This window comes from Salvia splendens, chromosome 5 (assembly GCF_004379255.2).
Source record: "Salvia splendens isolate huo1 chromosome 5, SspV2, whole genome shotgun sequence".
Lineage (NCBI taxonomy): Eukaryota > Viridiplantae > Streptophyta > Magnoliopsida > Lamiales > Lamiaceae > Salvia > Salvia splendens.
Window position 1 is genome coordinate 43,652,568 of NC_056036.1, and position 55,630 is coordinate 43,708,197.

The window sequence follows — 55,630 nt, forward strand, 5'->3', positions numbered from 1 at the left end:
GGGATCCACCCCCATCTGTTCCCTCCTGGGCAGAATCAATCATTAATTATTATTATTATTATTATTATTATTATTATTATTATTATTATTTTTATGTCACACTAGTAAATTTTAGTTTCTTATTATTTGATTGTTTCGATTATATTTTTGCGGTCTGACTCAATATAATCTGGCCTATGCCCATCTGGCAATCTTTACTATAATAAATACACCATAACTATAACTATTAAACTTGCTATAGAAAAGCATAACTATCATTTTATGATGCAAAAGTATCATTTTATCATCTAAAAAATCTAAAACTATCATTATTAAACAAAAGTATCATTTTATCATTTGAAACTATCATTTTATCCCCTCAAACTATCATTTTATGATGCAAAAGTATCATTTTATCATCCAAAAATCTAAAACTATTATTATTAAACAAAATTATTATTTTATCATTTGAAACTATCATTTTATCCTCTCAAACTATCATTTTATGATGCAAAAGTATCATTTTATCATTTAAAAAATCTAAAACTATCATTATTAAACAAAAGTATCATTTTATCATTTGAAACTATCATTTTATCCCCTCAAACTATCATTTTATGATGCAAAAGTATCATTTTATCATCCAAAAATCTAAAACTATCATTATTAAACAAAAGTATTATTTTATCATTTGAAACTATCATTTTATCACCTCAAACTATCATTTTATGATGCAAAAGTATCATTTTATCAGCCAAAAATCTAAAACTATCATTATTAAACAAAAATATCATTTTATCACTGAAACTTTCATTTCACCCACTGAAACTATCATTTTATTCCCCGACACTATCAATTTATCCAACCAAAGAATTCAAACAATCAATTTATCAAACAAAAGTATCATTTTATCATTTGAAACTATCATTTTATCCCCTCAAACTATCATTTTATGATGCAAAAGTATCATTTTATCATCCAAAAATCTAAAACTATCATTATTAAACAAAACTATCAATTTATCCTCTCAAACTATCATTTTATCCACTCAAACTATCATTTTATGATGCAAAAGTATCATTTTATCATCCAAAAATCTAAAACTATCATTTTAAAACAAAAGTATCATTTTATCATTTGAAACTATCATTTTATCCCCTCAAACTATCATTTTATGATGCAAAAGTATCATTTTATCATCCCAAAATCTAAAACTATCATTTTAAAACAAAAGTATCATTTTATCATTTGAAACTATCATTTTATCCCTTAAACTATCATTTTATGATGCAAAAATATCATTTTATCCTCTCATAAATATGAAGCCACAGGCTTATGAACTATATTTTGTGTTGAATTTAAAATTTATGAGCCACATGGTTATGAACTATATTTTGTGTTGAATTTAAAGTGCCAATTGTGTGTGTATGCTCATCGATTTCTGCCTTGCTGGTACTTAGAATAAAATTCAATTACAAAGCAGCGTACACAAATTTCTCATTATTATCACGTAGAGTATGACTTTTTGGATGTTATAATTAGAAGCCATAAGTTAAAAAAGAATAAAAATCAATTACAACATACCTAAATATATGATTGTTGTTACATGATTTGTGATCATCTTCATTTAAAGATATTCATGTAATTTGACGAATGCCTTTTTATATTGTAATAAGATTAAATAAGTTACGAAAAGATGTTTAGTCAAAATATATTAGCAACGAAAGGAGTTTGTTAAAAAATATGACAGAGAGCAAAATTATAATCAAAATGAAGGCTGTGATAATGGTATACAAAACCAAATTTGTTTTGATATAAACATAACTACATGAACCTTAATTAACGTATAACTAACCGTCATAATGTAAAAGAGTTTGATGTTAAATACACACCGCATTCTAAAGATAGATACCGAAACCACATATTCTAAAAATGTGTGGTGGAGATTTAGTTATAGGGTTATCACATAAATATGAGTTATCATTATAACGCACCCCTATATATATATATATATATATATATATATATATATATATATATATATATATATATATATATATATATATATATATCTCAAGTCTATATATATATATATATATATATATATATTTATCTCAAGTCTCAACTTTCATTTCTAATCTTACGTGCTACATGTATTCATAAAATGGTCCACTTTACAAGGCCAATTTGATGGTTTTTCACTTTGGACCATTCAATTTCATGAGATACATAATGAGTTATTAATACATAAATATTTAAAAGAATTCGTCAAACTGACATCTTATTTATCCATTTTCTTTATTCACTTTAGATCCTCCTATTTGATAACAATAATTAAAGCTATGCAGTCACATAATTGCCCACGCAAAATTTCAATAATAATAATAGTAGTAGTAATAGTAATAATTTTAACAATCTTATTTTTTATGAAAATGACTATTGTTTTTATTTTAGGCAATTTGATTTACTGAATTGACCACACTTTGACTATTTAGTATCAATAGTTGGTAATGTACAATATCCAAATGCGCGATTTTAATCCAATGAAACTGTCATGTTCTAATTTAAGTAAGTCTCAAAAGTTCATTAAGTCAATATGATTTACATAAAACCATCAGAAAATTAAGCTGAATTCCATATACTAATATTTTCTGAATTTGTAGAGATTGACTGACTCTATACAATTTATGTGTGAGGTCTACTTAAAGGCAGTATTTTGGATTTAATTCAAATCAAAATAGCAAAACAACATTTGACGGCATTCTCTTATCCCAAACCCAAACACCCATTATATGCACCTGCAATTCTTGTCAGAAAAAAAAAGAATTGATTTATAAAAGTGATAATGGTGAGAAAAATCATGTTTTTGGTGATAGTACTAGTGTATGTAAATAATGGAAATGCAATATTGCATGATTATGGGGATGCCCTTGCAAAAAGCATATTATATTATGAGGGGCAAAGGTCAGGGAAGCTTCCGGCTACGCAGCGTGTGACATGGAGAAAGGACTCGGCTATTTGCGACGGGCGCGACAAGGGTGTAAGTGTCATTTTACCATTGTTTATGTAATTTCTAAATATATCTGTTTTTACATGACAAAATTAATAATTTTCAGGTTGACCTAAGCGGTGGATGCTACGATGCTGGCGACAACGTGAAGTATAACTTTCCGATGGCGTTCACGATAACGATGTTGGCTTGGGGAGTGATAGAGCACGGCAACTCCATGGGCACGGAGCTGCCGCATGCACTGGAGGCGGTGCGGTGGGTGATGAATCGGCGAATTTTTGATGTTAGTGAATGCAGGAAGACGCAGATCACGACACAGAGAATTTTACGTGGTTCGATTTACTGAGGTAAATCTACGTCCACGGGAAGAAATGAGGGCAGAGTTGTATTGCTTGATCTGTTTTCTTACAGCTTACAATACAGACTTGCTATTTTGTGTTTTTATCTCTAGAAAGCGAGAGAGTCTAACAGAACTTAACCCTATCTATCTGATCTAGGTTCTATTTATACAAAGGACCAAGATCGTGGCATGCAGCCATTTACTAGGTAGTGGATGTCGTGGAGATCGTGGCGATCTTGCATGGGTCCACTATCCTGCATGAGTTAATGACTGCTTGACACCACTAAATAGATCGTGGGTGTAGTGGAGGTGGAAATCCTGCATGAGTCCACTATCTCCTAGTTCGGTCGAATACTGAGACCGAACTGCTGAATTATTGCCGAGCAGCTTTTGCCGATCTGAGAGTAGAGCTTGATGCCGACCTGAGAGCAGAGTTTGATTGGTTGGCTTTTACCGAGCTGTAGGCTGGGGCCGAACTCTCTGGTTGTGCCGAACTGAACTCTTTAGTCATGCCGGACTGATACTCTTTAGTCATGCCGAACTGATACTCTTTCTTGGGCTTTAGGCTGATGAGCTTTACTGCTGTTGGGCTTGTTTAGTACGTACTCCATCACTACCCCCCCCGGAAAGTGAAGTGAATCACTTCGGCATTCTGGATAAAGGTACGGGGTAAGTTGATGTTTGTCCTCAGTCTGATGAAGTGAACTCTTCTTTGACCGGACTTGGCTTTGGTCTGATGAAATAAACATCTTTGACCGGACTCGTCTTTGGGCTGATGAAATAAACATCTTTGACCGGACTCGTCTTTGGTCCTAATTTGGCGAGTTTTATCGCTCGGATCGGACTTTCCGTTGTCCTAATTTGGGGATCGGACTTTCCCTTGTCCTAATTCGGCGAGTTTTATCGCGTGGATCGGACTTTCCCTTGTCCTAATTCAGGCAAGTTTTATCGCGAGAATCGGACTTTTGTTGCAGTTCGTTTCAGACGAAGTGCTTGATTTTTAAGCCGAATTGTGGTCTTGTATCCTCTTTAGAAGCTTGGACTTCACAATCGTTGGCTTATTGCAGCTCGTTTCAGACGAACTGCTTGTTTAAGCTGAATTGTGGTCTTGTATCTTCTGTAGAAGCTTTGACTCACAATCGTTGGCTTGTATATGTTCTAAGAAGGGGATCAGCCTTCGAAGAACAAGATACCTCAGTAACATTTGTAAGAGACGACACGCACAGAGACAGAAAAACACACAGACAAAACGCACAGAGACAAATAAAGACCAAGTAAACCAAATAAAGCACATTGACTGGACAGGACTCAAGACTGACTGACCGGACTGTCTCTTACAAATGGAACTTTTTGAGGTTGGAAATGTGCCATGTTCGGGGTACCTGTTCTCCTGACATGTGAGCCAATTTGTAAGACCCTTTGCCGAGGACTTCTGACACCCGATACGGACCTTCCCATGTGGGTTCGAGCTTGCCCAGCTTTTCTGCTCGGCTTACTTCGTTGTTTCTCAAGACGAGATCTCCCACTTGAAATTGCAGCTTCTTCACCCTTTGGTTGTAATACCGGGCTACTTGCTCCTTGTACTTGGCTGCTTTTATGCATGCCAATTCTCTTCTTTCTTCGGCAAGATCTAGCTCGGCTCTCAGTCCGTCGTCATTCATTTCTGAGGAGAAATTTAGAGTTCGGGGACTGGGTACGCCGATCTCCACCGGAATTACGGCTTCAGTGCCGTACACCAGACTGTACGGAGTTTCACCGTTGGAGGTTGTGGGTGTAGTTCGGTAGGACCATAGGACTTGAGGGAGATTTTCTACCCATTGTCCTTTGGCTTGTTCTAACCGAGCTTTTAACCCTTTCACCAGGATACGATTTGTTACCTCCGTTTGTCCGTTTGTTTGTGGATGAGAGACCGAAGTGAACCGTTGTTGAATATTCAGCTCTTGGCACCAATTCTTGAACGTCTTGTCGGTGAACTGAGTTCCGTTATCCGAGATGAGGATGTGGGGTATGCCAAATCGGCACACTATGTTCTTCCAGACGAAATCCAATGCCCTCGAGCTCGTTATCGTAGCTAATGGTTCAGCTTCCACCCACTTCGTAAAGTAGTCCACGGCAACGATTAGGAATTTCATTTGCCGAGGAGCTTGAGGAAGTGGTCCCACTATGTCTATGCCCCATTGCATGAAAGGCCAAGGGCTCTGCATAGTGGATAGATCGGTCTGCGGCATCCTTGGGATATTTGCATGGATTTGGCACTTCGGGCAGGTCTTGACGAGCTGCACTGCTTCTTGTACCAATGTTGGCCAATAATATCCCCATCTTAGAACTTTTTTAGCTAAAGCTCTAGCTCCGATGTGGCTGCCGCACGATCCTTCATGAACTTCTCTGAGGATGTAGTCCGTCTCTTCTGGTCCTACGCACCGCAATAACGGCTGGAGGTAAGACTTTCTAAAGAGGACTCCTTCATGAAGTTCGTACCGAAGTGCTCGGCACGTGATCTTCCGAGCTTCTCTCTTATCCTCGGGCAATTGTCCTTGATCCAGATACTGCAAGATCGGCGTCATCCAGTTCGGCGAGCTGGATACTGAATGTACCTCGGCTTCATCAATGCTTTGATGCATTAATTCTTCCGCCTTTGAGCTCGGATCTGAGGCCAACTTACTTAGGGTATCTGCTCGGCTATTTTCCGCTCTGGGAATGCGAATTATCCGAAAATAGGAGAAACTTCGGCTGATGCTTTGCGCTTTGTCCAAATACTTCTTCATTCTCTCGTCACGAGCTTCACTTGTACCCAACATGTGATTTACTATGACTTGTGAATCACAATGGATTTTGAGAGATTTGATGAGCAGATTTTGCGCTAACTGGAGTCCGGCCAGGAGGGCTTCATACTCGGCTTCATTATTAGTAGTGGGGAATAGGAACCGAAGTGAGTAGGTTACCTCGTGTCCGTCGGGAGCGACAAGTAAAATACCAGCTCCACTTCCCATCTTGTTTGAAGCTCCATCTACGAATCCGCTCCAGCAGTCCGGCGGCTCTACTTCGGATTCCAAGGGCTGTGCTAGTTCGGCATTGGCAGAATTCTTCTGTTCGGCAATAACAGGAATTGCTTGATCGAACTTGGCCTCTGCAAGAAAATCTGCCAAGGCTTGTCCCTTGATGGCTTTCCGAGGTAGGTACTCGATTGAGTGTTCTCCCAGCTCTATGGCCCATTTGGCGATTCTGCCTGATGCTTCTGGCTTGGTCAAAACTTGCCGAAGAGGCAGATCGGTTAAGACGCATACCTTGTGAGCATAGAAGTATGGCCGCAGTCTCCTTGCTGCATTTACTAACGCCAGAGCAATTTTTTCTAGAGGTTGATACCTTGTTTCTGGACCTCGTAATGCTCGGCTTGTAAAGCAGATGGGAAACTGCTTTAGGCCTTCTTCTCGTACAAGCACCGCGCTGATGGTTTGATCCGATGCCGCTAAGTATAAGAATATTACTTTGGCTTCGTTTGGAGCAGAGAGAATAGGAAGCTCGGCTAGATAACTTTTGAGCTCGTCAAAGGCCTTTTTCTGCTCGGCTCCCCACTCGAACTTTGGTGCCTTTTTCAACACCTTGAAGAACGGCAGTTGCTTTTCGGCTGCTTGGGAAAGGAATCGATTCAGTGCGGCTAGACATCCGGTTAGCCTTTGCACGTCATGTATGGACTTCGGCATTGCCATGTTCTGAACGACTTGAACTTTTGAGGGGTTTGCCTTGAGTCCGTCCTTTGAAACCAAACAACCCAGAAACTTTCCCGAATCTACCAAAAAGGTACATTTTTGGGGGTTGAGTTTGAGGTTGGCTTTTTGGAGCACGTTGAGAGTGGATTTGAGGTTGTCTTCGTACTCCGAAGTGCTTTTGCTTTTGACAACTATGTCGTCGACATACACTTCAACCTGTTTTCCGATTAGGTGCCGAAAAAGCTTGTCTACCATCCTTTGATAAGTGGCTCCGGCATTCTTTAAACCGAATGGCATCTTTTTATAAGCGAAAACGCCGAAATCGGTAATGAAAGCTGTTTTCGGAGCGTCACTCTCATCCATCAACACTTGGTGATATCCTTTGTATAAATCAAGAAAACAGAAAATTTCGAAGCCGATCAAAGCTTCTACTTTTTTATCTATATTCGGAAGGGGATAGCAATCTTTAGGACAGTGCTTGTTTAGATCGGTAAAATCTATGCACATCCGCCATCCTCCTCCTTTTTTCTTGATCATCACAGGATTGGCCACCCAAGAAGGATATTTCACCTCGAATAGTACATCCGCTTTTAGTAATTGGCGGACTTCGTCATGGATGACTTGGCTTCTTTCTGCCGCAAAGAGTCTTTGCTTCTGTTTTACTGGCCGGATTGAAGGATCAATATTTAACCGATGAGTGATTACCTCGGGAGGCACTCCGGTCATGTCCAACGGAGACCATGCAAAGACATCTTTGTACTCCTTGAGGAGCTGAATGGTCTTTTCCCGGAGTAGAGGCGTTCCCGCGAAGCCGATCTTAACCGTTCTGGATGGATCGTCTTCGTACAGCTGAACTGTCATCGAGTTCGGCTCCGGTATGACTTCGGTCATCGCCTCTGACTCCGGCTGCTGTGATTGCTATGCTTGGTGGTGCCGACCTGACTGCTCGGCACTTCTAAGCGCAATTTGCAGACATTCCTTTGCTCTCTTTTGGTCACCTCGGATGACCGCTATCCCTCCTTTAGTAGGGATCTTGATGGTGAGGTGATAAGTAGAGCAAACGGCCCGAACTGTGTTGAGCCAGTCTCTCCCCAGGATGATGTTGTACGGGGACCGAGCTTTCACCACAAAGAACTCGATCATCGTATTGGAGCTTGTAGGCGCTTTTCCCACCGTGATCGGAAGGCTGATAATACCTTCAGGGCGGGTGTCCTCCTGGGCAAAACTTTTCAGAGGAAGTGGAGCCGGACTGAGCCGACCTGGATCCACTTCCATTTTATCGAAACATTCTTTAAAAAGAATGCTGACTGACGCTCCTGTATCCACAAATACTCTGTGGATCAGTTTGTTTGCCACTCCGGCTTGAATGACAATAGCGTCTTGGTGAGGAGAGATGGCTGGGACGGGATCGGCATCTGAAAATGTAATCACTTCGTCTTTCTTCAGCCTTTTATGTGTTGGCTCCTCTTGATTGGAACCTCTGCGTTCTGCTTTTAGGGACGACTTAGTCTTCCCGGCAGGGAGAGCATCAATAGTCTGGATTACTCCATCATATTGCGGCTCGTCGTCGTCTTCGGGATCCTCATGCTTTTTCGGATCCTGAGGATTGCAGTTCGCCCCTCTCTGCCTTTTGTTCTTTTTCGGCTGCTTGCTTTGGTATTTTTTTAACGTTCCTGTTTTCACAAGAACATCAATACCTGCAGCCAAATCTCGGCACTCCTCGATATCGTGTCCGTGGGCTTGATGGAAGGAGCAATATTGATCCTGAGATCGCCGCGCGGCCGATTTCGTCATCCGCCTTGGTTTTTCGAACATATCGGAATGTAGTTCGAAAATTTCCGCTCTTGACTTGTTTAAGGGTACGAACTGAGCGGGCGGCTTCTCAGGATTGAGACGTGGTCCCAATCTGCCTTGTACCGGTGCCCTTTGAATTCTTTCAAAAGGAGTTCGGCGAGGAAGCCTCTGATCGCTATGATCGGGCTTCTTTTCGTCTCCTCGGGATGAGCTGTCTAAAGACCGTTTTCGACGGTCTGCCTCATCCGCACGGGAAAACTGGTCCGCGATGTCCCACATTTCTTGAGCTGTTTGCGGACCGCACTCCACGAGCTTTCTGTAGAGAGCTCCGGGCAGGATTCCATTTTGGAATGCCGAAATGACAAGTAGATCGTTGAGATCATCTACTTGTAGGCATTCCTTGTGGAATCTCGTCAGGAAGTCGCTGATCTTTTCGTCGCGACCTTGACGTATAGAAAGCAGCTGAGCCGAAGTAATTCGGGCTTCCGCTTTCTGAAAGAACCTCCTGTGGAAAGCATCCATTAGATCTCGGTAGGATCTAATGCTGCCTTGAGGAAGGCTGTCGAACCACCTTCTGGCGTTCCCGATGAGCAGCTCGGGGAACAGCTTGCACATGTGGACCTCGTTGAGACCCTGGTTCGCCATGTTATATTGATAGCGTCCCAAGAAATCATGAGGATCCACGAGTCCGTCATAGGTTATTGACGGAGTTCGGTAGTTCCGCGGCAAAGGAGTTCGGGTGATATCGTCCGAGAACGGAGTCTTTAATGCTCCGTACATGGCGAACCCGACATCTCTTCGGTACGGAGGAGATGGAGTTCTCCTGTGGTTCCGGTACCGAGGAGGAACAGGAACATGTCGGGGTTGAGGATTCTTTCTCCTGGAAGACACGTCACTACTGCGGTAGTGACTTTCATGTCTGGATGAGGAGGGAGAATCCGTCGTTGTCTTCTCCGGCTGTTGGCTCTTCTGCAGGAAGGTTAAGAACTCCTCCTGCTTCTCGGCCAAGAACAGCTTGACAGCTTCATTTAAATCGGGCTGCTGGGAAGACTCGGTGTGATGACTCCTGGAGTGGCTTGTGCCTTCTTCGTGAGAACCGGAGGTAGATGTCTCCCGAGGCCGTTTTTCAGACCTGCGAGCTGGACTAGCTTCCTCACGGTTATCACGAACGATATTGTGGGTATTATGTGATCTGGTATGCATTTTTTTTTTTTTTTTTTGGGGTGGAAAAAGGGTCAAAAATTCGCTTTATCACAAATTTGGTTCTTCGTTTCCCACAGACGGCGCCAGTGATGAATGGGCGAATTTTTGATGGTGATGAATGCAGGAAGATGCAGATCACGACACAGAGATTTTACGTGGTTCGATTTACTGAGGTAAATCTACGTCCACGGGAAGAAATGAGGGCAGAGTTGTATTGCTTGATCTGTTTTCTTACAGCTTACAATACAGACTTGCTATTTTGTATTTGATCTCTAGAAAGCGAGAGAGTCTTAGAACGTAACCCTATCTATCTGATCTAGGTTCTATTTATACAAAGGACCAAGATCGTGGCATGCAGCCATTTACTAGGTAGTGGATGTCGTGGAGATCGTGGCGATCTTGCATGGGTCCACTATCCTGCATGAGTTAATGACTGCTTGACACCACTAAATAGATCGTGGGTGTAGTGGAGGTGGAAATCCTGCATGAGTCCACTATCTCCTAGTTCGGTCGAATACTGAGACCGAACTGCTGAATTATTGCCGAGCAGCTTTTGCCGATCTGAGAGTAGAGCTTGATGCCGACCTGAGAGCAGAGTTTGATTGGTTGGCTTTTACCGAGCTGTAGGCTGGGGCCGAACTCTCTGGTTGTGCCGAACTGAACTCTTTAGTCATGCCGGACTGATACTCTTTAGTCATGCCGAACTGATACTCTTTCTTGGGCTTTAGGCTGATGAGCTTTACTGCTGTTGGGCTTGTTTAGTACGTACTCCATCAGTGGGCGACGGACTACTTCCTCAAATCCACCGACGCCGCCCCCGACATCATTTACGCTCAGGTCGGAGACCCCAACGCTGACCACAACTGCTGTCAAAGGCCGGAAGACATGGACACTCCCAGAACAGTTTATGCGGTCACTCCCGACAAGCCTGGATCCGAAGTGACCGCCGCGGCGCTATTATCAAATTGTGCATTTTTACTATAGTTTTTATGAGGTCATGTATGGGTCTGACTTTGGTAAGTTTCAGGATAAGATCAAATAAAGTTACAAGAGGCTATAATAGATAAAAGACATTACATGAAAATACTAAGGATGTGCGAAATTAAAAGATGATATGAGATTGGAGGATATGATACAATGAATGACTATAGCTATTTTAAATCTGATGACATTTTGAAATTTCGAGGACGAAATTTATTTTTAAGGAGGGTGGAGTTGTAACACCCAAAAATGACCCTGGACGGAAAACTATTCTGATTAGGAAACCGGAGCATTGGAGCTTTCGATGAATAATTTGATATCGAAAAGTGATAATTAATAAAATAGCTAATAAAAATTTATGAGCAATATTGTTATATTATAAATAAAGTATTATATGTATAATGGGGGTAAGAATGTGCAAGTAAGTATTATTTGATTGATGTTCGTATTAAGAATTTGATATAAGGGAAAAATTGTTATCCTTAAAAGTTCTCAAAATTTTCTTATAATATGTGAGGTGTCCGATTATTTTATACTAGTATTTACACCCGAGCTATGCACGGGACATAAGAGTTTCACATAATGAATTCAAAATATAGTAAATATATAGAAAATAAGAATTCAAAGAAGCAATGTAAAGATATAAAAAAATAGAAATGTACTTTAGACATATTTACATAAATGTAACTGATGAAGTGATCTATTAAACTTAATAGATCTTATACTATTAGTAATAATAGTATAATACTATTATACTATTAGTAATAATAGTATAAGATCTATTAAACTTAATCCCAAATAAATTATAAGAAAGAAAAAAGTGGATGAATAAATAGATTGAATTGCCCTTAATTGCCTTAAGGGTACTTTGGTCATGAATATATTGGAAATAGCCAAAAAGTAGTTGAATTGATATTAACTTATAGTTGATGGACATTAAAAGATATTATGAAATGTTACAAACCAAATTTACTTATTTGGGATAGTTGGTGTATTAAAAAAGATGTTCCTTCTAAATTCACTTTCATCAAAATTAAATTCCATACATGATCATTTTCATAAACATAATAGACTTTCATCAAAATTAAATTCCATACATGATCATTTTCATAAACATAATAGTTGAAAAGCATAAAAAAGGAAATATAACTCAAAGTCATAAAAAACATTATGTAAAAATAAATCAAAATCCACTCAATTATAACAAATACAAATGGTAAACATTTTAAAAATATCATTACACATTCTTTATAAAAAAAATGATTCCTAGTACTATTAGTTTTGATACCTAAACTTGGTTAGTAGTATCATATTTAATACAAACATTTTAGTTATGTAATTTTTTATCATGCTTTTATCAATCTTTTAATGTATCGTATAATTTATTATTTTATAAGTATTATTGTTTTAAATTTTTTAAGCATAATAAAACTTACAATAAATTCATGTCAATAAATTATAGTACTAATCAACAATTTTTAAAAACATTTAATCAAACTAAATAATAAGTGAAAGTAATTTAGACATATGAATAAATTAGATCATAGAAGTTTAAAACTTATTTGAGAAGCGAAGATAGAAATTTTTGATTACCAAATAGTCACAGTTCAGTACTTTATTCTTAAGAATATATATGAACTCTATAAGTTTAGATTCATTTAAAATATTTACAATTTCATCAAATTCCATAATTTATTATATAAACTTAGTAGTATATTTAATTAATTGGAGCCTAATTAAAATATTAAATTGAAGACTAATTAAAATATTTTAAATATTTTAATCGAGTAAACGTAGGATGAAAATTGAAAAGATTACATATTTGTGTTGTCGTTTAGCTTGTAAAGTAATTCGGAGGAAAAAGATTGCAATAATGAATAAAATTTAGTTTTATTCATTAGAAGGAAATTAATATATAAATATAATTACTTAATTATAAAAAATTATTTTAAAATTTTACAATATTAAAATTCTATAAATAGTCAAATTAAACCTAAGTAATATCTACTCCTATATAAAATAATAATCCCTACAAACCCTACATGATACAAAACCACCAGCATCTCTCTCCCTCCCTGCCCCCTCTCCGCCTCACCCTCTTTTCCCCCTCTCAATCGGCGGCAACCTGCCTCGCCGCCGCCACGCCCACCAACCTGCCTCGCCGCCGCTACTTCCTCCCTGTCGCGTCACTCCTCCACCGCTCCACCGCTACTTCCTCGCCACTCCTCCGTGCTGCCTCGCCGCGCCACCACGCTTCCTCGCCGGATTTCTCTTTTCCTCTCCTTTTTCTTGTTCTCCGACGGGTAAAGATCGGATCTTTGAATGAATCCTCCGCTGCCACACTTCTCCCTCTTCTTCCTCTTCTTTTTCGTCTTCTCAACTTTCCTTCCATCTCTCTCGCACCGAATCCACGTTTTCTCGGCCAGCCGCCGCTGCCTCATCTCCCTCAGCCTGCCTCCCTTTAGTCGGAGCTGTCGCCGGATTCCAAGCACCTGCTATGCTGCCATCAAAAATTAGAAAATCAGTCCACAAAAATGCAGATTCAATTAATGGTGAGTCTATATAAATATGTTGAACTTCTTGGAAAAGCTATTTTTCCTCAATTTCATTGGACCAATTTTTATTCAATAATATTTGTCTTTTCATTAAACTACTAAGTTTATATAATAAATTAGTCTACAAAATGCAGATTCTAGTCCATCTATTTAAAATTGTTTCAAATCTTCTTCAAGAAGTTTGCATTTGGTTGGACTACTTGAGAAGTCACTATTGCTCTATAGGGTTGCATTTTTTCTCAAAATGACCAAAAGGGCAAACAAAATAGCTTTAAAATTTCCCGCCAAAAAGGGCAAATAAGTCTTTTCATTAAACTGTCACTTTAGATTAGTATAGATTTGGAGATAATTCTAAACTTCCCCATGACTTAAAGACAAGCAGATCATTCTAGAATTTCCTTAATGATTAAGTAACGCCACTTGGCACTGTATCATTTAATTGACAAAAATAATGTTTGGAGAATAATTTAAGTACACAAACCCACCATTTCCTCCCATGCTCGGAGGAGAGATCAGTAGCCTTCCTTCCCCCAAAAAAATAAAGATACACATTCTCTTCATGTTCTATACGATTTTCCGGCGGATTGAATGTTCAACTGGATTATCGAGACATCACTAAGGTACGACTCATATTGTAGCCTATTCTTATGAAATGAAAGTTGATAAATACATTGGTATGAAAGGATGTGGGTTTTGATTTTCATAGATTAGAGAAGAATGAATAAATTCTTGAAATAGTTTATAAGCATGTGATTTCAGGATGATATTAAGCATGTTTGGACTATTAATTTTAAGCTATAAAACTCTAATTGTGTAGTATATCTTAGGCGAGAGTTTGTATGGATAGGGATTAAGAGTTTTAATTTTTACTAAATAAATTCTATTAAGAATAAGTGATTTGGGGATGAATAATATGACTTTGTTAGATTATAACAGTCATTTGCTATATTTTAGAAAAACTATTAGAATATTTGGGTTTCGAATGGTTCTGAAATATGAAATTTTAAATCGCCATACTTGATGGCGCCTTTTTGAGACATCACCTGTTCAGTCGACAAACGACCTCGTAGGGGGTGTTGCAATATGGTTATTATATGACATCAACTCCTTCCTTCAAATTATAAAATTTGTGTTGACAACCTTTCCAATATAATGTTGATCAAGACATTTCATTCGATCAAAAAAATTATGTATCAACCGCAAAAGGTTATAATCCTTAGGATTACAATACACATCGAAACAAACACATGAATTTTTCACAAGTTAGGGCAAAAAAATTCTCCGGCCAATATCAATCCATTATTTAATGTATAAAACCTTTGGCCACCCACCAAACATGCCTGAATTGAGCATTCTGGCGGCCTCTCTCCGCCACCAAACCTTACCATCGAACATGTATCAGCAATTCTTGTCGGAAAACAAGAATGGATTTATAAAAGTGATAGTGGTGAAAATAATATGTGTTTGATGATAGTATTAGCATTATGTTGAAAAGTAAAATGCGGAAAATAAAATATTATTGCTGAAAGTAAAAGACGGAGAGAATTTTAAAGACTACATTGTGAATGACTTGTTTTGTTCTCTCCATGGTTACACAACTATATATAGACTCTAATTCTAACTAAACATGGAAAATATATTCTAATTATACTAATATCCTTTTTATTTGATTTTCCATAATCTTCATTGATTTCCTTCTTTATTCTTGCCATATCTTCATCCATTGCCTTCTTGTTCTCCAATTAATTAATTTCCTTATTCCAATACTCCCCCTCAAGTTGAGTATCGAGTTTTTCGTCACTTAACTTGCACGATCTTTATTTTGATAAATAGTTTATACTCGTATTTAAGAGTTCTTCAATTTCCATTGACAGTTTATGCTCGTATCATAGAGCTTCTTCAATTCATCAGTGATAGTTTATACTCGTATCAAAGAGTTATTTTTTCTTCATTGAAAGTTTAGACTCGTTTCAAGGAGTTCTTCAATTTTTCGTTGACGGTTTTAACTCGTGACAAGGAGCCAATCTAGACAGTTTTAACTCGTGTCAAGGAGTCAATCTAGACAGTTTTAAGTCGTGTCCGGGAGCTTGTCTAAACAGTTTTTACTCATATTTAGGAGCTATCATAGATAGTTTTAACTCATATCTAGGAGCCATCTTAGACAATTTTGACTCGTGTCGAGGAGCTAATTCTGACAGTTTTGACTCCTGCCGAGGAGCTAATTCTGACAGTTTTGACTCCTGCCGAGGAGCTAATTCTGACAGTTTTGACTCTTGTCGAGGAGCTAATCTAGACAGTTTTTGCTCGTATCTAGGAGCCTAATCTTTAACTCAATTTAATTTGCAGTCCAAAGCTTAATTTTGGTTTTTTTCGGATAACATGTCCCCCTTTACCCAATGCTTCCATGCAATTGTGCATCCCCGTCACTGGATCTTCCACCTGCCATTTCTGGGTTTTTCTTCTTAACTCAATTGGGAGTCCCTCCTTCTCCGATCATTCTATTGGATTTCTTCTCGTCATTCTTCACGGCAACTCCCAAGCCTCTATGTCAATCATAGATAGCGCATCACGTCTTCTTTCTCGGTGGCCTCTTCTCGTCCCTCCGTTGTCCGCTTTCTCGGTGGCCTTTGTAGCCTTGCTACTGGCTCCACCATCAACAGCTCTTCTCAGCCTTTCTTCTCGTCCATAATCAAGCTTTACATTCTCGCCAGTCCTTGGACTTGCATTACCAGGGAGCATACCATCACATCCTCTTTTGGCAATAGGTTCTCGACGTCTTCCCGACGACATCCCATTCGTACCAGCTCTTCATAGCGGCTGTGTGGCGACGCTATCTCTCTCCCCCTGGCCGCGCAGACGTTGGCTGCTCCGCCTTTGTCCTCGGAAATTCTCTCCGTGATTCGGAGATTGAATCGTTTGCCAAGTGGTTGATATCTCCCCCTCGGCCAAACACTTCATCCATTTTAAAGTAATTTCTCTAGGCTGCCCTAGGCAGTAGCTTCTCCTCTCTCGACGGGGCCAACCATCTTCTGTCCATCTCCGGCACGGCTACCTTTGCAACAGTGATCGATTATCATACGGTTGTGTCTGGGATTCAGCTCTTTTCCATCAGTATTCTCTCCACTAGTGGTTCTGCTTTGAAGACGAGTCATTCGGTTGGTCAATATCTCCCCCTCTCAGCCGGATAACTCGTCATCTTTTCCTTTGGTCTGATAGTCATTCTTCGGCCGTGGCCGCTCGGGGTTGGCCACTAGCCTTTCATCTTCTCACCATATCAGCGGATGGCATGCGGCCTCTCTGGCCTTTCCTTACGCTGTTACGCGCAGTCTTCTTTCTTGGTTGGGAATCATCCGGCTATAGCAGTTCTTCCCTGGAAAGAGAATTGAGGCTTCTTGTCCCAGTACAAGGCGAATACTGGGGGACTTTGCTTCCCAACAGCCAGAATACAAGCCCCCGGATGTAGCACTGATGGAACATGTTTGAAGAATTATGAGTATCTGGGAAATGGCGAGGTCTATGATAAAAAGAACAAGAAATGGAGTCTTGATCTTCTTTATCAGCTTCGTGCAACTCTAGTTCAAGTTTTTGATACTTCAAAACCTCAAGGCATTAATTTCCAGCAATCCCAGCAGCATGCCGCAGCAATCTCTATTTTGCGAGAGGGTATGGATGCCATTACGGAGCATCAGAGACTCCATGCTTTGATGAAAGGGGAATGGGGTAAAGGTTTACTTCCTCAAAGTAGTGTAAGAGCATATTATACTGTGTAAAGGATTCGTGAACTTGCTGATGGAACATGTTTGAAGGATATTTGGGATAGTTTTGATTTTATTTGGCTGGTAGGATATTTGATCCGTTATGAATTGGAATTCTCACTGCTTGCATGGGAAGGATAGGTTTTTATTTTTATATAGAGACAGTGAACGATCCCTTTGATCGAACCTGCTCTGATACCATGTTGAAAAGTAAAATGCGGAAAATAAAATATTATTGCTGAAAGTAAAAGGCGGAGAGAATTTTAAAGACTACATTGTGAATGACTTGTGTTCTGTTCTCTCCATGGTTACACAACTATATATAGACTCTAATTCTAACTAAACACGGAAAATATATTCTAATTATACTAATATCATTTTTATTTGATTTTCCATAATCTTCATTGATTTCCTTCTTTATTCTTGCCATATCTTCATCCATTGCCTTCTTGTTATCCAATTAATTAATTAATTTCCTTATTCCAATCATTCTTGGGTTGTGGAAATACAATATTACATGATTAGAGGGATGCCCTTGCAAAAGAGCATATTATATTATGAGGCAGAAAGGACTCGGCTCTTTGCGACGGCCATGACGATGGCGTAAGTGTCATTTTATTATACATGAACTTTTAATTACCATTTTTTTAAATCTAAATATACGAACTTCAAATATCATAATTTTTTTCCCTGACGAAATTAACTTTCTCACAGTGAAAGAATGTAAAATCTAGGAATTTTGTATTTAAAGTTGAATTAGCTTATCCTTTTGTAAAGGTTGTCGTATTAATGGTACTCATTTTTGACACGTCGGAAAAACTCTATTAATAATGTCGAAACTTTGTGTTTTTTACATGCATATAACTCCTTTCTATTTTTATTCGAACAATAAATACTAATAATCCAATTTTAAGAAGAGTAGTTATAAATTAACAAAAATTATATATACAAAGTTGGGGTATATTTGTCATTTTCTATCATTGATTAAGGTAGTTACTTATTTTAATTATACTTTACTTTTACATTATAAACCCCATGTCGACTAAGGAATGGACTATAATACATTAAACCAAACATTAAAAAAATAAAATGCTTAAATTTTTTATAAAAATATTTAATTTTCAGAATTTAAACAAATATTCTACGTCATGTTTTTATAATTTTAACAAAAATATGAAAATGAGTTAAAAGAAAAAAAACACTGAAAATATTGATAATCAAATTAATAATGATTAAATAAAATTTAATTTTAAAAATAATATAATAATATAGTATATCATAATATTATTTGAAGATTAATTTTATAGTATATTACTCCAATATATCCACTTTCCTTCAATACTTATCGTTTTTAATTATAAAATAATAATTCTTATAAACTTATTTTCATAAATTTATTTAAATTATCTTTTTATTCCAAAATTTTATTATATACAGAGTATTTTTTTAATTTGGATCACGTATGTACATTGTATTTTATTTCATTTTCTTCAACTATTTTAATATGTGTGATTTGGATATAATTTGAAGCTTATGATTTCAAAATTACAAGGAGAAATATGCAAAGTAAGGTCAATATATTATCATTTGGTACTATTGTCAAAATTACATGAATGAAGATTTAATCATCTAGTATTATATATTTTGAATACATAATTAATTACACTTGAAGAATGTATCACGAGCATATGGGGCCGCTGAGTGTGACAATCTTCAATAATCGAATAACCTCTATTATGCTAATCACAAAATAATTTTATAATATGATTTAAAAATAATAGGGATTTATTATATAATATCAATTTATCTGGTAGTCATACAATTAAATAATATGTCACATGTTGTGTCATAGGTTGCTATCATCAAATCATCCCTATATTATTTAACGCAATATGAAAATAATTATGAAATTATACTACAATATTTCAGTGAAATGTTGAAATCATAGTGATTTATCATATAATTTCAACTTTTCATAATCTTAACAATTTGTGCGGCAAGAGCTATACATTAGAAGATTGAATTATATGTACCGATTCAAACAATATCTCATCATCTGACCAATATTATATTTTTAATAATAAATTATAGCAATGTCATACATCACATAATATCATTTAACAATAATAGTTTCTTAATTATATAAAATTTTCATTTTGAAATCTTAACAAAGATATTACACTATACAAAATACAGAAATATTATATACTAGAATAATATTTATGAAGGAAAAAAATATTATTACAAAGAAATATATTAAAGAAGTTTAAACGAAATGTTTTTTTTTTTTGCAAAAAAAAATTGTTCTCTTCTGAAATTTCTACCAATATGTACTAAAATACTTGCAAAATTAAAAGTTAGGAATTAAAAAAATATAGTATATCAGTATTTTTAAATATATATGGCATAATACGAGAGAAATTTGAATTAAAAGAGTATTTTGCCCAATTTTACTTTGTAGAAAAAGGAACAATTTATTATCTTTATATCATTGTGGCAATTCTAATAAAATGAATAAAAAATATATTCCATTAGAATACTATGAATAATTATTCTAAATTTTTATTGAGAATCTTTTAATTAACATGGATATTTTCAAGAATAAAATTAATTACATATTTTCCTCTTATAATTGTAAATAGGGTCTGTAGGTTACTCAATTTATGTCTGATATCTACAAATCCTACAGGAAATTAATTTGTTATATGTCATATTTTTCATATAGCAAATCTTTTCCGTCACCATTAAACAATATTTAAGGACAAATGCATACTAGTATACTTACGATGGGGGACATTTTAACTCTTAAGACGTAACATTAAGCATTGATAAAATCATTCAATTTATGGAAATAATTGTTTATGAATTTTTGCGCTGCTTAATTTTCTGGAATTCTAAAAATAAAATTAAGGCATTTGCATGTACTCCCCAAAAGTCCAAAACTATGCTATTCTGGATTATGAAAATGAAACATAAATACAATTATCCAATTAGGTTACAAAGATAAGATGTAAGTTGACCCATTTACTTCTGAAACAAAAACCATGTATTTATGGAAAAATCTCTTGCATGTTATAAAAAGACAAAAATCTTGTGTTTTATCATAACTAGTGTTAGAAGAAATGAAAGTGAGAATGGTGAGACAAATAATATGTATGGTGATAGTGTTAATGTATGTAAGTAGTGGAAATGCAAAATTGCATGATTACGGCGATGCCCTCTCAAAAAGCTTGCTATTTTTTGAGGGGCAAAGGTCAGGGAAGCTTCCCTTCACGCAGCGTATGAAATGGCGAAAGGACTCGGCTCTTCGTGATGGTTCCGACAAGGATGTAAGCGTCATTTTTGTCGAATTATAATTAATTGGGATTTTAGGTAGAGCATTAATTTGGTATAACATTGCAGGTTGACCTAAGCGGTGGATACTACGACGCGGGCGACAACGTGAAGTACAACTTCGTTCACGATAACGATGATGGCTTGGGGAGTGAACGAACACGGCAACTCCATGGGCCCCGAGCTGCCGCATGCACTAGAGGCGGTGCGGTGGGCGACGGACTACTTCCTCAAATCCACCGCGGCGGCCCCCGCCATCATTTACGCCCAGGTCGGAGACCCCAACGCCGACCACAACTGCTGGCAAAGACCGGAAGACATGGACACCCCCAGAACGGTCTATGCTGTCACTCCCGACAAGCCAGGAACCGAAGTCGCGGCTGAGACTGCGGCGGCGCTGGCTGCTGCGTCTTTGGCGTTTAGGGCTTTCGGGGATGAGGCGTACGGCAAGGTGCTTTTGGAAAGGGCTGTTGAGGTAATTTTGATTATTAACATATATCTTTTGTTTTGGATTTTCTTCTAAATTTATTTGTGTGTTTGTATTAGGTATTTGAGTTTGCAGACAAGTATAGAGGATCTTACAATGACAGTATTGGTGAAGGAGTATGTCCTTTTTATTGTAGTTACAGTGGCTACCAAGTAAGTACTACTATAAATGTATATAAATTATATTGAGAAATAAATGTTGTGCTACAACTTTATGGGTGGTTTTATCCGCATTTGTTTGTTTGATCGATTATTTTTTTCAAGGGGTGAGTGGCCCATTTACCAACCTAACAATTAATTATGATAAATAAAAAAATTGCAGGATGAGTTGTTGTGGGGCGCAGCATGGCTATACAAAGCCACCAGTAAGGTGTATTACTGGAATTATGTGAAGAAAAATGTCATAACCTTCAAATCCAATATCGAAGCAGCCAATTTCGAATTCAGTTGGGATTCAAAACATGCTGGAATTAGTGTTCTTGTCTCCAATGTACATATGTTTATTTGATTATTTCTATCCTATGTTTCATTTTTCATCACAAAATCTTAAAGAATCATTGTCTCTACCATGATGCAGTGGGTGCTTAAAAACAACAAGGAAGCTTCTACAACACCTTTCCTATCCTATGCAGACTCATTTATGTGTTCTCTTATGCCCGAATCTCCCACCAAAAATGTCCAATTCACTGCTGGTAATGTCCTCTAATTTAATATAGTACGTATAAAAATATTTATAATTTGGGTTATAAAAAGTGGATGGTTTAATTTGAGAAAAAAATTAACACTTTTATATATATGCTAATATTTGTTTTCAAACGTTATGGAACTGACCATGATAAACCACTACTATCCTAAAAAATGCGTATTAATTGTATATAGATGTGTTGCAGGTGGGCTTTTGATGAGAGGAGGAAAATGCGATTTGCAACAAGTCACCTCCTATTCATTCCTTGTATTAGCCTACACTAATTACTTGAAGAATTCTACCCATGTGATTCGATGCAAAGACAAAATCATCAATCATACCCAACTCGTGAATTTCACAAAAAATCAGGTACACATTACATACCTTCAAAAATTTAATGGAATAATTGAAACTAATTGAATTGTGTAGGTAGATTATATACTAGGAAGCAATCCATTGAACATGTCTTACATGGTGGGGTACGGCGCTAAGTTTCCGAGGAGGATGCACCACCGGGGTTCGTCAATACTGTCGTTGGATCAACGTTCCGACCACATAGGATGCCAGGAATGGTTTCCGAATTTCAATAACACGTCCCCCAACCCTAACGAGCTCACAGGGGCCGTATCCAGAGGGCCGGAGATAGACGACTCCTTTGCTGATGCTCGGGCCAACTCCTCCAAATCGGAACCCACCACTTATATCGTGTCGCCGCTTGTTGGCTTGTTGGCTTATTTTTCTAAGGGCACGGCTCACTAGCTAATTGTATTCAAATAAAATATAGTTGTCTGTCGGTAAATTCGTCGGTAAACTTCTTTTTAATTATCCTTTTCAAGCAATGTCGACTTTTGTTTGCCATTGATAGATAATCTTTATATAGCACCCATAAAAAGTGGTGTAAAGTGGTGTACTAGATTTCGTGTACCATATATTAAAAAGTACATTTATGTATTACTTCATACTATATCATAATATACATATCTTGGAGACTAGATGTGAAAAGTGAACATGGACAATTTGTACTCAATCAATGGAACATATAACGTTAAGTCTTTATATGAATGCCAGATTAGATATATAGGTGAAAAAATCATTCAATTGATGGAAATAATTCTTTATGAAATTTTGCGCTGCTTCTGAAGAGAAACTCTCTTTACTTTTTCTGGAATTCTAAAAATTAAATAAAGGCATTTGCATGTACTCTCCAAAAGTCCAAAACTATGCTATTCTGGATTATGAAAATGAAACATAAATACAATTATCCAGTTAGGTGTCAAAGATAAAATGAAGTAAGTTGACCCATTTACTTCTGAAACCAAAACTATCTATTCATGGAAAAATCTGTTGTTATAAAAACAAAAATCTTGTGTTACTTTTAGCAAACGAACCACCATATATAACTTTAGGAGAAATGAAAGTGGCAATGATGAGACAAATAGTATGTATGGTGATAGTGTTAATGTATGTAAGTAGTGGAAAAGCAAAATTGCATGATTACGGCGATGCCCTCTCAAAAAGCTTGCTATTTTTTGAGGGGCAAAGGTCAGGGAAGCTTCCCTCTACGCAGCGTGTAAGATGGAGAAAGGACTCGGGTCTTCGCGACGGATTCGATAAGGGTGTAAGCGTCATTTTTATCTAATTATTTTGGAATTTTAGGTAGAGCATTAATTTGGGAGTATAACATTGCAGGTTGACCTAACCGGTGGATACTACGACGCGGGCGACAACGTGAAGTACAACTTCCCGATGGCGTTCACGATAACGATGATGGCTTGGGGTGTGATCGAACACGGCAACTCCATGGGCAAGGAGCTGCCGCATGCACTGGAGGCGGTGCGGTGGGCGACGGACTACTTCCTGAAATCCACCGCGGCCGCCCCCGGTATCATTTACGCCCAGGTCGGAGACCCCAACGCCGACCACAACTGCTGGCAAAGGCCAGAAGACATGGACACCCCGAGAACGGTCTATGCGGTCACTCCTAATAAGCCTGGAACCGAAGTCGCGGCTGAGACCGCGGCGGCGCTGGCTGCCGCGTCTTTGGCGTTTAGGGCTTTCGGGGATGAGGCGTACGGCAAGGTGCTTTTGGAAAGGGCTGTTAAGGTAATTTTGATTATTAACATATATCTTTTGTTTTGGATTTTCTTCTAAATTTATTTGTGTGTTTGTATTAGGTATTTGAGTTTGCAGACAAGTATAGAGGATCTTACAATGACAGTATTGGTGAAGGAGTATGTCCTTTTTATTGTAGTTACAGTGGCTACAAAGTAAGTACTACTATAAATGTATATAAATTATAATGAGAAATAAATCTTGTGCTACAACTTTATGGGTGGTTTTATCCGCATTTGTTTGTTTGATCAATTATATTTATTTTTTAAGGGGTGAGTGGCTTATTTCTAATATGTTTCTTTGTCAAATTTACCAACCTAACAATTAATTATGATAAATAAAAAAATTGCAGGATGGGTTGTTGTGGGGCGCAGCATGGCTATACAAAGCCACCAATAAGGTGTATTACTGGAATTATGTGAAGAAAAATGTCATAACCTTCAAATCCAACATCGAAGCAGCCAATTTCGAATTCAGTTGGGATTCAAAACATGCTGGAATAAGTGTTCTTGTCTCCAATGTACATATGTTTATTTGATTATTTCTATCCTATGTTTCATTTTTCATCACAAAATCTTAAAGAATCATTGTCTCTACCATGATGCAGTGGGTGCTTAAAAACAACAAGGAAGCTTCTACAACACCTTTCCTATCCTATGCAGACTCATTTATGTGTTCTCTTATGCCCGAATCTCCCACCAAAAATGTCCAATTCACTGCTGGTAATGTCCTCTAATTTAATATAGTACGTATAAAAATATTTATAATTTGGGTTATAAAAAGTGGATGGTTTAATTTGAGAAAAAAATTAACACTTTTATATATATGCTAATATTTGTTTTCAAACGTTATGGAACTGACCATGATAAACCACTACTATCCTAAAAAATGCGTATTAATTGTATATAGATGTGTTGCAGGTGGGCTTTTGATGAGAGGAGGAAAATGCGATTTGCAACAAGTCACCTCCTATTCATTCCTTGTATTAGCCTACACTAATTACTTGAAGAATTCTACCCATGTGATTCGATGCAAAGACAAAATCATCAATCATACCCAACTCGTGAATTTCACAAAAAATCAGGTACACATTACATACCTTCAAAAATTTAATGGAATAATTGAAACTAATTGAATTGTGTAGGTAGATTATATACTAGGAAGCAATCCATTGAACATGTCTTACATGGTGGGGTACGGCGCTAAGTTTCCGAGGAGGATGCACCACCGGGGTTCGTCAATACCGTCGTTGGATCAACGTCCCGATCACATAGGATGCAAGGAATGGTTTCCGTATTTCAAAAACCGTCCCCCAACCCTAACGAGCTCACAGGGGCCGTATCCGGAGGGCCGGAGATAGACGACTCCTTTGCTGATGCTCGGGCCAACTCCTCCAAATCGGAACCCACCACTTATATCGTGTCGCCGCTTGTTGGATTATTGGCTTTTTTTTTCTGAGGCCGCGACTCACTAGCTAATTGTATTCAAATAAAATATAGTTGTCTGTCGGATTTAAACTTCTTTTTAATTATCCTTTTCAAGCAATGTCGACTTTTGTTTGCCATTGATAGATACTCTTTATATAGCACCCATAAAAAGTGGTGTAAAGTGGTGTACTAGATTTCGTGTACCATATATTAAAAAGTACATTTATGTATTACTTCATACTATATCATAATATACATATCTTGGAGACTAGATGTGAAAAGTGAACATGGACAATTTGTACTCAATCAATGGATCATCTCGTTTCCCAGTTGTTTCTTACTAGCACATCAAAGGCCCTCCACATCTGATATGATCCATTGATTGAATATTCAGCTGGCCAGGGAGACACTTCTTCAAACAACCACGACCACAGCAGAAATTGTACTGGATACATCACATTGTTGATCTTCAGGACACAGGTGTTGCTTTGACTTGTGATTACAATCCACATTAAAACAAACATTGAATTTGTCACAACACAAATTGGATGGGATAAGACCATGGTTCATCTGCATTACACAAGTGTCGTTGTGTCCCATAATCTCACGAAAGCGCCTTTGAAACTCCCGGTATCGGTGGCAAGGAAGTGTACTCGAACATCGGTGTAACCGTTGCAACCAGTGGCACCAGTGCAGCCGGTGGCATCAGTGTAGGCGGTGGCACAACGTAGTAGGTAACTGGTTCAATTCCTCTCTTTTTTCTTGCAGTACCTAGTAGCTAGTTCAGTTCCTTTATTCTTTCCTACGGCAGGTGTAACAACTGTTCTACTTCTTTTCCCTTCTTTGCTGCTGCCAGTGCAGTAGCCGAGACATCTCCGATCTCGACAAAAAAATTTTAATATCGAAATTCTTTTATCATAATCTATGCAATGGGGCACTCACTCCTCAACAAACGGATAGACTCTCCCAACTTTTAAGATCTAAGGTACATAATTCTAAGAAACACTCTAGTTTTCAAGTTCTTAATTTATGCAAAATGATATAGCACACCTATATATATATAGGGGTGTAAATATATATAGGTAATTCTCACATATTATAGAATTCTCTAGTCTATTCTTTTACGTTCTATGCATTTAGATTTTTACATACAAAAAGTCTAGTACTATATTAGATGAAATTTATAACTAAAGAATTCTATGTACAGATAATTTTACAAGTATGTAGATATTCTACTACATAAATCTATATAATTCTTCTACTACATATATAGTATCTAAATTAAGAGAATATTTATATAATTTTCCGACCAACACTCGTAAATCCATTATTTAATGTATAAAAACCTTTGGCCACCAAACATGCCTGTTCTGCGTTCCAACAGCCGCCCTCCTATAATTCCGACGCCGACCACATCCTTATCCTTCCTCAAAAAATCATTACTCACAGTCTGATCACCATGATGTTTTAGGGTTGTGTACAAATTAATAGTATTTGGTATCTTAATATCATATCAACCTTTTCTTTGAACCACAAGTTCGTGACGTTCTTACTAGGAATGTCACTTCTAATATACGAATGTAACAGATAAATATAAACAATTGGAACTGAAAAATAATAACCTATGTATAAATCGAGTTAGCCTATTCGGGCTGACGCATTGAGCGTGGCATGCCGACTAGGCTTGTACGTTAGCTAGTCAATTGGATTATAGCGTGCCACCTTAGGCCCCACGGCTCACCACAATCGGCACCTCTAGCCCGGGTCAAAATCAATAAGTTGGAGATGTTGTATATTCTATACAACTAGTATATTATCTTGGAATGGTAGACTTTGAATTATATAATCATGCATCATGTGATATACATATATCTTTAATTTATATGCTATTATTTTTATTTATATCATTAAAATGGAAAAATGTGCATATTAAATCTCATTATTTGCTTTTAGTACTTGCCTAAAACCTAGATCTATTGGCTGCATTTAATAGTTACTAAACCTATCCTCAATAATTCATTTCTTAATGTACTTAGTTTTATTTCAACCGTTTGTATTTTTTACGTAAATAGGTTTTCATTATTGGATATTTTCCTTCAAAAAATTTATTGGAAATAAGGAAACACTTATTATTTTCCTTCACATATTCATTAGGCAAACAAGTTTGATAAGAAGATGACCAATCAATTGATTCAATTTCACAAATCACTAGTTATAATATAATTATATTACCAAACTTGGGTGACAGACATACACTCAAATAAAATGAAGCCAAATGCGCAACTTAATTGGCCCAACTAATACTTGTATGCGTACTTATTGCATAGTGCGAGCGCGTTACTAGTGACCTGCGCCACATTCCTCATTCGGGCCCTAACAGAGTTCTTGACCCGGCCAATCAAGGCCCGGCCTAAGAACCTCTCCGAGCAAGTCGAGGCATCCATGCTTACCCACGTCTGCAGGTTACTCAAGTTCCACACAAACTCCGGGCCCCGTCCCAGCCCATGTTCTTGAGCTCCCTTGCCGACTTGCTCATTGTATATAAAAAGTAGTGATTTGTATTTCAATTATTAAACAAATAAAGCCTTTAAAGCAAGTGAAAGTGTAAAACATGGAGTACTAATCAGCAACAACTAACAACAGTTACTCGAGTAAGCGTTAAACATAATTTTAAACTGAATTTGTATCCGAGCATAAATAAAAATACCTACAAAAAACCTTGTTACAAAACTTAAATTCACTGGTTCAGAAAAACTCTTTAAATTCAAATTCCAAAAATCTAAAAGGTCATTTAATAAACAAGTTTTAAACTTAACTAACAAAAGCAGAAATACAGCAACAGGGTCTAGGAGTCAGCAATGGTGACTTCGACTTCGACACCAGGTTCAATGGTGATAGAAGTAATCTGCTTCACAACATCTGGTGAGCTGAAAAGGTCGATGACTCGCTTGTGCACACGCAGCTCAAACCTATCGAATGTGTTTGTTCCTGAAGAGTCGATTCAACAAAATGTAAATTGTTCGCAAACATAAACAGCATCAAGATTATGTACACAGATCGGGTAAACTAGAACTATTCAGAGAAAGCTGAACAGGCCCCTTGCATCTACCAAGAAAATTACAAAATATATTCACTGAAGAAATTTACAAAAACAAATTTGTTTATACCACAAGCCACACAAACTTTCACAGGAAGAGTGAACAACAAATCCCTGAACATTAGTTTGCATTAAGAAACATTACAAGTTGTTAGTACAGAGTGGATTCACATAAGCAAGCAAGCAAGCAAGAGTTTCAAGTTGTATAGGATCCCTACCTTCACCGCAAGGAGACTTCCTAGTGGTGATTTTGAGAACCTTGGTAGGCATTCTGACTGGTCCCTTGACTCTCAGCCTTTTGTCCTTGGCACCACGTACAAGGTCAGCACAAACTGTCAAAGAAAATTCAGGTCAACAGTGCCTCAATCATATAGGAACCATATACACAGAAAGATACCAAAATTGGCGAAGCATCACAACTCAGAGCACAGCCATGGTCCATGATTAGATCCAACAGAAAAATAAATATCAGCTCATTAAAAAGAACCGATAAATCCATATTTCAAAGTTGGTGAAGCATCAAACTCAGATCATACACATAATTGATCAATGGCGCCAACAGACCACAAAAGAAACCTATTGAATGGTACAAAGAAATCCTCCAGCTTATAATGGAGAAGTAAATAGCACATCCATGATTCATGAATACATCAATCAGATGTAAACCAAGTAAACAGTGCCAACTAATCAGTACCTCCAATTGTAAGAATAAGAAACAAAGATCGTAACACACTCAAATAATCATATCAATCTATTTGACGAGAACAAACTGAAACTTTCTGAATATTGAGCTGGTAAAAATACAGAATTTATTAATTCGCTGTGACACACACGGCACCAGCAAAGGAAAAGGAGACATGAAGCTCACCCTCAATATAACATGAAGCTCTTAAACACAACTTATATGATCAAGCTCATTTAAGCTGTATGCAATCATTCTTTAGAAGAAATTGCTTCAAAAATAATAATCTTACTAGAACCTTTTAAGCTCTTTTCAAAAGTAAGGGCAATCAAAACTGATCACGCTGCAATTACACCACTGTCATTACTAACATTTTATATGCTCCTTATTTAGATACTCAAACTATTATTCAATGCTACAACTGGAGCAATCATAGCCATTTTGCAATGTATACAACAAACAGGATAAATTAGTCTTCGAGCATACAATAAACCAGGTACAAGCTATGTAATCCAGAGCTTAAATAGAGCAATTGAATAATGAAACACAACTAAAAATGCATAAGCAAATAAAGGTTGCACCTTTCTCGAGATTTTTTACATTCTTGGAGGACAGAGTGATGCGGATCTTGTGAATCTGCTCCAGGGGCTCCTCCAGCCCCGGCTTCGTCGGCTTCATTGTTGCAAACGCCATTGTTTCGTCTGGCCCCAACATACACACAGAATAGTACAGTCAATCAATCAGCAAACAAAATTTTCGTATTCGCAAGATTAATAGCATTTTAACTAAGTAGACGATTGCGAAATGCTATTTTCGCGTGTGAATTTACCGGTGGCGGAGAGAGGAGTGCGGCGGCGGAGCTGAGAAGTTCGACGAAATAAGAGTGCAGCTGAATTGTGATTGAGATTTTAAACCAAGCGGCTAAACTAGGGTTTTGTTTTCATGTTTTGGCTATTTGCATTTGCACCCTGCTATTTGGCTTATTTATTAAAGAGCCCGATAAAATCAGATTTCCAAAAAATGTTAGTAATGGTTTTTTTTTGGATTAATAATTGATTAGTAATGATTAATTTTCTATCAATATTTTATTAGTAATGATAAGAGAAAAAAACCGCCATTAGAGCAATCACAAACAACATAGACCACAAATTCGTACAAGTTATATATTATCCACGTGTCATATCAGCTTTTCAGGTCAGCTCATAAACGGTAGGTGTTGGGTGATGCTCTCAAATTGGTCGATTTCATGCGGGCTAGACCACTGTGCAGCCGGCTCATGGTCCCTGGTCTAGGTTGCTTTCCTACAATGTTCACTCCTTAATCCCATCCAATGATTGCAAATAGCCTTAATTAGCCTAACTATCTTTGAAAAGTTAGATGTCTTAGTTCTTTATGTCACTCTACCCCTTCATGTATCAAACTGAGCTAATTCAAGATCAACTCATCTTGTTAATGGCAATCTCAAATTCTTATATCATCAGCTTGAGTTGGTGGGGAAGAGTAATATGGTTTTGGAAATTTCATTTGTTTAAGTGAAGTAGTATTAGTTAGGACACCAAATCAATTTTAACAACAATTCAATTTTACACCGATTTAATCGACAGAAAAAACTTAATAACCTCTTTTCATTATTATATGTTGCTTAGCCTGATTATATAAACTTCTCAACATAACTGGAGTAAAATTTCAATGCAATTTTCAAAAATAGTGTAGCTGTAACAACGATTATGAGATTCTGAGATTTTAGTCGTAAGATACAGTAGTACACTCATTAATAAACCTAAAAAAATGGTTATTGGAGGAACCAAACATTAACGAAACAAAGAAGAATTGAGTTCCAACCATGAGTTAAAAAAACTGTCGAATAAAAAGAACAAAATTCCAAATCAACAATTTGCTTTGCCAAAATACAAAATGGTTTTTCCGATGTTGACTCAAAATAGCTACACCTCCCCTGCTCTCTCATCAGGGCATCTCAGCCTAAGCAACAAGGGTGCTCGCAGTGGTCGATTCACTGCAGGAGTAACGTTGACATCAAGAAGTTAGAAAGGGATGAAATCAATGTTCCAAATACAAGTGCATGGCTTAGTCTTTTGCAAAGATCTGATACAAGAAACAGCAGTAGAATATTTACGCAGTAACTAGACAAGATTAGCTGGAATGACACAAAGTTCAAACAGTTCGGAGGTAGAACAGCTGATGGTGTTTAAATGATGCAATGAATTTGTTAAAAAAACTAATCCAAAAAACAAAATGCAGGTCCCATTTGTATATTGTATTTGGCTGATGAATCATGTTGGGGCTTTGATTTCCTTTGTTAGAAATCCAGACAATATTCTCCCAAACAATAAAAACTGAAAATCTGTGCTTAAATAGAACTATTAAGTAGGAACATTCTAATTGGAAGTATCTCCTGAATAGCTCAACTAGTCAAAGAGACTCAAGTAAATCCTAGCTCAACTAGTCAGAGAGACTCAATCGTAAGATTCATAAAGAAAAGGAAGTAAATAGTTCAATCTGTTTAACGGGTGAGCTAAGTCAATCCAGAAATATAAAGCCTTCATACAGAACACATTTTGAGATATCAAACTATACAAGGCAAATATAACACAATTCAACCAAGTAACTCATAATTACTCAAAGATGAGAAGCAACTTAAAACGGAGTAATGTGCAAAGGGGCTTACTATTTCCACACAGGTGGAAGCTTCTTGGTCTTCTTGTAGTAACGGGCCAAGCGGTGAATCCTGCTCTCAACCAAAATCAACCTGAACTTTGAATCCTTATCCTTCCGGTTCCTCTCCAAATGCTTCCTGATGGCCACAGCCTTCTTGATCAAGTGGTACAGATCCTCAGGAATTTCGGGCGCAAGAGCTGAAACAGCATTAACACCAACCAGCAATCAATCAGCTAGTGAAAATACATGTAGGACTAAATATTAGTCAATTTCGAGAGCACAAATTCTCAATACCGTGAGCCTTCAAAATGCGAAGGATTTTGCTGCCGGTAACGCTTTTCACCTGAGCAATACCATGTGAGTCACGAAGAATCACACCGATTTGTGACGGTGTCAATCCTTTCTTCGCGAATTTGCAAATACTATCCTCAACCTATAGAATGTGAATTTCAATAATTAAAAACTACATTACCAATTTACAATAGCATAACATATAAAGCTTAACACAAATGTGAGAGATTTAGGTCAGACTGATTTACATCTTGAGACGAGATTTTGAGCCAGGTAGGGGCAGATCTCTTGTAAGGCAGAGCTGAAGCAGAAATACCTTTACTGAAATCAAACAAAATCACGCAAAATCCATAACTACGGGAAAATCATATGGTAAAAAAAAGCGTAAATAGAGTGATGGAGATGGATGTTACCCTCTGCTATGCATACGACCCATGGCGCAGCAGCTGTGAGTTCAATCGGATGAAATTTGTTCAATATCCAATTTGAAGGCCACGAACCCTAGCTCCACAGTAATACTAGCATTGAGGTTGAATATTAGGGTTTTAATATGCTTATGAAAGCAATGCAGAAATTATATTAGGCCGGCCCACTTATTATTAATATGCAAATTTGTGTTGGGCTTGTAAATGTTAAATGGGCTTATATACTTACTAGGTGAAATTTAATGACCAAGTCGAACTTTTATTTTTATGAATATTGTGAAATTAAAAATTTTAATAATATTTTTTATATATTAAAATCAAATTAAATTTTAAATATTAAAATTGGAATGAAAAACGCTAAAAGTGCAACAAACGAGAGTGATGCTCACATAACATATGCAACATTTTATTCCTTTAAAAATATAAGTATTGCATTGACATTATGACTAGTTCCATGAGATTCAATGATTCACTTTTTTGTGCTACTCCACGCACAAATTTCTGTGTTTTCATACATACTACCTCAATCCATAATAATGCAAAATTAATAAAATAAAAAGATATTATAAAAAATATTTCGTAGTTAATACTACTCAGTCCATAAAAATGCACGATTTTAAGCAAAATTAGTAAAATAAAAAAGATATTATAAAAAATATTGCATAGTTAAAAGTGTTTTAAGTGAAAAGTAGATAAAAACTAAATTTTAGTAGACAACTCAAATTGAAAAACAAGAGTATTTTTTAGACGGCTGGTGTATATTTTTTTATTTCAAATTTGTATTCTTTACTTGAATTTGTTTATCTGTTATTGTGAGTTTATTGCATCAAATCAAAGTGCATTAGTACTCCATTATTTTTAACAATTTAAAAACAATAATACTATTATGATGTAATGTATTATTGTAAAATATACTAGTATTTATAGTAATAAATTTTATTAAAAGAACCTCATCACAAAAGATACTATCTCTCAAACAACAGGAGTATGCTAAAAAGGATAAATTATGAAATAGGCATTCCATTTTCATAAGATATGAGTCAATAAATAAATGAAACTTACTACCTACAACAATAAATACAGTTCAAAATCAATAAAATAAAACATATGCATCTTCACGACTTCACACAGCTTGAGAAAAGCACATGAGCATGAACCTCCCCTCTCACTCACCTGCAATGACAGCTTGCTTAATCAGAACATCAAACAATTCCAAACCAATAGGCCTCCAAAAATGTTATGAATCATAAACTAAGATATAGTGATAAGATCCCACATCGGCTTCACACGAAAGTGTGGAATAGCATGGTTTTGGGTTAAGTTAGGGCTTCCTACTATGATTATCCGATAAACTGCTGAATAATTATACTAGAAAAAAAATACTCCAGTTACAGAGTATTTTTCTATGGCAATGGAGCCAGAAAGAAGAGATACACATCATGTAAGAAAGAGCTCAGAAGAAATGTTTCCTTGTGCAGAGGATCACATTATCTACGCACAGGCAACTGCAAAGTTCAGATACACACATCATGTAGTTCAATATGCATTACAAATCACACATCGAATCAGGAAACTACATTCTATCAGCCCACAAAACATGGTTTAAACCATCTAGTTTCTTTCGGGTGTTTTGATATATTTGCCCCTGACAAACAAAAGGTCCGGAGGAAATATAGAGAATGACGATTGGGAAAAGTCTTCCAACTTCAGACGAGGTGATCCTTCAACTTCTCAAATTATATTCATCATCATTTACATGTTTGAGGTATATCCTCTTTTTAATAATAAAAAACTATGGTTTACAGCTGATGTACCTACTGTTGGGACTAGAGCCCACTTTCAAAAGTAACTACTGTATTTTACTAGACTCAATTATGTTATATGAAACACTAAATACACAAGACTCGATGTACACTAAAACGTTCTGAGGACACATCTCTCACTAGACACCTCACTCAATCAAGAACTTTCAATGGTCTTTGAAGTTACCAACCCATTCCCTCTGAATATATCAGCAACTTGGGTAGCTTTCAAGGTTTCCAATTCTTCCTAATCTTCTCCAAAGTCAGCCAAGACTTTATTTTCAATACCTACTGCTTGTTTAAGTTTACATATCTTCCATTTTTTCAAAAAGAAATACTAAAATGCTTACATGTTACCAGAATAAATGTGGCAGGATAAATACCACATAAGAACTCTAGTTTCATCGATAGATTTCCAAACCATAAAAAATAGATTTTTGAATTTCGAGATAAATATATGTATGTTTGACCTAGCAATGTAGTTAAAAATAGGCAAAGGGAAAAGCATGCTAATTCTCTGGCTGGTTTCTAAAGAGGTGAAGTGGTGAAGATACAAACTATAAGTGAGAATACTAGACGATAATGTTAGCCAGCTCTGTTTCTAATGAAATGTGTTACCAAATTTCATTGATAAGAGGAAAGGAGAAGAATAATTCAAGGCTTTTCTCATTTCCTTTTCATCCTAATAAGATTATAGGTAAATTCCAAGAAAGAAAACAAATTAAATTTATGACACAATCATTACGCATAAACAGATAAACAATAAACGGCTGGATGAAATGCAACGAGCGACAACAAATTGAATTCAAAATTCAAAATCTGAACAATAACACAAATTTCACCGTTCTTATTTGGCGACCATGCGCGCGATGAAATCCTCGTATTTGATCTTGCCATCGGATCCGACGTCGACCTCTCGGATCCACTCGTCGAACTCGGCGGGCTCCAGTTTCTCGCCGATGCTGGTGAGGATGTGCCTGAGCTCCTTCACCACGATGAAGCCGGTCCCCTCCTTGTCGAGCACCTGGAACGCGTCGCGGAGCTGCTTGTCGAACGGCTCCGCCTTCAAGTGCTTCCCCATGAGATCGAGGAACCTCTGGAAATCGAACGGCGCGGTGAGCTTCTCCTCGGCGATTATGGCTTTCAGCTGCGCCTGCGTAGGGTTGCCGCCGAGGGAGCGCATCAGGATTCCGAGCTCCGATGGCGCGATTTTGCCGTCGCTGTCTGCGTCGAACAGATTGAACGCCTCCTTCATCGATGATACCTGATCGTCGGTGAGCCCCATTTTGCGTGATCTCTTCTTCTCTTCTGCGGTTGCCAATTCCTTATTGTTTTCTACTTTTCGAGAGAGAAATGTGATTTTGTTGAAGGAGGGTAAGAATGGTAATATGGAAAACTATGGGGTTGTTTTCGGTAATTTTCAATATTAATTTGGGCCGTAAAAAAAGTAATATGTGGGCTGTGATAAATGGGTTTCATCATTCTTGGGCCTCTAAATTCATATTTTTTGCAATTCACCATGTTGCACTATTTCACAATAAAATTTCATTTTTATTTAATATAATTATATTGATTCTAACACCTTTTTAAGGTAATTAATTTCATGAATTATTTAAATTTTTTGTATTACTTCAAATACATTAATAAAAGGAAAATCTTGCCTAATTATAAGTAATTCTTAAATTAATGACACTATAAATTAAACAACGGCAAATTTTCACATATAATATATATATTACACTCCTGATAAATTGTTGTGTGATACTTTATTAGAGGACTTATATTTCGATGGTTCGTCATGGTATCCTTTATTTCTCTTCACAGCGCAATGCTTGAAGCATAATTGTATCCCACGACTCATCAAATATCCGCTTACGGTGTCATACACTTGGCCTTTTTTTAATCTCGAGTAAATTCTCGTCTAGTTGTGAATTTTTGCAAGGAGTGTATGTGTATTCACCCTCGCATCTTTCGTCGCATGTCAATGGCAAATTGAGTATTCTACGTATTAGTATCACAGGTATTGTACATTTTTCGAAGAATCAACTATGCTTCAAATCTCTTAAATAAATAAAAAGTCATTTTAAATAAATTCCCTAAGTCGAAGGCAATTCTTTCAACTGTTCACTCAAGAATCTTTAATTGAGTGACTGCAATCTAGTGTTCGTCTGCTCTATTTAACTTTTCCCCAAATCTATGCTATAGATTTCATACTTTTCTCTACACTTCCTTCTTCCCTCAAAAATTGTGGACCTCATCAATACCCCAATCCTCAAAATGGAAACCAATTTGCAAAAGATGAATGGTCCCAACACAACAATCAGTGTGTGTGTGTGTGAAAGAGAGAGAGGTAAACAAAGATTACAGAAGAATCTTGGGGCTTGGCTTAGAGAACCTTAGCATTAATGGTTGTGAAGACATGAAAGAAACATATCTACTCCCTCCGTCACGCACTACTCGCACTTATTTCCTTTTTGGGCGTCCCAAGTTACTTGCACTCTTTCCATTTTTAGTAAAAAAATTCACCTATAGCCGTCATTTTTGACTTTCCTATACACTCATTCCTTAATCTCCGTGCCGAAAGGTGCGAGTAGCCCGGGACGGAGGGAGTACAATAATGAAACAATAAAAGAAGGAAGGAAGAAAGAAAGTAAATGAGTGAAGCAAGTTAACAAAGGTGGTTAGAATTGTGCTAGGAAATTTTACAGCTAAAAAGGAGGCACCCACATATTTAAAATTAAATGATAAATATGCGTAATAATTGGTTGATCTAAAAAATAACAATTCACTGAATTTTGTGGTAGACACAGTATCAGTCCATCAGTCCCATAATTTTCTACCTTTTTTCCAATCTTACACCAATAAATAACTTATTTATTGCCTACACATAATTGCCATGATTATACCCTAAACCCTAAACCCTAAAGGTCAAAACTGGTCCTAAACATATGTCAATTTTATGATTTTGGTCTTATACTTTATCTTTTGAATTTTTGCATCCTGAACATTTCAACTCGGATCACAATTGGTCATACACTAACAATTCCGTCAATTTTTAAACGGTTTTAACCCGAATGGAACTGTTAAAACCATCAAAGTCGGTCAAAATCAGGTTAAAACCGTTTAAAAATTGACGGAATTGTTAGTGTATGACCAATTGTGATCCGAGTTGAAATGTTCAGGATGCAAAAATTCAAAAGATAAAGTATAGAACCAAAATCATAAAATAAGCATATGTTCGGGATCAGTTTTGGTCTTTACTCTTCTTACAAATGTGAATGGGACTGAGAAGAGATGATCAATCACAAAGTCCAAGAGAAAAAAGTGAAATTTGTTGTGTACTATAGTAATGATTATATCTCTTACATTGTTAACATGTAACGTGACCGAAATCAATACCCATATTCCATACAATTGAAAAGGGATTTTCTCCTTTTAAAGTTTGGTGAGTAGTCAATGTGAGCAGTCCTTACCTACACTATAACGCAAAGCAAGAATTAGAAGGGACTAGGGTTTAGCCATTAGAATTTTTATCACTCACTTGATAATGGTAATAATACTAATGAGCCATCGTAATCAATAAAATATGATTAATTTCAAGGACTGAACTAGTGCAATGGAGTACAAGACTTGCTTCATATATGTTGTATGAGTGATAAATGTGGGGTTTTACAAATGAAATAAACTATTTCGCTTAATAGCTAGTTTTTTTTAGATGTGTTCTCTTACTTAGTTTGTAATAATGGTATCAAAATCAATTCGAAGTGGTGGTATGGTAGTATGGATTGTGACCAACAAGGTACGAATGTTATAGACTGAAACCAGTACAAGGTATGAGACATGTTCTCAAAGAGGGTCGAATGCTACGAATTGAAATCAATGCAAGATATTAAACTCATCTCACGTTGTTATATGAGCAATAGATTGTTACGAGGCTTATCCTTAAAGATAATGGAACGTCACGGACTTGAACCAGTGCAAGGTATGAGACTTGTCCCACACCGGTTCAATAAGCAATATGCATAGGTTTTATAGATGACTTCTCGTGTTACTCCATAAGCGGCTGAAATAGTGCAAGGTGTAAGACTTGCCATTAAGGAGGCACAAATGTTACAAACCAAAACTAACCAATTCACCTGCACGGAATGTTTTAAAATTAACACGTAAAACGAGAAATGGTCCAAAGTCCATATTTTTTGAGAAAGTTGCCCTCCTACACTGAGACTAGCAATATACCAACATCATATGTGTTACATGTGCATAGAGAGTATGTTGGAATGTATTGACAAGTGTTGGAGGGGTTGATGGAGTGCATAAAGAGAAGGACAATCTCAGCTTTACAACTATAATTGTGGAATGGGATAATCTCATTTTCAAGAGATCCCATATGCAATTTCTGCACTCTCTCTCCAACTTTTGCTACCACTAGTATTAACCTCCGTGCTATGCACGAGCATAAGAGTTTCAAACAATGAATACAAAATATAATAAAAATATAGAAAAGAAGAACTCAAAGCAATGTGAAGATTTAAAAAAAATGTACTACTCCATAATGAATGTATTATTTATATACAATTTTAATTTATGATCCAAGTGGAGTAAAACAATAAAATTAATGACAAAAAGAATATGTGTAACTAAGGATTAAAGAATATAAGTTAATTAGAATAAATATACAAATAAAGAAAATATGTGTGAGTAACGATCAAAGAGTATAAATTGGAATAAGAAGCGCACAATAACAATATGCTCATATTAGATAATTTAAAAAATATTTTAATTAATTAACTATAAATTTTAAAATAAATATTGACTAAAACACTTTAAAATATATAATACATATAGAGCAATCACACTTCAATGACATACTACAACTTCCTATAAAAATAGTAGTATTATTTTAATATTCAGTTAAACTCAAGAATAATTAAAACTTTCGGTCATTCAATTGAATCGAATATAAAAAATGTCTTTATTTTTATAAGGATGAAATTTTAAATATTTTAATTAAATAAATATAGCATGAAAATTAAATTATATATTCGTGTTGCCATTTAGTTTATAGATTAATTCAGAGAAGAAATTATTACAATGATGAATAAAATTTTAATTTTAACCCAAGTAGAAGGCAAATTAAACTCTTTAGCACAATTCCAATTTTAACTCAAATAAAAGGCAAAATAACAATACATAAACTTAATTACAAAGATGAATTTAAGTTAGAAAATATTTATATAAAGTCCAATAAATTAATAGTTCAAAATTAAAACCTAATTTTTAAAACATAAATATAATGATATATACGTAACCCCCAATTTAAAACTATATTTTTATAATTTTTTTCAAAATCATAAAATCCAATACAAATAAAGCTCAAATAATACATTCCTTAGACTAAAATTTCAACACAAATAAACCTAAATAACAGTATACTCCATAAATTAATATTCCCTACAGAAAAATGCGGCGCCTCCCTCCCTTTCTCTTTCTCTTAGCGCCGATTGCACTCTCCCTTCCCATCTCCTCTTTCTCTCTCAGTCGGTATCGCCGCTGCAACCCTTCCTCCGGCGTCGTTCTCCTTTCTCTCTCTCTTTTTCAGAGCACTCTCCTTCCTCCGTCACGCCTCCCTTCCTCGCGGCGCTGCTCTGCTATGCTTCTTCGAAGTGGCGGCCCACTTTCTCGTAGACAGTCATCGCCTTGCCGCCACTGCCCCACCTCCATCAACCTTGCCACCTTCGTCACCCATCGTTGGAGTTGTCGCCGGCTTCCAAGAGTCATGCTATGCTGCAATGTCAGCAGGAACACACCATCAAAATCAAAGCAGAAAATCATCAACACACCATCAACAATGTCAACATTGTCAACAACAATGTAACCAACAACTCTAAAACCGTTCATACATTGATTAGTAATCAACAATGTCAACAACAATGTGTTCAGCAAACTCTAAAATCATAATTCTCAATGTCAACAACAATGTCAACAACAATGTTCACGTCAGTTACAACTTGAGGAATCACGTCAGTTATGGAGAGGTTGGAGTAAAATGAGGGAAGTAGTAACCGTTGTATGCTACAAATTCCACATAAGCCCCCGGTGACGGAATTTATAATGCTCGTTGACATTGACATTTGAGTCATTACGCCAGCCGTTGATTGTGATCAAAGATTGTTTAGGATTAAAGTTTGTAGTTTGTACCAAAGATAGGAGTTTGAATTTGATCATACCTCTCTCTCTCTATATATATATATATATAGTCGTGATCATATGATAACCCCTAAATATCGTAATAACCCTATAATTAAATCTGGACCACACATATTTCTAATCATGCGGTTGAGATTCAAACTTAGATTTACCTCATAGAAAAAAGGCAGATGGGTAAATATGTCATTTCGCTCATTTAATTTCTGAATTTCGCCAAATATCACGTAAAATGATAAAATGATATATGTTAGGTTTATTGCATAGAATGATAGTTTTGCCGGATAGAATGATACTCTACTTCATAAAAAAGGCGGAGGGGTAGATATGTCATTTCGCTCATTTAACATCTGAATTTCGCCAAATATCACGTAAAATGATAAAATTATATATGTTAGGTTTATTGCATAAAATGATAGTTTTGCCGGATAGAATGATACTATGAGTTGATAAAATGATACTCTGAATTTCGCCAAATATCACGTAAAAAGATAAAATTATAAAATGATAGGTTTATTGCATCGAATGATAGTTTTGCCGGATAGAATGATACTCTGAGTTGATAAAATGATACTCTGAATGATAAAATGATACTCTGAATTTCGCCAAATATCACGTAAAATGATAAAATGATAGGTTTATTGCATAGAATGATAGTTTTGCCGGATAGAATGATACTCTGAGTTGATAAAATGATACTCTGAATTTCGCAAAATATCACGTAAAATGATAAAATGATAAAATGATAGGTTTATTGCATAGAATGATAGTTTTGCCGGATAGAATGATACTCTGAGTTGATAAAATGATACTTTTGACTGACTGATAAAAAGATAAAATGATAAAATGATAGGTTTATTGCATAGAATGATAGTTTTCCCGGATAGAATGATACTCTGAGTTGATAAAATGATACTCTGAATGATAAAATGATACTCTGAATTTTGCCAAATATCACGTAAAATGATAAAATGATAGGTTTATTGCATAGAATGATAGTTTTGTCGGATAGAATGATACTTTTGACTGACTGATAAAATGATAAAATGATAGGTTTATTGCATAGAATGATAGTTTGCCGGATAGAATGATACTCTGAGTTGATAAAATGATACTCTGAATGATAAAATGATACTCTGAATTTCGCCAAATAACACGTAAAATGATAAAATGATAGGTTTATTGTATAGAATGATAGTTTTGTCGGATAGAATGATACCCTGAGTTGATAAAATGATACTTTTGACTGATAAAATGATAAAATGATACTCACGACAGATAGAATGATACTTTGAGTTGATAAAATGATACTTTTGGCTGATAGAATGATAGTTTTGTCGGATAGAATGATAGTTTTGCCGGATAGAATGATACTTTTGGCTTATAATGATAGTTATGTCATTTTATAGGTCGAAGTATCATTTTATCGGCTGCGAAATTAAATGAGCGAAATGACAGTTTTACCCCCGCGCTTTTTTTATGAAGTAAATCTAAGTTTGAATCTCAACCGCATGATTAGAAATATGTGTGTTCCAGATTTAGTTATAGGGTTATTACGGAAATTGGGGTTATCAATATAACGCACCCCTATATATATATATATATATATATATATATATATAGAGAGAGAGAGAGAGAGAGAGAGAGTTGTGATCAATGTCGAACCAATTTTAAAGATCGAACTAGAGACCAAATCTGGGCCATTAGATCTAGTTTTTTTGATGAGATGTGCTGCTGTGTAAATTTTTCGGTCTTCATTACAAGCCCATTTTACTTCATTGTATAGGTTTATTACTTCATTCCGTACGTAATCCCCTGAAACTACAACATGTTTTTACTTTCTTCCAGTATGTTTTGAAATGATTCAACATATGTTTCATTTGAATTCATTGACCTGAGTTTTTACTTTATTTACATTAAAAAATGTAATTTATTCAAGTGTGTTTATTACTTCATTCAGAAACGTTATTACTTTATTGAATAAGGTTTTTACTTCATTCCAGTAGGACTTCAAATGCTTCTACACATACTTCATTCCAGTAGGACTTCAAATGCTTCTACACATACTTCATTCCAATAATTTATTACATCATTCCATGTGTTTATTACACCATATCAGTGTTGTGGCGATGGTGATATATATTGTAGAGAGAAAGAACTGCACGCGATGGCGAAACCGCATTTACTTACTGGAATGAAGTAATAATCCTACTGGAATGAAGTAAAAACCTACCGGAATGAAGTTAAATTTTCGTAACATGTTAGTATGACTTTTTTACCTTCGGATGAATTAAAATAGGCTCGTGATAAAGGCAAAAATAATTGATAAATTTGTGTCTCTCATCCATAAAAAACTAGATCTAAAAACCCTAATTTGGTAGGGTTCGGTGGTTCGGTCTTTAAGAGTGGATTTGTGAATAATGAGTATATATATATATATATATATATATATATATATATATATTATATATATATCAATTAATTTCTAGAAAGTGGAAAAAAGACATGCATTGGTTTATTTCATTACACGTGCAAACCTTATGTTATTCGTTTGATACACTAAGCACTCAAATAATATGTACCATGGTATTCAATTTTATGCATATGACACGTATACTCTATAATTTTATACACAATATATATTAATAATATAGCAATTATTCTCATAATTAATTAAAATGTTACCTTCTATTGTATTATTTTAATATGGTTATTATTCTTGTAAATACACGATATTCCATGGAATTAAAATTATACAAAATAATATATATTCCAAATTTATTCTATAAATTTAGTAGTATTATTTAATTAATTTGAAACTAATTAGAACATATTAAATTTAGGACTAATTAAAATATACTAAACATTTTAATCGAGTAAATATTGGACGGTTCAAATGATTACATATTTATGTTGTCGTTTAGCTTATGAATTAATTCGGAGAAGAAACATTGCAATAATAAATAGTATAATTTTAATTTTAATTAAAATAGAAGGCAAATTGAACTCTCAAGCACAATTTCAATTGAACATAAATAAAAGAAAATTAATAATATATAAATTTAATTACTATTAGAAAAGAATCTACGTATTCTAAAAATTACATACTACTGTATTATTAAAATTCAATGGTCAAATTAAATCCCACTTACTATTTTTTAATACATAATTTTTAAATCCTAATACCCAATTTAGAACTCTTCTTAAAAAGGTCCAAATAATATATTCCTACATAAAGTAAGCTGGGGTGTTTTTTGAGTTAAATGTTTTCAAACTATAAATCCAACAAATTAAAGGCCCATATAATATGTACATAAACTAATACTCCCTATAAACCCTACGTGATTAAAAAAGCCACCTCTCCCCCCCTCTCTCTCAATCGGCGGGATTAGCCTTTCCTAGCCACCACGCCCACCAGCCTTTCTCGCCGCCGCTACTTCCGCTCTTCCTCGCCGCTCTGCCTCGCCAATTCCTTCGTCCTGCTTCGCCGCCTGCAAGAACCTGGCTAGCCGGCGTCGCTGTAGTGTGCTCCGGCATTCAAGTATCGTTTTGTGGGCTCCGGAGGATTTTGGTGGGTCTGCACAGCCGCCTAACCTGCGGCGGCGCCGGCGGTGGCATTTCTCTTAGGGTGTCCACTATAACATGCCCGCGGCTATAGCCGCGGGTTGGGGCGGTAGGCGGGCTGCCATAGTGGCGGAGGTGTCCGGCGGGGAGGCGGGCGCGGCGAGGGGAGAGGGAGGCGGCGGACGCGGCAGAGCCGCGTGCGGGGCGAGGACGCGGCGGGCTTGGCTATAGCCGCGCCTATAGGCGCGGCTCCTATTGCGGTCGCCAACCGCCGCGGCGGTGGCGGTGGTGGAGGAAAATGGAGGAAAATGTTGAGTTATGAAAATTTTTAATGGAGGAAAATGGAGGAAAATTTGTTTACTGCTGAGTTATGAATTTCGGTAATGGAGGAAAATGGTGATCAGCAGTCAAAGGTGGTCACGTGATCGTTGGTGGGGTCACATGCTCGTCCACGTGTCAGGTTAATTATTTTTAATTCGTATAGTCCACTTCTTCTACGTACGTATAGCCCGATAAATTTGTTCGTAATTACTTGAAACATTTTAAAATGAAAATTGATTATAAAATTTGGGGGCTATTGGGGGCTATTGGAGGTGTCCACTATAGTGGCGGAAATAGAATTTTGGGGCTATGGACAAAAAACTGGGGCTATGGACAAAAAACGGGGGCGGGGCTATTGGGCGTGTCCACTTATAGTGGACACCCTTATTCTCCTTCCTTTTTTTTTTCTTGGTTGATTTGATTATAATTCAAATATTGTGATTTTATTTATGAGTTTGTACGTTTTCTTTCTTTTTTCTTGCCCCATATTTTCTTCCTTGTATAGCTGTATCTTTCAATGAACTATTTTGACAGATTTGTAAAAATGCACGTAGCTCTATGTAGTCTTGGAAGTAGCGTACTTATTTGTAATATTTAAACAACATTTAGCCAATTGGATTTGCCAAAAGTGCCCTTTCACGTACTGTAATTTTTTCCCGCAAAAAAGGGTAAATTTGACTTTCTATCAAACTGTCACTTTAGATTAGTATAGATTACATTGTACAATTTCATCTTGGAGTCTTTTATGGGCAATCATCAACATCTTTATCTGATTACAACCTTTTACTTGACAGATGCCGTGATGCCTGCACAAATTGAGCATCCATTTCCTAAGTATTCCATGTGCACAAACAAATTGATGCAACAATGCATAAAATCATGATTCTCACCAGCACACCCTACACTTGTCCTGCCTCGGCAACCAGTTCACAATCATGCGTGGGACGGGTTGCGTTCATGACACCCGTTTTCTACAATCATTCACATTGTGTAACTTTAACAGAAAGAGGATAAGAGTAGAAGCCGCTTACTCCCTCGTATCCACTGCTCTCTTCTTGCAAGGAAGATTGTGTTTTTCAACCCTTCTAGCTTGAACGCGTCTGGCCTGAGATGTATATTGAGAGCAAAGTGTTTAGCTGAGGCTGTCAATAGATGTCTTCAATTTGGATAACATGAATTCTTAAACAGATTATGTATAATGGGGAAAGTGAGAAGATTTATTACAGCTATAAATATGTTAAGTCCATTGGAAGTAAACAGCAAGTACGAAATTAGAAGATCAATAATGACAACATGCCATGTAAGAAACATATGCAGCATGAAACAGAACCAGAGTATCATACAGCATAACTGTAATTTTGACAACAGACATCACTGCTTTCTGAAGCTATTTGGCATTCGCTATTCGGGTTTTTTCTGAAAATGGGAACCTTTTTCTTAACATGTTGCAAAAACAGTAGAAACGTGTTTGGAATAAACCCACATACATCAAACAAGCCCCAAACGCGTTTTTACCCTTTTTGCAATTCAAGAACCTTCACTATTCATATGATCATATATATGCTACAAAAGATTGATGTTTCCCTCTCTATTTCTGATTAAAAAACAGTAGCTAGAAGAATAAAATTTTCCTCTGTACACACCAAATAAGAACAAATGCTACACCAATAATTCTAGGTAGTTAACCAAACAACAACAACAAGAAGTTATATTGATGGTGCCTCATTAAGCATTTCATCCTCACCATTAATGTTTCTAAGAAGCACAGCATCATTCTCCTCTACACTGGAGAAGTCTTGTCTCTCGAGCTTTGTGTGGGCAGCAACAAACACGAGCTTCTGTACCTTGTCGAACCCTACTCCCTGCCCTCGAAATAATATCGTGAATGACCAATCACACTTGTTCCCACCTGAGGTTGCCTGAAGGAAAAGAAGCCTCACTGCAACTTTACTAAGTGATTTGAATTCCTTTAGGCAAGTTTCCCACACAAGCCTACTGCTCTGCGGATTAGCCATCTTCATCTTCCTAGTAACGGGATCCTGCTGCTTCAGCTGAACTGCCTGAGCATACAGCGGGTCCAAACCTTCTGATCTCCACTTCATAAGCTCCATCAATGCGATATGAGCCTCCTCCCCTGCAACGAGGCGGGTGACGAGCTTGTCAACGTCCTTCTCTTGCTCGTGCGTCAAGCACTTGAAAGGGGGGGGGGGGGTACTTCCCACAGGCATCCCTGACCAAATACTGTGGATCAAGAATGAAGGCGGCTGACCATGCCGGGTGATAGTTTTTCCTAAACCGCCTCTCGACTACCCTCTCAACGGGCCCCTCAGCCAAATTGTACTTGGTGCACAACTCCTTGATTTTGGACCTCATCTCCCCCCAAAGAGGAAGGCATTGCCCAACTAAAGGCCTATCTGCCTCAACCTCCTCAGCCATCGAGGTTACCAACTTTATCAACGAATGAACAGCCTCCACATTACTCCAAAACCCAACATCTTTAACAAGATCATCCACTTCTACAGCAGCAATATCCTCGACACAAACAGATTTAAATGCATCATCCAATACAACTAAATGAAGAATTTGTGAGCAAGTTAGTATATCTTCCAACATTGCAACAAAAGGACCATAATTCTTAGATATGTCACGTTTAGGAAAGGGGACTGTAATAAAAGTAGGAACTTCAAACCCTTGCAACCTAAACTTGAGGAAAGAACTTCTAACCATCGGTTGAGAGTTGATCAAATTCGCGATTTTCAGACAATTTCAGCTACACTCCCAAATAGTGGAAGCTCCCTATTGAAGTCCTTGATCAAACTACAGAATCCATGAATCTGACAAGATAAATTAACCATCCAAGTATTCTGAAGTTCTAACCTTTTCAATGCCTTCCCTTTATACCTATCTGCGATAATGCCTACACATCTCTGTGCATTGTCACAACAAATCTCTCCAACCGTCTCCCACAATACCTCCTCCACTGCCCCGCCATTCGAGTACACCGCCTTTTGGAAAACTCTGGTTCCATTAGGAAGGTTAACCACAAACTTAACCAGGCTCTTGCTCCCCCTGTCAATGATATTCCATCCATCAGAAGCAATCTGAAAGAAAGCTGCATCCCGGATTCTTGCTTCGGACGCTCTTCTAGCTTCCTCAAACTTGGAATCAAGCCTCGAGCATAGAAGCTCCCTCTTTGACACTTCAGGCAAGCCGACTTGCCTTAGAAAAGCCGCGAACATGGGATGCTCGAGGCTCGAAAATGCCACAGACCCACATACCTCGTAGTACCAGTCAGCTAAGAGATCAAAGGCTGCATCAACTTGCTCTTTCCTCAGTACATGAGAAGGAGGAGAATTGGGGCTCTTGAGCTTCTTCACACTCTCCTCCAGCATTGCCAGTGGTCTCAAATCATCTTCACAAGTCCAAGGAAGCGCGCTTGCGGTGATTCGGCTGCGAGGAGGGGGATGCGAGAGGGGGCAATTGCGTGATCGGCTTCAGCATCGAGGTGAAATTGCGTGAGCGGTTCTTGAAGGGTTTGAAGCGGAGAATGCGGCGTCGCAGAGGGAGCACTTGAGCTTCACTGATTTGGCGAGGTTGGTGTCGGGATTTCTGATCAGGATGGGATCGAAATGAGCCCAGTACCAAGCTCCTTTCCCATCCACCGCCTTCGTACGGAGTGACAGCAGCCTCGCGTACCGCTTGTTCACCGCATCTTCAGCCGCCTCCGGTGGAGATGGGTTTGCGTTGGACATTTCTGTTCCGTGAAAATCGGAGCTTTTTGGTTTAAGAGTTATGACTGTTGTTTCGGCATTTCGAGCTTGATATTTTGCAAGTGATCAAGTGTGAGTTCATTTAAGAGTTCCGCCGCGTTTTTTAGCCGGAAAATAAGTGGTGGAATTTTGAGGGTGAGATGTTCGAAGAATTGCTCAGGTGAACATATCGCAAAACAGAGGCTGCGAAATCAAAATTTGGGTATGTATTGTAGATAGGGGGGGAGAGAGAGAGAGTGAGTGAGTGAGTGAGGTGTTCAGTGTTCAGTGTTCTGTTCTTGACTTGAGGAAAGTGGTGTGAAGAAGGAGAAGAAGAAGAAAAATCAAAATGGGGATTTTATTTTGTTTTTATTTTCTGACGAAATTATACTGGAGTACTACTTTTTCTTGTACCACGTGCTAGTTGGCGCGTGTGGGAATCAAACGGAAGAAAAGTTGGAAATTCGTCAATGTAGTGGGCCCACTTGAAATCAGCCAATCAGATTGACTATTTGGTCAACACTGGTTACGTGGAACGCATTTAATTTACGAGTATTTGGGACAAATTTTCGGAGTATTCATAAACTCATATAGACATGGTGGAATACCATAAAAATGAAATATTATTCCATTCGTGTCAAATGTTTAGTAAAGGAAATGTAATAAAAATAAGAGATACATAAAGATAATACAGTAAAATATTACTAGTAAAAGTTTATTTTTACTACAAAGTTGAGTTAATTAACTTACTTGGACGGGTAAAGTATATATTTTAGTAATATTTAAAACATGAGTTTTCCTTTTGTATTTATTTATACTTTATTATTTTACTCATTAACTAAATAAATATTCCTATTATGAGCGACTAGTATGCTATGAAGCCTATGATCAAATTATGGAAATTGGGATTTACAATGAATAGCTATTTGGTCACATTAGATCATGATGCAATTTATTGAATAAAATGATAGAGTGTTTTAAATGCTAGAGAGATAAAAAAATATTTTATAATTTTCCATGATATGATCAAATAGACGAACTCAATTTAGATTTGAAATAGTAATAGTAGATGGTTAGTTCCTTTCAAAAAAGAAAGGAATGTGCCATGAAATTCAAATTTAGCAAATTATTTCTACTACCTATCAATCTACCACCAATCATTCCATAAAAATTGACATGCAGGCAAAAATGTACATACTGCAACTAATATCTGTGTACAGTTATTATTTCCTCTTTCTGCTTGTACGAATGTCAATTATCATACATACTTTTCAATTAATGCAATACATATTATAAATACACTAACATGTTCTTAATAGATACACTAACTCAAGGACTTAATAATATAATCAACCTAATTAAATCCTACCAAATGGGTTCAGCTGAATCATTTAATAAGTATGAATATTATAAAGTAGTACACGAATCATGCTCCTATAAAATACAAAAAAGTAGTAGGAGTACTTAATACAAAAAAAAATCATACTCCTATAAAATTAAAAAGACATCTACAATCATTTAACCATCACTCATGTATGCAATATCTCCACTTTGAGTATTTCAGCATTCCTTAGGTTTTAATAATTAGTGATTTAGGATACACCAGAAAATGGTAAATGGGAATAAAATATTGCTTGGACAGTTGAATGGATTGGCTTTATAGCTAATTGTTATTGGTGTAATTAATTAGTGGGACAAGTGTAAGCAATGTTAATAAAAGTTGTTGGCAAAATCAGGCCATAAAAATTAATGAAGTGGTTGATTAAAATTGAAACGTGGCTCCAATGGTATGATTGACAATTACTGCTAAAGAAGATTAGCTAGCTTAATCGATTGAAATTCATTAGTATATTTAAAAGAAAAAGAGAAAGTAATTATGTTATCAATGAATAAAATGTGGTTATTTTTCGTTTTTCCCCTTGTCGGTAAACAACTTTAATAAGCTTAATTAACAAAGCAACTATGTAGAAAATTTTATTATAATTGCAAAAGTGCACTTATACTATCAACTTGATATGTATGTTATGAATTTTTGTCCACTTCTTTCAAATCCTAAACTATTAACCCTCCAAGCTTAATAGCTCTATTAATTTTTGTTAGTTTTCAACTTAATAAAACTAACTATCCTTTTGCCTTTTCCATTAGTGGATCAGGTACTCCATTTTTACCATCTTCAAATCACTAAATACTTCCAAAGCAAGTGAAATTATGGCACAGACACTACTTTCAATTTCTCAAATGATTCATATTATATAGCACTAAAATAATTCAAAATTTCAAGTTAGGAGAGCCTTCACAACTCAATTAACAAGTGTCTTTGCTAAGGAAGTAGCTTACCACACTCTTGTTTCCTTCAAAGCAAAGCCATGGACAAAAATAATAACTATTTTTAGGCTCAAAATCCTCCCATACTTCACATTCTAATCAGCAAAACAAACACAATCTCAAAACAATGTTGCAATCCACATTTGAGCTGATCGGCCTGGCAGCCTCCAATTCCCACGTGATTTTCTGCCTATTCAACCTCATCATCGCTGTCGTCGTCATCAGCAGCTCAAAGTCGAATGAACAAACCCGTAAATTCATCGTGGATGAGACGAAGACGAAGATGGTGAAGGGTAATGGTGCACTGGTTGAGGCAGCATTGGCAGACGAAGACGACGAAGATGAAGATTTGAAGATGAGAGTGGAAGAATTCATTCAGAAAATGAACAAGGGATGGAGAAATGACAGAGTGAGAACCTGCCCTTTATAGACAAGTCACATGTTTTTTCAAGATTTTGAGGTTCATGCAGTTTTAAGTTAAGACTATTAGTAGTACTATTAAACTAAGTGACAGTATCCAAGAAATCTAGTACTTTTGTTGGAGAATCTGCATACTGCTGTAAGATCCTATATACTCCTCTCCAATTACTTGTCTCACTTTGACTCTTTTAAGAAAATGTAAAGAAAAATTAGTAGAAAAATGTCCTACTTTTATATACGGAGTATTAGTTTTATGAGCTAGTGGAATGCAAGATTCATTTACCAAAATTAGTGAAAGATAAACGAGACGTGTATTCTCGGAAAGGAAATATGAGGCATGTAAAACATGGGCGGAGGGAGAAGTTCCCTAACTCAGCAACTAAACTAGGAAACGGGAAAAGCAGATTTAGGCAGGCTGATCTCTGTGTCAAGGTCAGACCTTAGAATCCGTAATTCTAATGGAAAGCGGATACAATACATGTGAGACGATGAGCAGGCTATTCGTGGCTTTGCACTCTAACAACTCAACTTATGTTCAGAGTTTTAAACAAGGCAAGGTCGTGCCAAAGGAAATCATATGCTCATATTTTGGCTCTTTAGGCTTTTGGAACAAAATAGTCAATAACAACCTGTTTGTTTCATTTCAAGATTCAGTACAAATTTGCATTCAAAAATATATTTTGATGTAATGGTAACTACTAAGTACTAAAGTATAGATAGACGACCTAATTTGAACATTTAAGTGCTTATTGAAACATTTGATTACCAATTTATGCGAATCATTAACATAATTCAGAGGGAAAATTATATAACCTGAACAGGGCCACCATTTGCGGCAAGAATGCAGATTGGTCTACATCCTTGTTGGGAAAAAGATATTATCTTCATATTAATATCCTGTGGTAAGAGAGTGAAGCTATATATAAGTTAGTAAAATTAGGAGGAGATAAAGCACGCATTGATCGAAGTAATTCTATCTATCCAGATATGCAAGATCATACTAATATAATCAATACTTTTCTGGAAGGAGGTGAAAAATGGCTCTCTGTACCTTTGGGGGCTTGGAGTCATAGAATTTTTCTCCCGTTTTAAAGTATATAACTTATCTCTTCAAAAGATGCAATAATGTATTTTCAAATGTCATCTCATAATGCTACATTTCTGCTAAAGACTAAATTAAGCAGGGTTCAAATTACTGATTGTCAGCTGTTCAAATTACCTTGGTGCATCAAAAATTTCTTTGACATTAGTTTTAAAATCTTTTCTTAGCTTTTGAATGCATGGATTCTTGCTTATGTAGAAAAAAGTGTATCTTAGCACAATACCTTGATGGAAATTCTAATAAGTGACTATGCCATGCTTATTTCAAACAGACGTTGAGTTATCCAAGTATTTTCTCGTGGTGCTCGGATACTTGATGGTGCTTTTATGACTCAAGATTTGAACTTAAAATCATCCAATACAGAGACGAATGCAGCTTCTGATGGGGCAACTGTATCCTCAGTTTCCATAGCTGATCCTTATGTGTTGCTGAGAATGATTGATGGAAGCATTCAGCTTCTTGTTGGAGGTATGTCTGGACAAAGTTTATAGAGTTGCAATTACTTGGCTGTGTTCGCTGTATGTACTTTGCTTTCAAGAATATTTATTTCTATTTATATATACAAAATGCAATTACATTTGTATCCCTTGGAGATCAGTCTTGCAAACCTAACATTCTAGTCTACAACCTATATACATGAATCCACCTGCTCTGCTCTCTATCATCATAAAGGTCCTGAACCATGGATTCGTAAGACAAGTACTGATGCCTAGCTTTCTACTGGGATTGGTGAGGCTATTGATGGGCTTGATGGTTCAACACATGAACATGGCGACGTGTACTGCATTCTATGCTATGACAATGGAGATCGGGAGATATTTGATGTACCTAACTTTAATAGTGTTTTCTTGGTTGATAAATTTGTATCTGGAAGGAGCCACATCTTAGATACATTTTTCCATGGCACAACAAATAATTATATAAACCTCACAAACAAATATTCTGAAGATATTGGACAAGTCAGATAAGAGGCCACTCACAAAAAGATTCATACAGCAATAGTGTTAAGACATGATAGTGTAATAAGATTCATAAAAAGATATAAAAGATGCATACAACAGTAGAGTACATGATAGTGGCATAAGATTCATAAAAAGATACTCCTATAAACTTCAAAAACATGCATCTTGCTTCAGCATTCATCAACTTTGTTGTCTTCGTCATCTTTGTTCTTCCACCAAGGCTTCTTCTTCTTTCTTGCATTTTCCTTGTATAGGGCTTTGCGCTAAGCACGATTACATTTGTTTTGTAGCTTTGGGCATTCTTCATAAGAGCGGCATTCAAAGCCGTTGGCAAGGGCATTGCTGCAGATTCTGCAAAAACTTGCTGCCCTTGTAACCATAATCGGTCTGCCAATGCTTTTTCATCGCATCAACAGTTTTAGTTGACTTGGTGCATTTTGGACAGTTACAAAGGCAATGGCACCCAACTTTGTCCAAGGCTTGCTGGTTCTTCCGCTTGGCATTCCCACTGTTCTTGTTCTTGGCAAACACTATGCCAAACCTCTTGAAGAACGCTTTTTATTAAATGTAAGTTACGCTTTTTATTATATGTATGTTTTTGTTTTTCCAAAGTTGCCCTTTCTCACTTTTTAAGTCGCACAATGCATCAATATATTCAAAGTAGTTATTTTTATTAGTAGTTTTTAGTTTTTATCATATATGAATATAGTCGCTCATTTTCTTAAATGAATAAAGTCGCTTAGTTTTTAAGAAGACATTAGTTAACTCTTTAAGACAATTAGAGTTAGTACTTAGCTCAGTCCTGATACTATATATATGATTCAGTCTGAATCTAGGGTTTTATTCAGTCTTTGCATCATGAGGTTTCTCTCTTCCTTCATGCGTATTCAGATATGATTTTGTTTTGAAATCACTTGATTTACTCTATATTTCATTTCCGAGGCTCCTATGTTTCGAAAACACTTGATTTACTATACAGACTGATGTGTTTTGATGTGCATTTCGTTTCTGAATCTCCTATGTTTCGAAAACACTTGATCTACTTTTGATGTGTTTTGTGTTGGGTTTGATCTGTTTGATATTGATTTTTGTTTTTATCTGATGTTGATATGATGTTGTTTTATAGGGATGAGTAATGCGGCGTTACCTACTTCCACCGGTCAAGGAGAGTTCCACCAGTTGTAGTATTTCGTTTGAATCTAGTGGTTGGCAAACACTGTGCCAAGCCTCAAACCACTTCCAAAGCTAGCCCAAACCTGCATTCCCCAAACCTGCATCTAGAAACAATCAACCTAACATAATGCATCTAGAAACAATCAACCTAACATAATTTTTCGCCAAGGACTTCTGCTCACATATTTCTGATAAAGGAATATTATTTTACGGACATGAACACTTCAGATCAATTAGATATCAATTAGATCTTTGCACACTTCCACCGGTCATAACCGCCGGCTACTTCCACCGGTAGTAGTATTTCGTTTGAATATAATGGTGGTCTTTAATAAGAAATTTGAATTGGTAGATGAGGACATTTAGAGTGCATTTAATGGCTCAATCCGATATTTGATTTGTTGGTTAAATTTTTCGTGTGGTTCGTTCAATGGGCAAGGACCCGTTAAATTAAGGCTGAAAATTATTGTTTTATTATCATGAAAAATTTAGTGATAATAATCTTTGCAACACTATTACTACCTCCGTCCCCCAAAATTTGTCTCACTTTGACTCAACACGGGTTTGAAGAAATGTAATGGAAAGTGAGTTGAAAAAGTTAGTGGATTGTGAGTCCTATTTTTATATATTAGTTTTATAATAAAATGTGAGTAGGAATGAATTAGTGGAATATGGAGTCCACTTAGGGGTTAGCATTCGGGTTTCGGTTCGGTTTTTTGCCAAAACCGAACCAAATCCAAAAAACCGAATTTAGTTCAGAATTCAAACTGAACCGAACCGAAAAACTGAAAAACCGAAATCCAAAAATTCAAACCTATTCGGCTCCCTATAGTTGGTAAGGTTCTTTTTAAAGAGCAAGAACACAAGAAAGTGCGGCACGGATGATGGTCATCAACACCGTTGCCACACTCCCAACACACTGTCTCGTTTTTGCCATGAACACGCCGAAAGTGACTACAAACCACACTACTATCAGTTGATTTAAAAATGCAATCTAGGAAGTTGCACAAGTAGAACAGCTTGGGCCGTTCCTCCTTCGCCTTGGGCTGCTTCGCATTCTGCACACCCTTGTCCTTCTTCGGCACACCATTGTCATTCTTCGGCAAACCCTTGGCCGCAAACATCCTCACAAGAGTTAGGTTACCCAAACCCCGCGACACCACCCTAGGCACATGACACTGCACGACCAACCTAGGATACCCAAACCCTACAAAGCGAGAATGGACGAATAAACGGATTATACCAATATCAAATAAACAGATTCATTCCAAACTCAAATAAAATAAACAAATTCATACCAATCTCAAATAAAATAAACAGATTCATAAAATACTAATCTCAAAATGGGCGAGAAATCAACCAATTCATACATTACTGATCTCAAACTAGGCGAGAAATAAACAGATTAATACATTACAGATCACATAATAGGCGGGAATGAACAGATTACCAATCTCAAATAAACATATT

General features: G+C 36.6%; 5 protein-coding genes and 3 pseudogenes across 5 annotated transcripts; 4 read left to right on the top strand and 4 right to left on the bottom strand.

The window, feature by feature from the left end:
* Positions 1-2,824: 2,824 nt before the first annotated feature.
* On the top strand, positions 2,825-11,017 carry LOC121804346 (endoglucanase 19-like). Its single transcript, XM_042203831.1, has 3 exons — positions 2,825-3,019; positions 3,096-3,248; positions 10,811-11,017. The coding sequence occupies exons 1-3, from the start codon at positions 2,825-2,827 to the stop codon at positions 11,015-11,017; spliced, it is 555 nt and encodes a 184-aa protein (XP_042059765.1).
* A 3,067-nt stretch (positions 11,018-14,084) lies between these two features.
* LOC121801898 lies at positions 14,085-22,694 on the top strand (annotated as a pseudogene).
* Positions 22,695-23,287: 593 nt separating this feature from the next.
* LOC121804347 lies at positions 23,288-25,398 on the top strand (annotated as a pseudogene).
* A 2,621-nt stretch (positions 25,399-28,019) lies between these two features.
* LOC121802063 (40S ribosomal protein S20-2) lies at positions 28,020-30,121 on the bottom strand. Its single transcript, XM_042201621.1, has 4 exons — positions 29,976-30,121; positions 29,728-29,847; positions 28,683-28,796; positions 28,020-28,355 (listed from the first exon to the last, which is right to left on the bottom strand). Exons 2-4 carry the CDS (start codon positions 29,837-29,839, stop codon positions 28,213-28,215), a joined length of 369 nt encoding a protein of 122 aa, XP_042057555.1. The 5' UTR covers positions 29,840-29,847; positions 29,976-30,121; the 3' UTR covers positions 28,020-28,212.
* A 720-nt stretch (positions 30,122-30,841) lies between these two features.
* On the bottom strand, positions 30,842-32,659 carry LOC121802062 (40S ribosomal protein S13-2-like). The gene is made up of 5 exons (XM_042201620.1): positions 32,527-32,659; positions 32,362-32,434; positions 32,117-32,255; positions 31,833-32,019; positions 30,842-31,160 (listed from the first exon to the last, which is right to left on the bottom strand). The coding sequence occupies exons 1-5, from the start codon at positions 32,547-32,549 to the stop codon at positions 31,127-31,129; spliced, it is 456 nt and encodes a 151-aa protein (XP_042057554.1). The 5' UTR covers positions 32,550-32,659; the 3' UTR covers positions 30,842-31,126.
* Positions 32,660-33,538: 879 nt separating this feature from the next.
* Positions 33,539-35,694, bottom strand: LOC121801824 (probable calcium-binding protein CML13). The gene is made up of 2 exons (XM_042201249.1): positions 35,183-35,694; positions 33,539-33,711 (listed from the first exon to the last, which is right to left on the bottom strand). Exon 1 carries the CDS (start codon positions 35,623-35,625, stop codon positions 35,188-35,190), a length of 438 nt encoding a protein of 145 aa, XP_042057183.1. The 5' UTR covers positions 35,626-35,694; the 3' UTR covers positions 33,539-33,711; positions 35,183-35,187.
* A 10,113-nt stretch (positions 35,695-45,807) lies between these two features.
* Positions 45,808-48,181, bottom strand: LOC121804348 (annotated as a pseudogene).
* Positions 48,182-50,483: 2,302 nt separating this feature from the next.
* Positions 50,484-52,354, top strand: LOC121803437. The gene is made up of 2 exons (XM_042203101.1): positions 50,484-50,912; positions 52,297-52,354. The coding sequence occupies exons 1-2, from the start codon at positions 50,631-50,633 to the stop codon at positions 52,339-52,341; spliced, it is 327 nt and encodes a 108-aa protein (XP_042059035.1). The 5' UTR covers positions 50,484-50,630; the 3' UTR covers positions 52,342-52,354.
* The last annotated feature ends 3,276 nt before the right edge of the window (positions 52,355-55,630 follow it).

What these genes read in the sequence shown, in the direction of transcription:
- LOC121804346 (XM_042203831.1), top strand. Translation starts at nt 2,825, where the DNA reads ATGGTGAGAAAAATCATGTTTTTGGTGATAGTACTAGTGTATGTAAAT. An exon ending in GCGACGGGCGCGACAAGGGT is followed by an intron (nt 3,020 to 3,095) that starts GTAAGTGTCATT and finishes AATAATTTTCAG; the next exon opens with GTTGACCTAAGCGGTGGATG. An exon ending in CACTGGAGGCGGTGCGGTGG is followed by an intron (nt 3,249 to 10,810) that starts GTGATGAATCGG and finishes GTACTCCATCAG; the next exon opens with TGGGCGACGGACTACTTCCT.
- LOC121802063 (XM_042201621.1), bottom strand. Translation starts at nt 29,839, where the DNA reads ATGGCGTTTGCAACAATGAAGCCGACGAAGCCGGGGCTGGAGGAGCCC. An exon ending in TGTAAAAAATCTCGAGAAAG is followed by an intron (nt 28,797 to 29,727) that starts GTGCAACCTTTA and finishes TTTCTTTGACAG; the next exon opens with TTTGTGCTGACCTTGTACGT. An exon ending in GAAGTCTCCTTGCGGTGAAG is followed by an intron (nt 28,356 to 28,682) that starts GTAGGGATCCTA and finishes TCGACTCTTCAG; the next exon opens with GAACAAACACATTCGATAGG.
- LOC121802062 (XM_042201620.1), bottom strand. Translation starts at nt 32,549, where the DNA reads ATGGGTCGTATGCATAGCAGAGG. An exon ending in GGTCGTATGCATAGCAGAGG is followed by an intron (nt 32,435 to 32,526) that starts GTAACATCCATC and finishes GTTTGATTTCAG; the next exon opens with TAAAGGTATTTCTGCTTCAG. An exon ending in CTTCCACCTGTGTGGAAATA is followed by an intron (nt 31,161 to 31,832) that starts GTAAGCCCCTTT and finishes TTACTCCTGCAG; the next exon opens with TGAATCGACCACTGCGAGCA.
- LOC121801824 (XM_042201249.1), bottom strand. Translation starts at nt 35,625, where the DNA reads ATGGGGCTCACCGACGATCAGGTATCATCGATGAAGGAGGCGTTCAAT.
- LOC121803437 (XM_042203101.1), top strand. Translation starts at nt 50,631, where the DNA reads ATGTTGCAATCCACATTTGAGCTGATCGGCCTGGCAGCCTCCAATTCC. An exon ending in AGGGATGGAGAAATGACAGA is followed by an intron (nt 50,913 to 52,296) that starts GTGAGAACCTGC and finishes TATTTCAAACAG; the next exon opens with ACGTTGAGTTATCCAAGTAT.